General features: G+C 44.1%; 3 protein-coding genes, 1 long non-coding RNA gene and 1 pseudogene across 33 annotated transcripts in view; 2 read left to right on the top strand and 3 right to left on the bottom strand.

Annotated features, from left to right (window-relative positions):
* Window positions 1–2,519, bottom strand: part of LOC125510697 — a 7,375-nt gene extending 4,856 nt beyond the window's left edge. For 8 of the 27 annotated variants that reach the window (XR_007284705.1, XR_007284699.1, XR_007284698.1 and 5 more), the window contains exons 1-4: window positions 2,012–2,518; window positions 1,814–1,922; window positions 1,622–1,712; window positions 1–1,512 (exon numbers count right to left, since the gene is read on the bottom strand). The exon at window positions 1–1,512 is cut by the window's left edge. This is a non-coding gene — a long non-coding RNA (uncharacterized LOC125510697). Of the gene's footprint in view, window positions 1,513–1,607; window positions 1,713–1,813; window positions 1,926–2,011 lie in introns of all 27 variants that reach the window. The other 19 variants (XR_007284713.1, XR_007284714.1, XR_007284718.1 and 16 more) reach the window with 8 other exon arrangements.
* A 34,003-nt stretch (window positions 2,520–36,522) lies between these two features.
* LOC125510696 (nuclear pore complex protein NUP58-like) lies at window positions 36,523–41,295 on the top strand. Its single transcript, XM_048675948.1, has 6 exons — window positions 36,523–37,283; window positions 37,559–37,673; window positions 38,393–38,827; window positions 38,922–39,083; window positions 39,274–39,339; window positions 40,696–41,295. Exons 1-5 carry the CDS (start codon window positions 36,628–36,630, stop codon window positions 39,310–39,312), a joined length of 1,407 nt encoding a protein of 468 aa, XP_048531905.1. The 5' UTR covers window positions 36,523–36,627; the 3' UTR covers window positions 39,313–39,339; window positions 40,696–41,295.
* Window positions 41,296–42,295: 1,000 nt separating this feature from the next.
* Window positions 42,296–45,243, top strand: LOC125510694 (annotated as a pseudogene).
* Window positions 45,244–46,167: 924 nt separating this feature from the next.
* LOC125510695 lies at window positions 46,168–49,016 on the bottom strand. The gene is made up of 2 exons (XM_048675947.1): window positions 48,355–49,016; window positions 46,168–47,160 (listed from the first exon to the last, which is right to left on the bottom strand). The coding sequence occupies exons 1-2, from the start codon at window positions 48,880–48,882 to the stop codon at window positions 46,393–46,395; spliced, it is 1,296 nt and encodes a 431-aa protein (XP_048531904.1). The 5' UTR covers window positions 48,883–49,016; the 3' UTR covers window positions 46,168–46,392.
* A 664-nt stretch (window positions 49,017–49,680) lies between these two features.
* LOC125510693 (serine/threonine-protein kinase Aurora-3-like) lies at window positions 49,681–53,846 on the bottom strand. Of its 4 annotated transcripts, none has more exons than XM_048675942.1 (7): window positions 53,678–53,846; window positions 53,327–53,569; window positions 52,425–52,520; window positions 51,153–51,367; window positions 50,989–51,061; window positions 50,760–50,894; window positions 49,681–49,966 (listed from the first exon to the last, which is right to left on the bottom strand). In XM_048675942.1, the coding sequence occupies exons 1-6, from the start codon at window positions 53,771–53,773 to the stop codon at window positions 50,778–50,780; spliced, it is 840 nt and encodes a 279-aa protein (XP_048531899.1). In that variant the 5' UTR covers window positions 53,774–53,846; the 3' UTR covers window positions 49,681–49,966; window positions 50,760–50,777. The 4 variants fall into 4 exon arrangements, with proteins under 4 accessions (XP_048531899.1, XP_048531902.1, XP_048531900.1 ...); XM_048675945.1 differs by having other exon boundaries at window positions 49,681–49,981; window positions 50,770–50,894; XM_048675943.1 differs by having other exon boundaries at window positions 50,770–50,894.
* Between the last annotated feature and the right edge of the window lie 18,243 nt (window positions 53,847–72,089).

Genomic DNA, 72,089 nt, shown 5'->3' with positions numbered 1-72,089 from the left:
AGGAGAAGTGATACTACCATATTAGGTAATTGACCACATACGACACTATACATCAATGAATCGGGATCATCACAGCATGTAATAACAAAAAACTAATGGCATGGCCTCCCTTATAAATCACACCAAGATGAAAAATAGTTACAAGCAGGGTCTAATAGTTTATTGGAGAGAGGAAAGGTAGCAGTTCCATTTATCCTTAGAAGACGATCAATTAGAAATTATGCACAAACAAATCACTTATTATACTATTTGACTCTGACTTCTATAACATGTATGAATCTGCTTTAAAATCTTTTCTAAATTGGCCCGACTTACACCAGAATGAGCTACACAAATGATGTGATGAATGTGCTATTAGTGATACCTGGCAGGAGGCAATCATTAGTCGAAAGATGGGAAAGTGTCACATGTATACTAACAGATATTGTGTATATTTCCTTGTTTGAATATTCCCGCTCCACTCTAAATATGTTTGAATGAATTATGCGGCAAGCTACTAAAGGAAAACAATACTTATCTCTTTGGGCTTACTCTCCTTGAGCCATTGATTTCTCATTTTGTCAAAAAAAATCTTGATCTAATCCCACTTCCCTAAGCACATATAACAATTCTGGTCTATTTTTACTCTAGCCCATTTATGCAATCCACCAAAGATGTTGAATAGAACCTTTAGTCTGCCAATCCATGAATGATGTGTGTAGAAAGGGTGGTGCACTGGTTTTGTGAAAAAAAACTTCCGGTCACAATTTACTAAAATCTGAATGAGTAAATCAAATCATGTACCACAGATTCTTTAGTTTTTCAAACTTCCTATACAAAATTAGATCGATGGATATCATAATTCAGTATACTTCTTAAGTAATCAATCACCTGAGGATAGAGCCTCTCCAACCGGTAGTAGTAAGACTCTTTGTTGATGGACACTATTCTACAACATTCTTCATCTTCTTAGTAAAAGCCTTCAGGCCATCGATCCAGTTGTAGCCGACGCCGTCACTGAGCTGCATTCCTTCTGCCTACACAAGATACAATGTGAAGGGGAACATTGCAGTTGCAGAAAGCATTAGTTCAGAACGCAGCCGATGTGCAGGCGACCGAGGGCCCCTACTCCATGGCATCGACCACCGCTCCTTGGCCACGACCACCGCGTCAGACCGCTCCGGCTGGGTTCTGCTTCATGTTCAACGTCGTCCTCCAACAGTGGGCGCACACACGCAGGCCATGAAGGATGGGAGGCGACGGCGACGACTTGAGCAGGAGGATGGAGACAATACGAGCAGGAGGACGGAAACAGCCATATGGAGGCGATCAGAACATTTGCACACAAAAAAGTGAAGGGCCAGAAAGTGTGCAAAACTGGGTGAAAAGCAATGAAAACAAATAGAGTAGTACTGTAAAGGGAAGGGGGCAATTGGCGACAGCCAGGAAGCAGGGACCGTGCGGTGCATAGTCGTGGTCGGGCTGGAGCGCGGGTCCTCGTCCTCCTCTGCGTCACCGTCGTCTTCTCGCCTACTATTTGAAATCAGAAAAAACGCAAATCAATCACACACAAATCGACAAACCAGGATAGAAAAAGAATATTTGAACAGAGTCGTCTTTCAGCATACATAATGGTGCTTACTTGTGCTTGGACTCAACCTGCATACATGAGTGAGTGCAGCGCTCAACAACCAAGGAGAAGGACAGGAACAACATCTGGAGAGAGCTATCTTCTACATAAACAGCCATATGGAGGTGGTCAAAACGTTTGCACACACAAAAGCAATGAAACTAAATATTAGTTCTTTGAAGGAGAGGGAGAGGGAGGAGCTACCCAAGCAAAGGGAAGGGCAGGCAGGAAGCAGGGGCCTTTGTGTAGTGCGTCGTAGTGGTCGTGCTCGAGCTCGGGGCCTCGTCATCTTTGGCGTCATCGTCATCCTTGCCTGCTATTTGGAATCGTAAAAAACGCAAATCGATCGCACACAAATCAACGGGGTGAATCGAAAGAGGAAAGGCGAGAGGTGGATCGAACCTTGGGAGTCAACGCCGGCGGTGGCTGTAGGGAGCTGGATACCGAGGTTGGTCAGGCGAGAACAAATCCGGCGCCCGCGTCCTTGGAGGTCGAGGAAACGGAGGCGCACCGACGTTCGTCGCCGCCGCGCTCGTCCCGACCGGTGGCTGCAGCAGGGTGCGCCATCCCGTTCCCCGATTCGACGACCTGTTGGACTCGTCGCTGGCGAATCCTGCAGTGCGAATCCCGTGCCGCACCTCCAGCGCAGTCCCCACAGGCACGAGCTAGGGTTACGGCCGCGAGGAGGGAAATTTCGTGGGTTTGACGCGTCCGCGAGGGAGAGAAGGAGAGGGGAGGAGGAGATCCGACGGTGGGGTAGACGGTGGAGGATGGGAGGTCGCCGGTGGGCTGAGGGAGGGGCGCGCATAGGCAGCATGGGCGGCCGGGATGGATCCGGACGCGGTCTGGGCGTACTGGTGGATCTGGCGTGCGATCCGGCGGCAGCGGAGTCAGATCTGTGTGAACGAGGGATCGATCCCAGTTGTTTTCGATAGGATGACGAAAATAAACCGGAATGCGATGACGAAAAAAAACCGGCGGTGGGAGTATGACGAAAAAAAACCAGCGAAAATTGACCAGACGACTATTCACCAAGTCGTTCATTAGGAGTAGAGATGTCTGAGTTGGTAGAATTGAGTCCACGGTTTATTTTCATCCGGTTTATTTTTGTCTCACATCCCATCAACGTATCTCCTTACGTTGATTTTTTTTACCGTCACAATAAAAACTTACCTAATATTTTCAAAGTTTCCTAACTAGACAAATTATAAACGGGCAGGAACTAACAGCACGTTACCAATCAATAAAATTTAAATTCATGACAATCAATTTCAAATCCTAATTTTCAAACTTACCTAACTAGGCACGTCACAAACAGGCAGGTATTGATATCACGTTACCAAACAATAAAGCCTTATTTTCATGAAAATCAATTTAAAATCCTAACTTTCCTAACGCATCGATTGTTACCTTTCCTAATCTCTACTCTTAGTACATCGTTCGTTCGTACCCAACGTACCATCGATCGAAGGCATCCCCGCTACCAATTTTTTTACCGCTTCTTTGACGCTCGTCGGTTCGTCCCTGCCCGCACACCCATACATGGGCCAAGCCCTGCAAAAGAATGAGATCCAACCCACGTCTTTGTGTCAACAAAAGCACGACATGCTAGGGTTAGCAGCCACCAGCCACACCCGCCACTCGATCGGCTCCTCCGGGGGCACCATCATGCTCTCGCGCACGGCACTGGCCGTTGTCCTCAATGCCCTCTAACACCCGCCAATGCACCACTGGCCCACATCGCTTTTGCTGCCTCTCCTTAGGCTGGTCATAATGGGAAGTATCATATACTAGTATCATGCATATGATACTAGTGTATGATACTACATCCATAGTACATAGTATCATAGGTGGTCTTATTTATTGTCATGCACGACACATAGTAGTATCACATTTATTATGTTATGGTATCTACCTATGTTACTATAACCATCTCTCTTCTTTAATTGCTTGCCACATAAGCATGTTTGCGAGTCCTAAGTGCATGATACTAATATGTTACCCCCACTATGACCAGCCTTATCGACACCTCCTCGCCGGTCTTCCTCATCCTCCGTCCTCCGTCGTCGCGCAGCACATCATTGCCATGGACTCAAACTTCTGATGCTACGGGGAAGCTGGATCGAATCCCACCCCGAGGGTTCGACCTTCTCGACATGAGGCTGCGGTGAGTTGTAGAACTCCCCGGCGACAAGCCCAACAGCGTTGTACTTTGCCCGCACAAGCACCATTGGGTCAACATCGATGCCAGTGGCTGCGGCCATGCTATAGGAAATTCCATGTCATGATGCATATAAATTGGATCCGTAGGTGGATTAGGATAATAGGGTTCAGACGATGATTTATTTTCTATGCTTCCCCTATGTTGGGTTCGGTTTTGCATTATTCAGTTTTGCTAATCTGTGTTTCTGCAATGTACCTTGCATTTTTTAGTATACTGATTTCAAAAATTAAATCATTTTCTATTGATCAGATTCATTAAGCTCCAACCGAGCAAGAAGTTTCAGTCCACCTATACTCATGGCCTCCCCTTCTGGTTTGGTAACTCACGTGCCCATTTTGTCTTGAAGATAGCATAAACTAATCTTTTATCAGGCCACAAATGCCATGCCCTAGCACTGCCAAAATCCTTTTTTCATGTGTGAACCATATACACAAAAGTGCATGATACATGCCGAAATCTGGAGCTCACTTTTAGAATAGCTGACTTTTTTCACCCAACAAGTGAACTTAGGAAAGCTGTTTTTTTCTTTTGTTATGAATTTTTTCAGTCTTTTGGGTTAACAACTGGATTTTCTTTCCCCTTTAGGTTGCATAAGTGCAACTGCAACTGTATGCGTTCACTAACGACAACACTCATAGATAAAAATACACGTCTATTACATGTTGATGCTGCCCGCTCTTGTTATATATTTATTTTGTAGTGGGCGCCTCTGTTCAATCATGGTCCATGCTATGTTTAATGCATATGTTGGATCCAAATCAATATGAGATTATTGCAGCTTGTCTAACCACATTCGGACTCCAAATTTCAAGTTTTTTTCTTGCTGTCAGGTGGAGCCGGGCCTTGGCAATCTAAACAAGCTTTATGCAACTGACACTCTTGTTGATCCCTTATCACTCTTTTAAGCCGTTTTGAGCGCAAGGTTGAGATAGTTGGGGCCTATAACTGTGTTTTGGTGAGCTTCTGTCAAGTGCTTTGATAGAGGAAATGATGATATAAAGAATAAGGAGAAAGACATGCTGACAGCACATCTGGTTCCAATTATCATCACATTGTGTACTAATATATGCTCTCAATGATAACGTGCCAACTTGCGTTGACGACACACATAGCATGTTCTTCTGTAGTATAATTATACACTATAAAATTATTTTATGCTTACCTTTTCTGGAATTTCAGAGTTGAAAGGACATGAAGTTTCGATGTGAGGGGAGTTAATTTTTGGTGCCTTTGTTTCATAAAAAAATGTTGGTAGCATTTAGAACTATGTTTAGTTGCTGCAACAGGAAGTAATCACTGGTTAAAATATACAAGGAGTCTCTCTATTGGAATGGAAAAAAATGTTACACACCATTTATTTTTCTGCTCGCTTATGCATGAAATGTATCATTTGGCCTTAATTTAATGTATTGCACTTTTCTTCATTGCTCTCTGTTCTTCAATAAGTTAGAATCATATAGAACCTGATATTTCTTGGTGATGTCTTCAGAACCATGAATGTCATTTTGCAATGAAGGCTTGTAACCACTCGAAAATGTTTGCCCTGATGTATCAAGTTGTCATGGGGGTGATCTAGAGGTGAAAGCTAGCAAGCCATCTCCGGATATTTTCCTTACTGCTATAAGGAGGTTTGAGGTATTAGAATTATTGTTTTAGAGGTCCTTTTCTTACTAGCAAGCTTAATGTGGAACACTTAGATTTCGGTACTTGTTTTTTTAACCGTGTGTGACGCCCAGATATTTAAGCTACAGTAATACCCTGCTAATGATGCCACGTCACCACGATCACTGTTGCTAATCTCGCGTTAGTTCAGAACCGATCCAAATTCAAATTTAAATAACGCCAAATTATTAATTTTTCAAACAGTAAAACAAAATGTTCCCTGGGTTGCAAACATTCGCTAATAATTTGTCATGAAAGAATCAACATTTGTCACGATAATAAAATGCCCCTAAGCTATTTTTAACTGACCCATAAAGCTTTTAATTGAACCATCTCAATTTGAGTAAATATCTAAACTATTAAAAAAATATTTGAAACTTATTGTACAAACTCTAAATATTGCCTAATATTTATGTGCTAAATTGCACTTTTAACTATACTCATTTTTGCTCAAATTAACATAAAATGGTAACTAAATATGAAAACAGAAAAAGAAAAGGATAAAAGAGAAATAAAACTAAACTAATTTACTGGGCTTTGTGGCCCTAGCCGAAAGAGCCTAGCCCACCTCCTGTCATCCCATTCCCCTCGCTACAAGAACAGGAGGTGGGCCGTGGCAGCCATCGGCCGACTCCCCCTCACCTACATAGCCTCGGCGCCCTCCCGGAACCCTAGTCCCCTTCTTCCTCGCGCCCCCATCTTCCCCCACGCACCACTTCTTCCTCCCTGCGACATCCAAGAACAGCCACCGGCACGCCATCATCGTTCCCGTGGCCACCGGCATCCCCTCGCTGCATCGCCATGTCCAGGAGGCCGCGCCATCCTCTTCTTCGTCAACTACGGGCATGGGTTCGAGCTTCCTCGTGCCACAACGTCGCCATCTAGCCATCTTCTTCAACCTCGGGACGCCGGCTTCCATCACCGATTCGCCATCCCCGGCGCTTCCCCGAGCCCGGTGATAACCCACAAGTATAGGGGATCGCAACAGTTTTCGAGGGTAGAGTATTCAGCCCAAATTTATTGATTCGACACAAGGGGAGCCAAAGAATATTCTCAAGTATTAGCAGTTGAGTTGTCAATTCAACCACACCTAGATAACTTAGTATCTGCAGCAAAGTATTTAGTAGCAAAGTAATATGGAAGTAACGGTAACGATAGCAAAAGTAATATTTTTAGGTTTTGTAGTGATTGTAACAGTAGCAACGGAAAAGTGAATAAGCGAAGAACAATATGTGAAAAGCTCGTAGGCATTGGATCGGTGATGGAGAATTATGTCGGATATGGTTCATCATGTAACAGTCATAACATAGGGTGACACAGAACTAGCTCCAATTCATCAATGTAATGTAGGCATGTATTCCGAATATAGTCATACGTGCTTATGGAAAAGAACTTGCATGACATCTTTTGTCCTACCCTCCCGTGGCAGCGGGGTCCTAATGGAAACTAAGGGATATTAAGGCCTCCTTTTAATAGAGTACCGGAACAAAGCATTAAAACATAGTGAATACATGAACTCCTCAAACTACGGTCATCACCGGGAGTGGTCCTGATATTGTCACTTTGGGGTTGCCGGATCATAACACATAGTAGGTGACTATAGACTTGCAAGATAGGATCAAGAACTCACATATATTCATGAAAACATAATAGGTTCAGATCTGAAATCATGGCACTCGGGCCCTAGTGACAAGCATTAAGCATAGCAAAGTCATAGCAACATCAATCTCAGAACATAGTGGATACTAGGGATCAAACCCTAACAAAACTAACTCGATTACATGATAGATCTCATCCAACCCATCACTGTCCAGCAAGCCTACGATGAAATTACTCACGCACGGCGGTGAGCATCATGAAATTGGTAATGGAGGATGGTTGATGATGATGACGGCGACGAATTCCCCTCTCCGGAGCCCCGAACGGACTCCAGATCAGCCCTCCCGAGAGGTTTTAGGGCTTGGCGGCGGATCCGTATCGTAAAACGCGATGAATCCTTCTCCTTGATTTTTTTTCTCCCCGAAAGTGAATATATGGAGTTGGAGTTGAGGTCGGTGGAGTGTCAGGGGGCCCACGAGGTAGGGGGGCGCGCCCCCCACCCTCATGGACAGGGTGTGGGCCCCCTAATGTGGATTCTTCTTCCAGTATTTTTAATATTTTCCAAAAATATGTTCCGTGGAGTTTCAGGTCATTCCGAGAACTTTTGTTTCTGCACATAAATAACACCATGGAAAGTCTGCTGAAAACAGCGTCAGTCTGGGTTAGTTCCATTCAAATCATGCAAGTTAGAGTCCAAAACAAGGGCAAAAGTGTTTGAAAAAGTAGATACTACGGAGACATATCAACTCCACCAAGCTTAAACCTTTGCTTGTCCTCAAGCAATTCAGTTGATAAACTGAAAGTGATAAAGAAAAACTTTTACAAACTCTGTTTGCTCTTGTTGTTGTAAATATGTAAAGCCAGCATTCAAGTTTTCTGCAAAGATTATGACTAACCACATTCGCAATAACTCTTAGGTTTCATGTTTACTCATGTCAATGGCATAATCAACTAGCGAGCAATAATAATAAATCTCGGATGACAACACTTTCTCAAAACAATCATGATATGATATAACAGGATGGTATCTTGCTAGCCCTTTCTGAGACCGCAAAATATAAATGCAGAGCACCTTTAAAGATCAAGGACTGACTAGACATTGTAATTCATAGTAAAAGATATCCAGTCATACCCAATATAAATTAATAGTAATGAATGCAAATGACTGCAGCGCTCTCCAGCTAGTGCTCTTTAATAAGAGGGTGATGACTCAACAAAAAAGTAAATAGATAGGCCCTTCGCAGAGGGAAGCAGGGATTTGTAGAGGTGCCAGAGCTCGATTTTGAAATAGAGATAAATAATATTTTGAGCGGCATACTTTCATTGACAACATAACAACCAAGAGATGGCGATATCTTCCATGCTACACACATTATAGGCGGTTCCCAAACAGAATGGTAAAGTTTATACTCCCCCTCCACCAACAAGCATCAATCCATGGCTTGCTCGAAACAACAAGTGCCTCCAACCAGCAACAGTCCCAGGGGGAGTTTTGTTTGCAATTATTTTGATTTAGTTTGCATAAAGCATGGGACTGGGCATCCCGGTGATCAGCCATTTTCTCGTGAGTGAGGAGCGGAGTCCACTCCTCTTGAGAATAACCCGCCTAACATGGAAGATAAGGACAACCCTAGTTGATACATGAGCTATTCGAGCATACAAAACTGAATTTCATTTGAAGGTTTAGAGTTTGGCACATACAAATTTACTTGGAATGGCAGGTAGATACCGCATATAGGAAGGTATGGTGGACTCATATGGAATAACTTTGGGGTTTAAGAGATTGGATGCACAAGCAGTATTCCCAATGCATCCAGTGCATCTCCAATTGTTCTTAGAACAACATCACAAACAAAATGGTACCCAAACTCATTGGGACCAAAGATTTAGAGAACCAACAATACATAGGACAAACTCCACATAAATATGTGCACATAGATATGAAAAATAATTTCATGCACATCTCATCCAATTTGAGACTTGGTGGAGTTTCCCTATATATTGGGTCAAAGAAAGAAAGCATGCCAAAGGAACTACATGAAGTTAATATGCATGCTCAAGACTTTCAAGAACTGATACCAAAATACAAGGAAATACAGAGTGAAAAGGATACCAAATGGAGAAATGATCACTTGGAAGATATCATTAAAAGATACATCAAGGAATGAGATATCCATAGGAACACACAAAATGATATCAAACTCCCAAAAGAGAGGATGGTTCCAAACAAACCAACCTCTCTACAAAGTTTCATGATGGCACAAGTACCAAAAAGAAACGGCTTGTCGTTCACCAACACACACTTAAAATGGATCACAAGATTAGTGTTTTATAGAAAATAGGATAGCTCCCCCACGATTTGTGCATTATAGAGAATTTGCATTTGAATACAAAAGGCACAAGATGGGATCACCACTTTCACTATATCTATACAAACACTAGACAATCTCAAGGAAATAACAAGATCCACAAGTGGTATGGAATACAATGGGAGTTGGCACAATCCTAGGCAAGAGATAAGGCAAATAAAAACAAAGGCCAATGTAAATATGATCAATAATTTCTACCACACATAAGTGAGTACAAATTGTCAAAAGACAAGAAGTATTTGGAAATAATTCCGTTGGTAGATAGCAAGGATATCCAACATCATCTTCACACCAAACACAAGCAAATTGCAACTTGTAGAGCTAACATGCCACCTAGGAACAAGACAATTTTTAATATCAATTCTAGGTGACAATATCTCAATTGTACACATTTTCTAGGTTTGTAATATGCACATAGCATATTACTCCCCCATAATGTGATACCAATAAAAACTTAACAAGAGGCAATAAGAGGATCCAACAAGAGATAATTAATGGACTATTTAGAATTTGAATTTCTCATGAGAAGACATACCACATAGTGACTAGATAAGCTTGCAATATCAATAGTAGGTGGTATTCCTCATGTCCACACATTTGTGGGACCATGAGGTGCACAAAGCACATCACTCACCCAAAATGGGATGTTCCATTAATCTCTCACACGAGCCAATTAAGATATAAACAAGATGCAAAAGGCTCAACGCATGACACACACGTACATGATGTGCAAACCAACACACACATACTTGATTGCTCAAGATAATCAAGTTGGAAGCACAACATATACAAACACATGCAAGGAACGAAACCAAACATGCAAAGGGGCAAGTAACTATCAATGTAAACACTTTAAGCACGAGTTACCGCAAGGAGGAACATTGGATATAAGATAGAAATTTGATAATATGAATGACTTGGCTTGAGACAATATGAATGATGAAAATCCCCTTAATTCTTCATAATGTAACCAAGTCCCCAATGCCCTCCCTAGACACCTATTGATCAAGTTCGAGCTAGTTGGTCCCCAACCAAGTTGGGTCCTAAGAGGTTAGTCACAATAGGCTTGGCAACCCAAATGGTTCTTTTCTTGACACCACTTTGAGTACCAATAAACTTGGCAAACACATTGCCAACCTTATCCTTCCCAAGAGAATAGATATCATCAATAATAATTGGGTTGGAGTTACCACTAGTGCATGAAGAAGCGAGGTGACCTTTCTCACGACATAGGTAGCAACGTCTACTCTTCACTTTCTTCTCACTTGATTTCTCAACTTGAGAAGCATTAGCTCGAGTTTTCTTGGGAAGAGACCTTTCTTCAACTTGAGGTTGAGCATGAGATTGAACTTGTGGCCGCTTCCCTTGTTGCTTGTCACTAATGGCCTTCTTCTTCAATGGGCAAGATCTAACATGATGCCCTTCAAATTTGCACTTGAAGCAAACAATCTTGGCCGAATTCTTGACTTGTTCTTGGCCCTTCTTCTTGTTCATCTTGGACTTATTCTTCTTCTTATTGGAGTTGAATCCAAGTCCACCTTTGTCATTGGGGGATTTTTGCACACTCAAGATATTGTTGAGTGTGGATTTGTAAGTGCATCTAGTGCCCCTTAGTGATTTTGATGTATTGAAGACTTATAGGTTAAGGATCTAATGCGTTTATGAGTGTACACAGGTCTATAAGTCTATGAGGAGTTTGATATTTACAGAGAAAGTCGACCCCTAAAAATGAAGTTCTTCGACTGAAGACTTTGATATTCTGAAGACTTTCTGAAGACTTTGAAAGTGAAGAAATTGGTGTAACCCTAAAGACTTGGTATTCATTCGAGGAACATGAACCGTGAAGACTTTTGTTTTGTAGTTTCATTTTCTCTTTCTTGAGTCATAGGAAACACCGTACTGTTAAAGGGGGTCGAGGAAATACTAAGGAGGAAATTTCCATGTGATGCTCAACTCAAAATCCGACACCTACCAATCCCTTCGAGTGAAGCCATTGGAAATCTCATATAGTTCAGTTAATTTCTTCAGTGACAGAGACACAGTTCTTCTGGTCACTGAGGACTTTGTTCTAACTAAGGAGTTAGGAATTCGCCAGTGTGAATTGCCTACACTGTGAGGAACATGATAGCCCTGAGGAATTTGAATCTCAAATTTCCGACCATTGTTGTGCTACGCGCCAGCTGTCCCAAAATATCTTATCCATCCAACGGTCATATCATTGAAGGGCATTTATATCTTATCATGTCGGGCTGCTCCCTAGGATATAAATAGCCACCCCCTACAACCACTAGCTGGCTGGCTGCTCCGCGAGAAACTGACATTTGTCATTTGAGAGCATCCCATCCTCCAAGGACTTTGAGCGAAAATCATCAAGTGAGGAAAATCCAAAACCCAAACACCTACAAACCCAAAGTGATTGAGCATCACTGAAGAGATTGATCCTGTGTGGATCCGACGCTTGTTACCTTTGAAGACTGTGCTTCTTCTAGACGGTTAGGCGTCATGGTCTAGAGCATCCAAGAGGAATTGTGGATCGCCGAGTGACCGAGTTTGTGAAGGTTCGGAAGTCACCTGAAGACTTACCACGAGTGATTGGGCGAGGTCTGTGTGACCTTAGCTCAAGGAGAATACGGTGAGGACTTGGTGTTCCAAGCTGCGTGCTCAGAACTGGGTGTCCGGGACTGTGTGTCCTCGAGTTTAAATACTCAGCCGCTCCAACCAGATGTACAACTGAGACAGCAGTTGGAACTGGTCTACCAAATCATTGTCTTCACCAAGCCACCTGGTTCTATTTCCTCAACACTTTCATTTCCTCATTACTTTATTGTGTGTTTGTTCATATCTGTGTTTGAAGACTTTGACTGAAGACTTTCTCAATTTCCTTAGTTCAATTTCTTCAGTCTGTGTGTCTTCATCTTGTGCTATCCTGTGTTTACGCTTTCTGTACTCTGTGTTTGTCTTCATTTCATCATGATGACCATGCTTGTATTCTGCTATGTTTACTTCTGAGTATTTATTCTGCTGCTAGTAGTTCTTCGCTAAGGAATTTCCTCACTAGCAAATTCCTCAGTGAAGAATTTCATAAAAATCGCCTATTCACCCCCCCCTCTAGTCGATATAATGCACTTTCAGGATTTCCCTTCATGACACCTTTCCAAGTCTTTCTTCAAAGAAGTGACTTGGGCCTTGAGCTCTTTGATTTCCTCTACATGGTTAGTCTCAACACAAGTACTAGAGGAAGTATAAGCTTCATCGTTAGAGCAACAAGGCAAGGAAAGCAATTCATCACAAGATGTACCAACATTGTGAGTAGATGAATTACAAGGACTAGCACATGGCAATATAGTATTTTGACTAGAAGTGGTGCTAGTATCCACATGAGGCTCACTAGATGTTACCTTAGCAATCATGGCCTCATGAGCTATCTTTAGCACATTGTGGGATACTAGAAGATAATCATGAGTGCTTGAGAGCTTTTCATGGCTTTCTTCCAATTTCCCATAATTACTAGATAACAACTCAAGTTGAGCCCTCAGCTCAACATTCTCCTCCAATATGGATGCTTCACAAGAGATAGAGTTAGTAGCACAAGCATCATCATTAACAACAAGAGGAGAAGACAACTTGGCAAGCTCTTTTGAATATGAAGCTTTAAGTTGAGCATGAGACTCGGTGAGTTTGATGAGATCACTCTTAATGACCCTTGATCCATTTTCGAGGTGCTCAAAGTCCTCAAGGAGTTTAGCATGTGCAACTTCAAGCTCCTCATTTTTAGTTTCAAAATCATTTGCCACCTCAAGAGCTCTATCACGAGATTCCCTCACTCTAGATAATTCTAGAGCAAAAGTCTCCTCAAGAGATTCCTTGGTGGTTTGTTCAAGTTCAAGAGCTTGGGAGAGGTCCGCAATCTCATTAGCGTAATCACGCTCATGACCTTCCATTTTGTCAATGGTGACCTCATGCTCCTCGAGATGAGATTCCAACTCCTCAATATATTTCTTGCCCTCAATGGCAATGGACATGATTTCCATGAAGTTGGAATGAGCAATGTTATTTTTATGAAGAGCTTTAAAAATCATTTCCCCCTTAATTTTTAAGGAGGCAACATTATCATTCTCTTCATCATTATCCTCATCATCATTAGCATTAACATGATCATCAAGAGACATATTGGGGTTCAAAGTAGGAGATACCCTTGAAGCCTTAGCCATAAGGCATAAAGCAATAGATGATGATGTAGGATCCCTTGAAGCACCATTTGAGACCACATCTTGTTCCATGGAGTGTTGGGTTTCCTCTACATTGTTAGCACAACAACTTGAGGAAATACATGCATTTTTATCATGGCAACAATATATAGAAAGCATATCATTATGATATTTATTCAAGCAATTTCTACATGATATGCACGGACTATGAACACAAGCATGTGAAACATGTAAGGTGCACGAAGTGTTAAAGTCCAAAGATGGAGCATTGCACCAAGATAGTGATGAAGAGTCATCAACGATAAGCACACTATCATCATTGCAATGACCAACACTACTCGCCATAACATTACCTTGTGGCAATCCACATGTAGGTGAAGTAGAAGAAGTTGAGACAGCAACACGGCCGGAGGTGGAGGGAGAACAATCATCCCCACAAATCTTGGACACACCATATTCATCTTAAAGCTTTGTCCACAACTCATGAGCATCCCGGAACGACATGAGTTGAAATATAACTACATTGCTCAAAGCATCGAAAAGCACATTAGAAGCTTGAGCATTGAGATAAGAGTTTTTCTCATCCTCTAAAGATAATCTTTGGGGATCCTTTGGAGGAGAAAGACCCATATCTACAATTCGCTCTAAATTTGGGTCCATGACCCTAAAGAGATTAAGCATGCGAATTACCCAAACATCAAAATTTGTGCCATCTAAACTAAGAGTGTCAGAGAATCCTAATCCCCTAGTCGACATCTTTACTCTCTAGGCGGTTAAGCCTAACAAAGAGAGACGAGGCTCTGATACCAATTGAAAGATCGTGGATGTCGCCTAGAGGGGGGGTGAATAGGCGCTTTAAAATAATTACGGTTTAGGCTTGAACAAATGCGGAATAAACCTAGCGGTTAATTTGTCAAGCACAAAACCTACAACAACTAGGCTCACCTATGTGCACCAACAACTTATGCTAAGCAAGATAAACAACTAAGTGATAGCGAGATATATGACAAGAAACAATATGGCTATCACAAAGTAAAGTGCATAAGTAAAGGGCTCGGGTAAGAGATAACCGAGGCACGTGGAGACGATGATGTATCCCGAAGTTCACACACTTGCGAATGCTAATCTCCGTTTGGAGCGGTGTGGAGGCACAATGCTCCCCAAGAAGCCACTAGGGCCACCGTAATCTCCTCACGCCCTCGCACAATGCAAGATGCCGTGATTCCACTAAGGGACCCTTGAGGGCGGTCACCGAACCCGTACAAATGGCAACCCTTGGGGGCGGTCACCGAACCCGTACACTTTGGCAACCCTTGGGGCGGTCACCGAAACCTGTCAAATTGCTCGGGGCGATCTCCACAACCTAAGTGGAGACCCCGATGCTTGCCCGGAGCTTTACACCACAATGATTGAGCTCCGAACACCACCAACCATCTAGGGCGCCCAAGCACCCAAGAGGAACAAGCTCAAGGGTACCAAGCACCCAAGAGTAATAAGCTTCTCAACTTGTAACTTCCACGTATCACCGTGGAGAACTCAAACCTATGCACCAAATGCAATGGCAAGGGCACACGGAGTGCCCAAGTCCTTCTCTCCCAAATCCCACCAAAGCAACTAATGCTAGGGAGGAAAATGAGAGGAAGAACAAGAAGGAGAACACCAAGAACTCCAAGATCTAGATCCAAGGGGTTCCCCTCACATAGAGGAGAAAGTGATTGGTGGAAGTGTGGATCTAGATCTCCTTTCTCTTTTCCCTCAAAAACTAGCAAGAATCCATGGAGGGATTGAGAGTTAGCAAGCTCAAAGAAGGTCAACAATGGGGGAAAAACGAGCTCAGGAGTTGGGGAACCATTGGGGAAGAAGACCCCCTTAAATAGGTCCCCACGAATCTGCCCGTTATGTGCAGAAAAACATAGGAGCGGTACAACCGCTATGAGCACCGGTACAACCGGCAACAGGCAATAAGCGGTACAACCGGCCCACAACCGCCCAACAACCGCACCACAACAGAAACTAGTCCGGTGGTAGAGCGGTACATGGCCGGTAAAACCTCCGGACCAATTCTGGAGCGGTACAACTGCTCTAAACACCGGTTGTACAGGTCAACCGGTAGAACCTCTCTATGTAAAACAAGCAATATCAAAATAGCCACAACTTTCGCATACGCGCTCCGAATTCGACGAAATCAAGTTTGTTGGAAAGCTAAGGGCAAGAGCAAACAAAATCTTGATAGAAATATCAAGAAATAGAAATTGAGAAAATATCCAAAATAAAATGGTGAGAACCCTTTCTCAATTAAGACCGGTAAAACCTCCAACACCGAAAACACAAAAGAAGATGCATATGAAATCGGTTTTCGATGAACTCGAGCTTGTCAAGAAGATGACCATGAGATCCAAATCTCACAAGGAAAAGAACCAAACAAGAACCAGGAGAGATGATGCAAGGATGCAATGGTTTGAGCTCTTGACGAACGATACGATCAGGCTACTCACTAGAGAGCCCCCCTTGATAGTACGACAATCGATCCTACAACCCGGTCTCCCAACTACCACTATGAGACCGGTAAAATAGAAAACCTATCAAGGGAAAACCTTTGCCTTGCACATAGTCCACTTGAGTTAGATGATGACGATCTTGACTTTCTCAATTTGGACCACCTTTCTTGATTGTGTTGGCTCGATGAAGACTAGTTGATTGCTCCCCCATACTCCACTATGGATGAGCCATTCTTCGGCACATCTTCACAATTCCATTGACACCACAATGGACGGCAAGCTTAAAGCTTGATTGCTCCCCCATACTCCATTATGGGTGAGCCACTCTTCGTGTTGCTCCACTTGAACTTGCACACTGCAAACTTGATGATGATCACCACTTGATGTCATCCTTCATGGGTTGTATGAGATCTTCCTCTTGACGCAGGACCATGGAAACATACCTTATTCCACAAAGAACTCTCACGTAGACCATGGGTTAGTACACAAAGCGTAATGGACAATGCTTACCATACCATGGGATCACTTGGTCCCTCTCGGTACAAGTTGTGCGCTTTGTGTGTTGATCAACTTGATTCACTCTTGACTTAGTCTTGATCAACCTTGAATCTTTCCAACTCTCTTCATTTGGATGATGTCTTAAAGGTAAACATGCATGATCACACAATCTTCTTCTTCAAGACATGCTTGCAATAAGCTCAACACTCACATGACCAATCTTAGAATAATTCCTTAATAGCACCTTGGTCAACTCATAAACTCCTTAAAACCAACACATGGACTTAAAGAAATGCCTATGGACAAATCCTTCAAATATAACTCAAGGCAACCATTAGTCCGTAGAGATTGTCATTAATTACCAAAACCAAACATGGGGGCACCGCATGTTCTTTCAGACACACCTAGTCTGCACAACTCCAAATGACCTGAAAATTGACGGAGAATTATTTTGGAATATATAAAAAATATTGGTGAAAGAACCAACAGAAGTGGGACCACCAGGCAGCCACAAGCCTGGGGACACCCCCTCCTAGGGCGCGCCCCTGGACTTGTGGGGCCCCTGGTAGGCCTCTGAAGCCCATCTTCTGCTATAAGGTTCCATTTGACCTAGAAAAAATCAGAAGGAAGGTTTCAGGACGAAGTGCTGCCATCTCTAGGCAGAACCTGGGCAGGAGCACTTTTTACTCTCCGGCGGATCGATTCCACCGAGGAAACTTTCCTCTGGAAGGGGAAATCGAAGCCATATCATCACCAACGATCCTCTCATTGTGGGAGGACCAATCTCTATCAACATCTTCACCAGCACCATCTCATCTCAAACCCTAATTCATCTTTTGTATTCAATCATCGTCTCAAAACCTCAGATTGGTACATGTGGGTTGATAGTAGTGTTGATTACATCTTATAGTTGATGCTAGTTGGTTTATTTGGTGGAAGATTATATGTTCAGATCCTTAATGATATTCAATACCCCTCTGATCCTGAACATGAATATGATTTGTGAGTAGTTACTTTTTTCTTGAAGACATGGGAGAAGTCCAGTTATAAGTAATCATGTGAATTTGGTATTCATTCGATATTTTGATAATATGTATGTTATTGCTTCCTTTAGTGATGTCATGTGAATGTCGACTACATGACCCTTCACCATATTTTGGCCTAAGGGAAGGCATTGTGGTGAAGGAAATATGCCCTAGAGGCAATAATAAAGTTATTATTTATTTCCTTATTTCATGATAAATGTTTATTATTCATGCTAGAATTGTATTAACCGGAAACATGATACATGTGTGAATACATAGACAAACAGAGTGTCACTAGTATGCCTCTACTTGACTAGCTCGTTAATCAGAGATGCTTATGTTTCCTAACCATGAACAAAGAGTTGTTATTTGATTAACGAGATCACATCATTAGTTGAATGATCTGATCGACATGACCCATTCCATTAGCTTAACACCCGATCGTTTAGTATGTTGCTATTGCTTTTCTTCATGACTTATACATGTTCCTATGACTATGAGATTATGCAACTCCCGTTTGCCGGAGGAACACTTTGTGTGCTACCAAACGTCACAACGTAAATGGGTGATTATAAAGGAGCTCTACAGGTGTCTCCAAAGGTAGATGTTGGGTTGGCGTATTTTGAGATTAGGATTTGTCACTCCGATTGTCGGAGAGGTATCTCTGGGCCCTCTCGGTAATGCACATCACATAAGCCTTGCAAGCATTACAACTAATATGTTAGTTGTGAGATGATGTATTACGGAACAAGTAAAGAGACTTGCCGGTGACGAGATTAAACTAGGTATTGGATACCGACGATCGAATCTCGGGCAAGTAACATACCGATGACAAAGGGAACAACGTATGTTGTTATGCGGTCTGACCGATAAAGATCTTCATAGAATATGTAGGAGCCAATATGGGCATCCAGGTCCCGCTATTGGTTATTGACCGGAGATATGTCTCAGTCATGTCTACATTGTTCTCGAACCGTACGGTCCGCACGCTTAACGTTACGATGACAGTTATTATGAGTTTATGCATTTTGATGTACCGAAGTTAGTTCGGAGTCCCGGATGTGATCACGGACATGACGAGGAGTCTCGAAATGGTCGAGACATAAAGATTGATATATTGGACAGCTATATTCGGACACCGGAAGTGTTCTGGGTGATTTCGGAGAAAACCGGAGAGCCGGAGGGTTACCGGAACCCTACCGGGAGAAGTAATGGGCCATATGGGCCTTAGTGGAGAGAGAGGGGGCCTGCCAGAGGTGGGATGCGCGCCACCTCCTCCTTGGTCCGAATTGGACTAGGGGAGGGGGGCGGCGCCCCCCCCTTTTTCCTTCTCCCTCTCCACCTCTTTCCCCCTCCTAGTAGGAGTCCTACTCCTACTAGGAGGAGGACTCCTCCTTGGCGCGCCACACCTGGCCGGCCGGCCTCCTCCCCTTGCTCCTTTATATACGGGGGCAGGGGGGCACCCCTAGACAGAAGTTGATCCACGTGATCGTTCCTTAGCCGTGTGCGGTGCCCCCTGCCACCATATTCCACCTCGGTCATATCGTTGTAGTGCTTAGGCAAAGCCCTGCGTCGGTAGAACATCATCATCGTCACCACGCCGTTGTGCTGACGGAACTCATCCCCGAAGCTTTGCTGGATTGGAGCCCGGGGAGCGTCATCGAGCTGTACGTGTGCTAAGAACTCGGAGGTGCCGGAGTAACGGTGCTTGGATCGGTCGGATCGGGAAGACGTATGACTACTTCCTCTACGTTGCGTCAACGCTTCCGCTCTTGATCTACAAGGGTACGTAGATCACACTCTCTCCTCTCGTTGCTATGCATCACCATGATCTTGCGTGTGCATAGGAAAATTTTGAAATTACTACGAAACCCAACATGTGGAGTAGTAATTAGATGATGGGTTGCTAGAGGGACAGAAGCTTAAACCCTCATTTATGAGCTATTCCGTAAGGGGCCGATTTGGATCCCTATGTTTCATGCTATGGTTAGATTTATCATAATTCTTTCGTAGTTGCGGATGCTTGCGAGAGTAGTTAATCATAAGTGGGAGGCTTCATTCAAGTAAGAACAGCACCCAAACACCGGTTCACCCACATATCAAATTATAAAAGTAACGAACGCGAATCAAACAAACATGATTAAAGTGACTAGATGAAATTCTCATGTGTCCTCAAGAACGTTTTGCTTGCTATAAGAGAAAGTTCTGAACTGTCCTTTGCTATAAAAAGGATTGGGCTACCTTGCTGCACCTTTGTTACAATTGCTACTTGTTGCTGTAGGATCTAGAAGTAGATGTGTCTAGAGGGGGGGTGATTAGACACTTAATGCTAAAGTTGCAATTTTTAAGCTTTTTCGGTTTAAGTGGAGTTTAGGCACAATTTCAACACACACAATACATATCAAGCAAGCATGCAAAGAGTATATGAGCAGCGGAATGTAAAGCATGCAACTTGCAAGAATGTAAAGGGAAGGGTTTAGAGAGATCAAACGCAATTTGAGACACGGATGTTTTTCCCGTGGTTCGGATAGGTGGTGCTATCATACATCCACGTTGATGGAGACTTCAACCCACAAAGGGTAACGGTTGCGAGAGTCCACACAGGGCTCCACCCACAAAGGGTAATGGTTGCGCGAGTCCACACAGGGCTCCACCCACGAAGGGTCCACGAAGAAGCAACCACCCACAAAGGGTCCACGAAGAAGCAACCTTGTCTATCCCACCATGGCCATCGCCCACACAGGACTTGCCTTACTAGCGGTAGATCTTCACGAAGTAGGCGATCTCCTTGCCCTTACAAACTCCTTGGTTCAACTCCACAATCTCGTCGGAGGCTCCCAAGTGACACCTAGCCAATCTAGGAGACACCACTCTCCAAGAAGTAACAAATGGTGTGTAGGTAATGAACTCCTTGCTCTTGTGCTTCAAATGATAGTCTCCCCAACACTTAACTCTCTCTCATAGGATTTGGATTTGGTGGAAAGAAGATTTGAGTGGAAAGCAACTTGGGAAGGCTAAAGATCAAGATTCATATGGTAGGAATGGAATTTCTTGGTCTCAACACATGAGTAGGTGGCTCTCTCTCAGAACATGTGAGTTGGAATGGTGTATGTGTTCTGATGGCTCTCACCCGAATGAAGAGGAGGTGGAGGGGTATATATAGCCTCCACACAAAATCCAACTGTTACACATAGTTTTCCAATCTCGGTGGGACCGAATCAACAAACTCGGTCGGACCGAAAATGTAAACCTAGTGACTATTAGAGATTTTGGTGGGACTGACTGGATCAACTCGGTGGGACCGATGTGCTAGGGTTAGGGTAAATCCAAAACTCGGTTTGACCGATTACTCAAACTCGGTGGGACCGATTTGGGTAATAAGTGAAACTGAGATTTGGCCAAGCAAACTCGGTGGAACCGATTGCATATCTCGGTGGAACCGAGAATATTGCAATGGGTAACAGAGAGTTTGCAAGCCCATCTCGGTGAGACCGAGATCCCATCGGTGAGACCGAACTGATTAGGGTTTGGCAGTGGCTTATGACCAGTGAAACTCGGTGGCGCCGGATAGGAAGAATCGGTAGGACCGAGTTTGGCTTAGGGTTTAGGTCATATGTGGAAGTGGGAAAGTAGCTGAGGGTTTTGGAGCATATCACTAAGCACATGAAGCAAGAGGCTCATTAAGCAACACCTCATCCCTCCTTGATAGTATTGGCTTTTCCTAAAGACTCAATGCGATCTTGGATCACTAAAATGTAAAATGATAAGTCTTGAGCTTTTGAGCTTGAGCCAATCCTTTGTCCTTAGCATCTTGAAGGAGTTCCCACAACCTTTAGTCCATGCCACTCCATTGTTGAACTTATCTGAAACATGCTAGATCGAAATGTTAGTCCAACAAGAGATATGTTGTCATCAATTATCAAAACCACCTAGGGAGCACTTGTGCTTTCAGTTGCTCATTACAAATTACCTTGCTATTAAACTATTTGTTACCGATAATTTCAGTGCTTGCAGAAAATACCTTCCTGAAAACCGCTTGTCATTTCCTTCTGCTCCTCGTTGGGTTCGACACTCTTACTTATCAAAAGGACTACGATTGATCCCCTATACTTGTGGGTCATCAAGGGGCTACTAACGGCGTCCTGGACTAGGGGGTACTAACCTATATGACCCACAGTCCATGGGTCGAGCTTGCGGCCCACCGATCATCACAAGGAAGGACTCCGGAAGTCATGAACCTCGGCATGACCAAGATGGAAACCTCTGAAGACTTGTCGTATACTTTAAGGATGGGTCAATAACCGGCATGTTGGCAACTGACCATATGTGTAACCTAGGTACCCCCGGTGCATATATAAGCTATGGGGTTCGGTCTTTAGGGGCACGACTACCAACCTCGGGGTTTAGAACACAATCAAAACGATCTCGAGGTAGATCATCTTGTACTTTGTACTCCATCACATCAATACAATCCAAGAGGGACATAGGGTTTAACCTCTTCCAGAGGGCCGAACCTGGGTAAACACCGTCTCCCTTCATACCCTGTTACCATTGTTCCTAGACTAAGAGCTCGGGACCCCCTACCCAAGATCTGTTGGTTTTAGCACCGACACCTGTATTGCCGCCCCCTCCTGCCAAGGCCGCCGCTGCAAGTCCTCAACACCTGACACACAGAAAAAAAAACTATGCCGCCATTCTTCAACGCAACCAAAACTCCTCTTCGCCATTACAAGTCTCTGATCGTAGCCACCATGACTTTTCTTCACCACCACTAATGCCGTGAAAATCTATACTTAGACATGTCCCATGGCACCGGCAAGTCAGCGAAGCTTCGCGCCATGCCCTCATGAAGCTTCTCTGGCCGAAGATGAAGGCGCGCCTGACCGAATCAATTCCGATGTAGGTATCCAGTGACGCCATGCGCCAAAATCTGAGATCTCGGGGAAGAAGACAAGAACCCGTCGGTGTTTAAATCGAGAAGGGCGACATGAAGCAGATCAAAGTTTTGGAGCTCAAAGAATGGGAGGGCCAACCACCGCGGGGCTCCCCTCGAACCCAACGGGCCGGATCTGACTACAGCTCCCAAGGCCCTAGTCCCAACCATCTGCCGCTGTCGTCGGAAGTGTTGTCGCCGTCAACGGAAGGGGATGCTGCTGCCACTTGTCGCGGCTCCGCAGCAGGGCCATCTAGCCGGGAGTGGAAGCCGCCACATCCCAAGCTGGGCAGTGCCGCCTCGTCGAGGAAGCACCTCACGGCCTGTCAGGCCATGGATCTGGTCCTAGGAGGCCACCCACCCCGTTGCTGGAAGAGGGTGTCGTGGCCTGGAGGAAACCGGCGCGCATGGAGCATGGCGGCAAATGGGATGACGCCACCACACGGAACCGCCAGTGCTCGCCGCGCGCAGCCACGAGCCAAGTCCGGTAGGAGGTACGCGAGCGCACCAGCATGAGCAGAAATGCCCCGCCGCCACCATCCCTGGGTCTGGCATCGCTTCGCCGGCGAGCCCTCCGGTGGCGGCGCAGCACAGAGGACGGGGAAGGGACTGCCCGGCGAGGGCGTCGGCTAGGATTTCCCCGTGTCGCCAAGCGCTGGCGACGCGGGGGGCGGGAGCGGGCGACTAAATTGCTTTGAAATTTTTGGTTTTTGCATATATCTGGATCAAGTGGTTTGTTGGAAGGCGAGCAAAGCAAAGTCAAGGGACCAGAGGAACGCATGAACGGAAGTCCAGAATACAAAGAAAGATGTGCTTTCGCAATGCACCGGGTTGAATTATGTGTCCTTTTATTATTCATAAGTACAATTACCATCATACTCCCTCCGTTCCCAAATATTTGTCTTTCTAGACATTTCAAATAAACACAACATACGAATGTATGTAGACATATTTTAGAGTATAGATTCACTCATTTTACTTCGTATGTAGTCACTTGTTGAAATCTCTAGAAAGACAAGTATTTAGAAACGGAGGGAGTATATGACATGAACTGCGATGAGAATTCTCATAGTTGGAGAAAACACACACATGACTATTGCGGGCCAAGTGGAATGGACTGAGGGGGAGCGAATCAAAATCGTAGTGGAGCTAGATGAAGAGCCAACGGTAAGAGCAATTTGTGCTTCTCTCTTGCCCACGGTAGGGGTAGAGAGAAAAAAAGTCCAGATGGGTGCACAATTAGTGTCTAAATAGGAGTCAGAAGAAATGTGTTGATGTTTGTCACTAGGGTCCAGTCAGTGACGTCGTATTCCGTAGCAACACATGAGTATTTTGCGGTGGCAACACACAGGCATCTAGCTAGTAAACAATGAAGATAAAACTGTGTCTAACCTAAAGCAAAAGTAAAACAGTAGAGAGGATACAGTGGAAGATCGGGGTGGCCAGATTATTCTGAAGCACAACATCAAACAAGGACATCCGCTGTACGTCCATTCTATCATGAACACCACAGTAGTTTCCAAACATTTGTAGTAATTTCGCAAAAAAAAGAGGCAGTGCTGCATTCTATTTCCATTATCAGCTATTGGACGTCTGCAAATTGGGCAGATGTCACATCTCTACACTCAACACACAAGGCGTGCCCGAAAGAGTTAAGCACATGCTGCACATAGCAGCCGTAGCTACTCAAGTCCCTAGTTGCACGGCAGTGCTCAATTCTAGCCTCCTTGTATAGCTCAATAAGATCACTGGATGCCAACTCCTCCAAAGCATTCTGTCAACATAAATAAACATCATTTTTCAGCAACTAGGCACATCATTTTACCACATAGAAATGCACTTCTATTTCCTAAAACATTATATGGGGGCTCATTCAAAGATAAATATAAAAAAGGTAAAACTTGATATTTCTAGTCACTTTAAATGCCACCATATAAATTACTACATTAGTATTATGAGAAATATAAGAGACAAATATGAAATGTTGAAGTCCCTCACATATGCACACCCAAACAGTTAATGAGCTTAGCAGGTGAATGTAATCCTGTGGGTTGTGTATTGGCAACGAATCAGAAACTATGCCTGGAAACAAAAGAAACACTGAAACATACTCCTTGTGAGTTGTGACTCGAACAAACCATTCAGATTGTAACAACTAGTCCTAGGTAAAATGAGCTTAGCAGGTGGTGTATCTATGGCGTTATAAAATGACTATGTCCAGAACTTGAAAAATAGCTCGTGAGTTTCACACCTAATACTGGCATCAAAACCATACAGTCCAACAGTAGAGGCAGAAGCAATGCATAAATGCTGGAATAAAATGTATCCAACACATGAAACACATAGAAGAAGCTGTGAAGGAATGTGTCGCATAACTAGTTTCTTATTGCAAATTCAAGATCAAAATGATGGTCAGAAGCTTGCTTACCCTGCATGCTCCAAGATTGAATGTAGAATCTGCGACTTTGGCGTCCTAAATATCATCTTAATGAACTGAAATAACATGGCAGATCACGTATTAGTCAAGACAAGATCGTAGCACTACAATACGGAGCACAAAACCTTGATTGGTTCACAGATAAAATATGAAGGTTGAGTCATGGAAATGTACAAAGCTGACAACAATTTGGTTAAGCTGATGAACTTTCCAGTCTAATTTTTGCATGAAATTCCTTCCAAATTCCAATATTTCACTTCACAGAATATTGGCTTTGAGATTATGACATAGAGAAACCAGAAGGGTGAGCAGGCTGTCCCATAGAACTACCTGAAGGGGCTGGACCACCAGGAGGAGGGGGTGGGCCACGAGGAGAAGGAAATGGACTGCAAGCAGGAGGCGGTGTTCCGCCGGAGGAGCTGGCACCGAGCTCATCAATGGTCAGAGTATAAAATCCCACCCCATGGTCTTGGGTCACTTGATCAAAATATACTCAACCAATGCCACCTGTTCCAAATTCGACGCCGTAGGAATTCAGAAAGAGCAAATATGGCCTCCCTTCTCGCCTGCCGTGTCCAATGAACATAACCATGTGTTGTGAGAGTGGTGGATTCTCAGCAGTGGCAGGCGGCAGGAGCTCATAAATTGTGTTGGCGATTAGATTAAAATCTTGTCGAACAGGAAAAGTGCCAAGAATAGGCCTTTGCTCCCATCTAATCATGTCAAAGACCTGTCCAGCCTCAAGACGTGGATGAAGCTGGTATCCAGTCAGTGGGAAGCGCACACGCCGAGGCCAGTCTTTGGAGGTCGCGAAAATACCTTGGTTCTGAAAAAACTCCCATGCTATGTTTATCCGATTGTAAAAAAGCTCGGGCACACTTGCCAATGGGGCACGCACATGCCACTCATAATCCTTTGCAAAGTTGTATCCATCAAAAACCACATCACTCGGTAACCCTCTGCACCATCTATTCAGTCGCAGTTGCATTTCTGCTGCGTACGCTATGGAGTAGAAGACGCATGTGTGATCTTCTTGTGTCCGAACCTGCGGTATCAGAGACTGGCCCAGATATTGTACACCGACCAAACTGCACTCATAATTATTCTCATCAAATCCATCAGGTAGTCCATCAGGTAACCGCTCCCGTGACATGGTCTTGTGCTGTTCCTCAGGTTCCTTTTGTCACAAAAAATAAGTTGGTTTCATTAGACTTGTATCATTCAAACAATAGTTAAAAAGCTACAGATTATAGACAAGTATCATGAAAATGCGTGAAAGAAATCTTTAGACCGAATGTAATATATATGACGTTTGTGACACCTAGGTGCCTGGGCACCTTACCTCGTAGCCGTTAGATGGTGAGTTGATGTATGACGTTTGTGTTGATATGGTAAATAATTAATGTGATTATATATGGCAGTAATTAATAAGTATGGTAAGCGTGCATGCATGCATGACAACCATTTATGTTTAAATTAATAGATAGTCATAAATGGATTAAATCTTCCAAATTTTACGTTCAGGTATATACACATATATTTCTCATCAAAGTATGTACACATAAGTATATGCCGGTGCATGTATACATTAATTTAACGTTGGGGTATGTACATTTTTATGGGTATGTAGAGAAAAAAATAATGTCAAGGTATGTACGTATAAATTTTATGTTTTTTTGCAATTGCATAAATTTTATTTTAGGTTATGTACATTTGTGTGTATGTGCATATAAATTTCACACAGGGATAAGTATATTTATGAGTATCTACACATAAATTTCACGTTGGGTATATATATTTACGAATATGTACACGTAAATTTTAAGACAAGGTATGTACAGTTATGGGTATGTACACATAAATTTCAAGTCAGGGTATTTTTTTTTGCGGGGCAAGTCAGGGTACGTACATATAAATTTCACATCAGGGTATGTACATGATATGTAAAAAAGATTTCATGTCGGAGTATGCATATTTTTGTATATACATTTTTTTGTGAGGGCTTGAGTACACACTAAAAAATATATTGGTTATCATCATACATTAATTATCATCTTGGGGTATGTTATGTTTGGGACGTATATTTCTTAGGTATATCAATTCGCTTATCGTGCATGGGTATATCATTTCTAGGTTTCTGTCATAGATGTATTATTATATGTGTATAAATTCTTTGTGTTAGGTATATGGGTACATAGGACAAATTCTTACTACATACATGAAAGTATTTTTTATTTTTAATAGCAAAAAAGATGGGTGCATCATATGTTTATGAGTATTGTATTCCGATAAAGAATACAAGGCAAAAGCAAGAAATTGTACGCAAGGTATTATAGTGCATATATTATAAATAAAGATTTAAAAAAAACTAGGATGTCATATCATATATGGAAATAAATGGTATGCTATTATAATGACGTGCATTTTATGACAGGTATGTCATGCACCAATATTTGGAAAGAGATCAATCGCATGGTGCATTAATTGCATGGTGCTTAGGTGCCTGGGCACCTATGAGCCCCAAACAATTTATATATATATATATATATATATATATATATATATATATATATACAGTCCATTATAGTCGAGACTTGATTAAATACTGAATCCAATCGCTACATATCTAGCTAGACAAACTTCACGTCAAGTAGCATCAATATAACATTGAAGGTGCATACTGACTGTACCTTGAAACATAGATTGACAATGAGTCTTGTGTAAATTGACAATGGTTCTTGATTTATTGTGTCACTCTTGAGGTGGTTTTGTTTACTGACAATGCTAGCATTGTTTTCACCCTCGTTCATGAGAGGGGGAATGTGGGGTGTGAGGCTTTTTCCTATGTGTTTCTAAAGGTGTGAGTGCTTAGGAGGTTCTTCATGTTGCAGTGAGATATAAATATCCATCAAATAAAACAAATATCATATACTAGAATTGTTAACGATCAGAGACTTTACTACTTTCAGCAATGCAAACATGAGTACATACATAGAGTTTTAGAACATCCACTAATACTTATCCTAATAAGGTACTAAGAGCAAGTAGTGTTTCTAATGATCTTCATACCTCTCACAATTTCAATTGAAGTGAACTTCACCAGTGGAATGGAATCCAATCTCTTACATCAGCTGTTACGAAGTGATCTTCAAGCTCCTTCTGACATGAAAATTAAGATGTTTTGTATCAATCAAAACAGTGGTAGAAAAGCTGTTACAAAAAAATCAAGTTCTGAGAGTCATAATCTAAAAAAGTTGCACTGGTGTATTGATCACCAATAATGGTCATAGGTTTCAAACACACACAATGTATAGTGGATTGGCTTCACTTCAGAATCTTCCACACATATCTTCATAACTGTTCAATCTAAAAGGATCTTGATAGTTTATGCTTGCAGCAAGACCAAGGCACATGAGATATATTGTCTCTTTTATTTTATCTAACAAGTAATTTCACATCGGTGATAGTATAGGTAACTGACCACAACCCACGACGTGCATTTCTAACAAAACATATATGTTACTCCAGTACAGCACAAAATGGCTCTAGATTAAAATTACCACAGCAATGCACAGGTCCAATCATTGTTTAATCCATATGCGGGCAGGCATAATTTACAGCAATGATGATGTTTTTTTTCCCGCTGGGAGCATTGATGTTGTCAGATTCAATGTTAACAAAAAAGGAAGGCAAAAGTTGGTAGAGTAACATAACAATAACAGAGGTGTAGGAGCTGCATGCAGGACTACCCTGGAAATAAGTAGGCAAACTTTCCAGCTTGATGTTTGTGTGAATTACCTGCTTCTTGTGACAGTATGCCAGAGCACCAGCAAAAGTTGCAACCCACTGGAACAAAGGAGAATGAATCAAATCAATAAAAAATCATCACACAAAAATGGTCTTCAGCACTCCAACAAAGAAGAGCCAGTGGTCTTCTTATTGATCTTCCTACCTCTCGCAACTTCAATTGTTGTAATGATTCACCAGTGGAAATGAATGCAGTCCAATCTCTTATATCAGATCTTCAGCACTCCTGTTCACAATTTAACACAAAAAAGGGGCAGACGCATCATCAGTATAACATTAGGCAAAGCTAATTGGATCAAGATCAAGCACTTCTTGTGGCGGATACATCCTGCTGTAAAATGTAATTGGTACAGGAAGTACTAGGACAACTCAAAACAACGAGGCGGCATCAACCATCTAGCCCAGCACAGTGACACGTTCATCTTGTACATACAAGTATAGGTGACTTGTGGTTTACCGGGGGGAAATGCCACGATCAAGCAACAGTAAGCAGAGCGCACCCTCACCCCACCCCACCCCACCCCCGTCCTTCCTTCGTGCTCGCGTGGGTGATGCTACCGCGTGGAGGTACTAGCACCAAGACGAATGCGGGTAGATCGGACCGAAACCACGGTGCAGGGGCGCCGCCGCGGCGCGTCGTGGTGTCCTTTGGACCTCCCCGCCTCGGACCCGGCCACGAGCGACCCACACCCACCGCGTCCCCGTGTTCACGCCCAAGCCAGTAGCAAGCGAAATCCGCGGTTTCTACCCCGAAGAAGAAGAGCGTGCTTGCGCCATCAGCGCTCCCTCGGTGCTCGTTTTGGGCGGAGAGAACGGGGGTCGTCGGGTTTCCTTACCGAGCATGGCGGACGGCGCGGACGGGATGCGGAGGAAGATGAGCGCCTCCTCGGAGCGCTGCTGACGGCCGCCGCCTACGCCGGGGTTCGCACCTAGGGTTCGAGGCCGGAATGCGCTCTCGTCGGAGGGGGAGGGGAGGGGAGGAGAAGCACGGAGCGCAAGCAGGGGTTTGGGTTTTGGGAGGAAAAGGGGGAGGGGGACGCGAGGCCGAGTGTTTTGGAATCCGTGACCAATAGAATGGGGGCCGCTTGGCAGTGTCTCAACTAACCACCAGCTTTGGGGAGAGTTTGGGAGCCAGAGCGCGAGACCAGTCCATCCAATCCCCGAATCACCCCCCACGCTTCACCGGATTTTGGGCGGAATTGACGTCGCACCCACGGGCGCCTGCCTCGCAATGCACCTGCTGCCAGGGGTAAACCGGTAAATTCACCCCAGCACGGCCGGGGATCCCTGCGGCTTCCTTTTTCTTCTTCTTTTTTCTTTTTGACAAACTCTGACTTTTTTTTTTCTGTTAGCCTTTTGGGGAGGAATCGACCCATCCCACCGATGTTGAGGCTAGGCCTGGCGTCCAAAATGCATTCATCGAGCGTCCCACGGCAACTCATTTTGAATTTGGTTATCGTGATTTTTTTTTCCTTTGAATTTTGGTTCTCATGGTTTGTCGTCAGCAAATGAGATACTCCCTCCGAGGACGTAATTCGCAAAAAAGGGCATTTAATTAACTTCAAGAGGTTATGCGTTCCTGCGCATTGACGTTGTCCTGTCATAGTACAGGGATAGTAGGCATCATAAGAACAAGAATGGTTCATGGAAGGTTGGATTGCTACAAGAATTCTTCATGCCGGCTGATTTTGTGGAAATTTTAAAAATTAGGGCGTCGCCAAGACAGAAGGAAGATACGTTGGCTTGGGGCCCTGGCAAGTTTGGCGCCTTTTCAGTGAGTAGTGTGTACCAGTTCGGTTTTGAGGAAGCTCACAAAAGCACTTCGACGGGCTTCAGCTCACATCCAGATGGGCTTCGGGACTGCTGAAAGTTTATATGGTCAACTGATGTTTCCTCCCTCTATACGTAATTTTGCATGGCAGGTTGTTACAAACTCCCTGCCTACATGGAGCAACAAGCATACAAGAGGGCTGGAAACTAGTGATTTGTGCCCTCTATGTTTGGTAGAGTCTGAGGACTGCTTTCATGCACTATGTCGTTGTGCCCTCTCGAGAGTTCTATGGGAGGCTATGGCAGAAGTATGGTCCCTTCCGAATATTACTACCGTGTTGAATACAGGTGTCGAGTGGCTGCTTCAAGTTCTTGCTCCTCTCCCAGACACTGAGCGCTCGATGCTTCTCATGACATTAGGGCGCGGCATATACGCAATGAGATTGTCCATAATAAATCCCCGCCACCCATGGAGGCGTCTCGAAGGTTCTTGACGAGCTACTTGGATCCTCTAATTGGCATTAAAACCGACCTAAATGCTGATCCTAGCAAAGGGAGGTCAAATCATTACATATACTCCAGTTTGGCCACATGCGGTAACGGTTGTAGCAGACCCCAAGTGGTCTGCTCGTAAGACCGGTTGGGTTAAGTTGTGCACTAATGGTTCATTTGCTGCTGATGGATCGGCCGGTGCCGGAATGGTGTTAAGAGACGACAAGGGAGCCATCATCTTTTCTTCTTGCAGGCAGTTATTTTCCTGTCGGGATGCACTTGAAGCTGAGTTATGTGCATGCATGGAAGGATTATCTTTCTCCATCCAGAGAAGTAAGTTACCAACGCAGATAGTGATGGATTCTATAATGGCAGTGAAATTGATCCAAGCTTCAGAGGTTGACAGAGATTAGATATCTAATGTCCCTTTGTGAAGATTGTATTACTCATGTTAGTCGTAGCCAAAATAAAGTTAGTAATAGTAGATTGTATTACTCATGTTAGTCGTAGCCAAAATAAAGTTAGTGATAGTTTAGCTAAGTTTGCTCGTATTAAAGGTAGAATCATGACTTGGTTAGGTTTTGGTCCTACTGAGGCTTTGGAACTGGCTGCGATTGATTATAAGGACTTTGGTGATGAGTAATACATATTTACACCTGCAAAAAGAAGAAGAAAAAGAGCATACATACTAAATTCAGTACTCTATACGTATGCAGATGCATCTAGCCGCGTCCACGGACAGTGACCAGTCAATTCTCAATTCGTCGGGTTCACAACCGTATATCTCATTTCTGGTACCCTAAATCCATGCTACGCATGCAACAGGAAACAAACTACATAGATCATAACGAAACAAAGGGACATTGAACAAAACGGACATAGAAATCAACATAATCTGGTCATAGATATTCACATAATCCAAACATAGACCAAAAGAGCACCAAAGGAAGGAATGAGAAGAAAGTAGAGGTAATATCACCCGAAGTCATAGAACTTGCGCTTGATGTTCAGTTTGGTGCTAGAACTTTAAAAATACGGATTTGTGGTCATCTAACTTGACATCACGTGCAAATACGGTCGCAAAATACGCATGCGGACATATCTGGGTGTATGGCCTACCTGTCAGTGAGTGATGGCGTTCGGCCGATTTTTGCATAAAACAACCTTACTATTTTTTATTTGCGGGAAAGGCCAACCAGTGTGCAGCAGCATATTGGTACAAAAATTAACAGAAAAGGCAGACCGTTGTACAGCATATAGGTACGATAATTAACTAAAATATCAGCGAGGCGGGACTCGAACACACGACCCAAATTAAGGACGCAAACCACTCTAGCCAACCAACGAACCCTTCACGTTCATATTTCAAGTATGGATAACAAACTGAGATAGATTGAACGTGGAGCTTAAATGGCATTTATTTTCGTACCTATGAGCAGTGGGTTCTGCCTGTCGTTACACATTGAAAATTAACAGGAAAAAGTGTGACCGCCAGCTCTCAAACACAGGACGTTCTAACCGCTACAACCTACACGTATACACGTCTACGGTGAATAACTAGTCTTAATGTACTGCAAATATGTAAATATTACGTAAATTATAATTACAATAATAAAAATAATGTCTAAATATGTGTTATAAATATTGTACATACAAATGATATAACCTACTTTTAAATTTGTTCATGTATTATTTTGAAAATATTCATATATTTAAATAAAATTTATGAATTATAATTTTTTGTATCATTTCAAATAAATATTTCAAACATAAAATTACAAATATTATTTTAACTTTATAAACATTTCAATAACTGTTCTTGCATTTATAGAGTTCAACTTTTGCATAATTTAAAATGTAAACATTGATATGAATATTCAATCGTGTCTAATATTTGAATTATATAATTTTTCGAATATAAGTCATGAGTAAAAATTATACACAAGTGAATAATTTTGAATATTTAGTAAATGTTTGAACCCATCATTTTGAATAATTTAAATATAAGCCTCGAGTGTGTTATTTTTCTTGGATTCATTAAACATATTTAATTAATAAACATTTTCAATGTCGTTTTAACTAAATATTTTTTATATAAATACGCATGTGTATATTTAAATGTTTTTATTTACTAATAATGATCGTTTGTATGTATAATATTCTTGGAACATAAATTTGTTAATGGCGTTTACAAATAGCTTTAAAAAATAGCAAGTGCAAAATGGGCCGCAGTATCCGCATAAATAAGCCAGCAATGGCAACCCCCATCCGGAAGACACGCATGTACTGTCAAACGGCCACCAGAGTGACAGAGGGAGCAAAAACACAACTTGATTGTTGAAATGTCACTCTGTTTTACAGCTCTGTTAAACCATCTTGATGTGCAATTAGCCAATTAGTATCACTCCCATTTTACTGCTCCACTTGTAAGTACTATGTTGATGACATTATATTTTATCTTAATGTGTCAACCTACCTAATATGACTTCTGGTCCGGCTTAACGGAATCAACTGTAGCAGTACGTGCCTCTACATATTTCAGGTAAAAAAAGGACCGATGAAATAGCTTAAATGGGCTGCGGATGTACACCAATTCCTCATACATGCAAAATAAAATGTTATTTAAGGTCCACGTTCAATAAATGTAAGTTTGCTATCCATACATGAGATACGAATGGGAAGAGTGAATTGGCTGGAGTGGCTTGTGTGGTAAACATTAACCACGGGTTAAGTCTCTGCTCACCCATTTTTTGTGTTAATTTTTGTACCTATATGCAGCACAATAGTCGGCTTTTTCCGCAAATAAAAAATGTGAGGGTGTTTTGTGCAAAAGTTAGTCAGCCGAGCAACATCACTCATTAACAGGTGGGGTCATACACCCTGATACGTCTGCATGCGTATTTTGTGACCATATTTGCACACGTTGTCAAGTTAGGTGACCAGAAATCCGTATTTTAAAAGTTCTAACACCAAACTGAACATCGAATGCAAGTTCTGTGACTTCGGGTGATATTACCTCAAGAAAGTAATACAGTGTCATTATGACTACATGCATTCAAATATTAAACAAATTGCTAGTACGAGAAAACATCATTAATTTTTGTTTCGATTGCTGTTGGTGGTTTTGTATAGATGTAAAATGTACTTTTTATTGTATAAGGGAATGGAGGCAGTACTAGGAGACACACGGGCATGGATCAGCAACGAACTGACTAAAACTAGCTTGCTTATCATTCACGACTTGACGACGACTGCACGGTACCGAGCCAGCGCATTAGCCGCCGTAGCGCATGGTCGCCGCTGTCTCGTCCTCAGCCGTCTCTGGGAGTTGCTCACGTCTGGCATGCAGCGCACGGCCGACGCGCCGCACGAGCGGCCGGACACGCCAGACGTACTGCCAACGTTGTTCGACATTGTCGCAGGCTCTCGGGAGGCCGGGATTGGACAACGCGACCCTGATGCCGCACAGCTACCCGGACCCCGACGAGACGCCGAGCACTGAAGCGGCCGTCAGAAGCGTGCAAGCGAGACCTCGGGCACCTTACTCATTTCCGATGCGCTGCTGCAAGACTACAGAAGGACATCCCGTAGCACCACCATTCCGTCAAAACAGTTGGTGTGCGTGCAGTCGTGCTCTCCCCTGCAGCTCGCCTTGCCTCCAAGCTCGCTCCGACCAACTGTGTAGCTCCGCGCGACTCGCCTTCCCGCGTCCGTGAGCTACATTCACCCTCTCCCCATCGATTTCTTCCTTCACTGCTCGCGCTAGGTGGCTGCTCTGCCGCGAGAGCACGCCAGGCACAGCGTGGACGACGCGCACGGCGACCAGACCAACGGTCATGCCTCCCGCTCTTCTTTCCCATGAGCTCCTGGGCTTTCTTTCCTGCCATCCTACCCTCCTCCGGCGTCCCACCATAAGGTGCGTCAGCCACCGAGCCTGCCGAACGGCGTGCCGCAGTTTTTGGGAGTGAGGCAGAGAGATTGTAGGAGAGAAGATAAATATGACACGTGGACCATGTAGTCAGTGAGAGTACAGTCGGATCCCGGTCGGGATTGTTATTTTCCTAGCGTGCCAAAACGGTCTATATGGGTTCAAGGTCGAGATTGGTCAGGATCAATGAGTACAGGGTACTGATTTCAGGGTTTCAGAGTCTAGGGTTCAATTTCGACTAGCGGTATGAATTCAAGGTTTAAAAATAGACTTTACTCTGTATCTACCACGACATCGGTGCCATTGCCAGAGACATAGCAGCCAATAGGCGGTTGCGGTGGCGTTGGAGGACATTAGTGTAAAACCGTTAAGCCGGGCTACAGTATGCGTGTGTGACAGCATAATAGCAACATGTGCTTGTTGTTGCACATGGGAGTGGGAGCATAGTTTACGATTTCGAAGTGGTAAAAATTTCGTTCACCCTTGAAATGGTCGAAATTTCGGAAATTTCGAAAACTGTTTCGTACACACCAACGAAATTTTTGTTTGAATTCAAATAATTTTAAATTTACAAACATACATAAAAGGGCACGTAGCGCAGAATTAACACAATTAGATAACTAGTGCGATGGTCTGTCCATAGACTAACATGCTGCTAGTTGTGGTTCGAATCTCAGTTAGGACATTTTTTTCCACAAATGTATATTTGCTGCAAAAATAATCAAAATGTTGGCAAACATGATTCGAACCATCAACTTTCTGATCAGTAGACAATGTTCCTACCGCTGAACTACTATAACCTGTGTTAGTTTGTACTGACCCATCATCATTTTCACATAGAAATTCAAACCAATCGAAATTTCTTCAACGAAAGGCAAAAATTTCGCCCATCCTCGAAACTGTCGAAATTTCGAGAAATTTCGACGAAATTTGAAACTATGAGTGGGAGCAAATATATCAACTCGAGTTGCAACAACAACCGCGGGTGGCGCAAACACATCAAGAATTAGCGATGGTGATGACAACTTTGACACATCAAGTGAAGGAAGCTCCGTATGGTATCGTGGCAACTTTCCTACAAATTGTGTAGGTTTTTTTGACATGTCCATCTTTCCGTTTGAATTTGGTTCTCATGGTTAATAGGTTTCCGCCATTGCAATGTATTGGCCATTGGGTTGTATTGCAAGTGCGAAAAAGGATCCAAATCTCAAAAGATGGCCATGAATCATGGCTCATCGGTGTCCCTTTAAAGGCAACAATACTCACTTCCGCTTTTCTTTTCCATAGGAGATTCTTCGTTTCAACATAGGAGAAGTACCCTTTTTTTAATTAATGAAAAAGAATCACTTCCTCTTTTCTTTTCCACTGGAAAGTGGCGTGGTTCGGAAGCCAAACCAGCCCCAAAGCTGAAACCCATAAATACCCTCGCGTCAACCATCGGGACCCCGTGACATCCACCGCTGGCCGCCTGGCCCTCTCGTAGTTGACGGCCACCCAAAGGGGCAAACCCGTCCATCCACCCACCCGCCCGCCGCGGGCCGGAGCCCCTCCCTCCGGTTCGAACCGCCATGTCGCGGCTGGACGGCAACACCGACCTGGACGGCGTCGCCAGGCGCCTCAGCTTCTCCTCCGCCTCCCCGGGCCAGCTGCCGCCCCTCCCGCCCCGCACGTCCCGGAGGCAGCCGGCTCTCCCGCCGATCGCGGAGGACCCACGGGAGCAGCAGTCGGCGTCGACGGCGACGACGCAGACGCCCCCGTCGTCGCAGGCGCCTCGCGCGACGACGCGCGGGAGGTTCACGGTCTACACGGAGGCACCGCCGTCCGTGCCCCACACGCAGGCGGCCCCCGTACCCCCCGCGCCGTCGACGTCGCCGCTCGAGACGCACCAGGCGACCCCCGTAGCCCCCGCGGCGTCGACGTCGTCGCTTCAGACGCTGCAGGCGGTCGCGGCCGCGTTGGGGCGGTTGGAGCAGCAACGCCAGGCCGGGCTGCAGCAGGCGTCGGTGGCGGCGCAGCAGCAGCAGGCGTTTGTGGCCGCGTACGAGGGATGGGAGCGGGGGCGTCAAGCCGGGCTGCAGCAGCAGCCGTGGGCGCATCAGGCGTGGGCGCAGCCGCAGGCGGAGCAGCAGGTGAGGCTGTACACGGCGGAAGGGGAACCGGCGGGGTACGCGACCAAGTGGGAGGAGCTCCATCCGGTGTCCCAGCACCTTCTCCTGCAAATCGAGTAGGTTCCTGGTCACATCCCATCTCGTGCCCGTCTTTCGTGTCGAATTTGGTACCCGTGGTTTATTGGCTTCCGCCGCTGTGACGTTCTGGGGTTTCGAAAACATCTCGTGGTGGTGGATTCTGCAGGTATTGGGGATCACAGGAGTTATCTCTTTGTTCAATTTGTGTAGTATTAATCAACTTCTCCTAGGATTCATTGTGTACTTTGCCTTGTTTAAAATGTTTTGCCCCATTGCTCTCTGACCATCACCTGGTTCGTCTGTGATTTGGCAGGGACAAGATAAGGGATGAGAGGCCTGCGTGTGAGCAGGTGGAACAATGCAGGCGCCTCAGTGACCCGTCAGTCTCCAACAAGGGTTTCGAATTGGATGCTCGTCAGATTACCCAGGTTTGGTTTTATTCTGTGGGTGGTTTGTCCTTTAATTTGCAGAACATGTTTGAGCAGCGTTTCAGCCTTCACGGATTAGTGTAGTACCCTAATTAACCGTTGCAGAAAAGAGGAAGAAAGTAAATGCAGTACCATATATTATATATTAAGCACTGTCAAGTTATCTGCATTGCTCGTTTGGTTATTGCTTTGAGAGAGCAATTCTTCACAGATTGCCCGGTACCAGCCAATATTAAGCGCCCTTGTGTATCTGAATCGCCGCACGATTGTGCTAGATAGTACTGCATTAGATGTTTATGTTTGATATAATTGAGTTGTACTTTGTATACAAATCTATTGGTAGAGCCGTTCTTACTTCATTCAAAGGCTTGAAGTGCCACCGTTGCAATGTTCTCCACAAGATATAGATATTTTTTCTGAGGTCATGTAGGCACAGGGAAGTATTAGCAATTTAGCATCAAATAGCTGGTGTGGCATGTTGTATGCATGGAGGGTACACCATCAAGATGTCTATATGATGCAAAAGCAAAGATACATATCTTACTTGAAGAGCTATCTCTTCAGCTATGCTTTAAATTGGCAGGTTTCTGGGACTTCAACCTCAAATTGAAAAGACTCTCGGGAACCTTTTGATATAATGCATGAACCCAACTTGCCGAAAAGCACCTTTAACTTGAACAATTGTTTTTGACAGGAGCAATTTTTTCTTCCTGTAACAGGAGATTGGATTAATCTCCACCATCATCGACAGAGAGAAGGCTTCCATTCAGAGCTTAATGGCTGATGTCAGAGAAATAGTGTCACATGTGGATTTTGCTATATGTGCATATGGAAAAGTGAGACAAAGGTTCGTCAGCGAAGGTGCTGCACTTGCATATTGTGCTGGATCTTCAAGCGCTCCTACTGATTTCAGTCATCACTCGACAATGGCCCGAACCTTTCGTAACTGTTATGCTTCTGTATATCGGCCTTCTCTCTTTATGCAACACATTGTTGAAAGATTTGAGAAGCAGCTTGAAGAATGTTGCAAATTGATTGGAGAGCTAGAGCAGCTTGTAAAAACGAAGAATGATAAAACCCATCCAGGTTCTTTGAAATCTCTGCCAAAAGTTATGTCGAATGTGCATGATTATCTTATCTTTGTTGCTTCTAAGGTAATATACCTTACACACATTATCCTTGTTTGGCAGCTATAGTTTGATGCTTTCACAGATAATGGAGCTTATCTGACATTTTTGTTTTGTCCAGGTGGAAAATCTTCATCAACATGCCGAAACAATAAGAACTCAATATCTTAATGATCTGCGAAACAGTGGTAACTGGAATGATCCATTTGTTGAAGCGGATAGAAAAGAGGCAGCGAAACAAGAAGCTGCTGCCAGAATAGTCCATCCAACATTGCCTGTAACTGTAAGTAAACCTTTTGTTTAGCAGTTCTCACAAATAACATCTCATATAGTCAGGTTAGTAAACATTGATTTTGTGTAGCAGTTCTCAAAATTAACATATCATGCGCGTCATGTTGAACTTTGGTTCTCATCCTATCCTTGACTGGTTTCCAATTTACATTTATTGTCATTCTCATGTGTAATTCACACAGAGTGGCAACACCCGAAGCAGGCGCCAGATGTGTAGTTGAATCAGCTTCAGATCAGTCCTTTGTCATGTATGTCCTTTTGTCTCCATCCCTCTTCCCTTCTTTTTGTTTTACAGCAGCTTGTGATTAACATGTTTAATGAGCAACTGTAGCGGAGTTGTCTGACTCTAGCTGCTAAGGGTAGACTTCACTTCCAGATGTAAGAATACCTGGTAATGATGTCGAAATCTGTAGGACTCTTGTCTTCTAAAAGTCTGTAGGGCTCAACTTATAAGTAGAGATGGCTATGGCCACCTCAGTTTTACTTCTTTCTGTGGCAAAGCTAAAACACCGACATCGATTTCTGTAGATCAATCACCAACGAAACCTTTTTGAGTCTTCCAACGAAACCTTTTAGAGCCTTGCACTTGAAGCGTTGATTAGCCGTTACGCGTTTAGGTTGTGAGCTGGGAATGGGATACAAGATTTGTCTCACAAAATAAAATGAAAGTCCATGTGATTGTGAATTCTTCCATGCTATCAGATTATAAATTCCACCAGACGTGGAACGTTGAAGGTGTTTTTGGTCAAACAAAATTTAGGACTTGAAGGTGATTGCTGTCGAGGCTTCTCACTGAATGGTTTCGATTAGTACTCGGTGAACTTTAACACACAGCAAGGACTTGGGTAAACTGTATTTGAAAAAATGTCTAGGGCCACATGACTTTTGGCATGCATGATGCAATTGATGCTTCCGTTCTTTCTTCCCTTTTTTTTCCACTTTTGCGGAATAAACTATTCTACCTTTCCAAGGTGGCATTTGCTTTTTTATTTACTACTACTACTAGGAGCTCCAGCTTGTTAGGGCTTCCAAAGTGCCGAATTACATGCTTCTGTTTTTTTTGAACGGTACAGTATGTGTTGCTTTGTTGAAAACAGCCATTATAGTCCGTTGGGACGGATAGGGTCCTTAATTGGTTATTATGGCACGTTGTCATATTCCATTATCAAATTCTGGTGGTCTGCCCGCGCTTGCCTTGCCATTTCCCCATTCGTTGTATATGCAATAATATTGCCTTGTTGGCAGCGGGAACGTAAGCGCTGACGGCAGTTCATATGTCATATATGATACTGTATATCCCAAGGATAATCGGGACTTTTAGCTGTTTGACTTTTTGCCACTTGACGAGTTCAGCATCTGGTCGTATGTAAACCAGAGCCATACATGTCATTGACCCACCCTTGCCCAACGACCATCTCTGAATTTTTCTACAGTATTAACAATAACTAACCAGCCTACAACGCCATCACGATGCGTTGATTTCAGTCTGAATTTTTCTACTACTATATCTGTCTTCAGTTTGTCTATCGCAAACCCTGGTGGCGTGTTGTGGCTCAAGATGGGTGGGTGGATCTAACCGTACTCCTTGAATTGGCCTTGTGTAGGTTGCTCGTGGGCGGCAATGGATGGATGGCGTGCGTAATCGGTGACCTCGACTGCGACTGGGGAGGGAAGCTGCGGAGAAGCAACCAGTTGGGAACGAACGAGCGGTCAACTTTAGCTTGCTTGGCCTGGCTTTTAGGAGGAGGAGACGGTGGCACGTAGTGTATTCTAGTGCGAATATGCGTGCTTCAGGTCCTTGTCCCAGTTCGGATGTGGCACGATTCAGTCGGGTCGTACAGGTTCCCTCCCGGCTAGTGGCTGGTGCCACAGGAGGCATCCCGATTTGCTACCTTCTTTGATTCCCAGCCTGGGATTCTCTGTTTTTCCTTTTGGCATCTATGCCTGGATTTTTCGGTTTTTGAACCGTGCATAGGTGTGCTAGTGGATCGTAGATGTGATTACTGTGTGACCAGATAGATAGATAGGGATAAAAGTTGCACAGAAACTGTACAGGAGTTGACGGGGAGCAAACTCCCTCAAAATAGCGCTTACGATGTGTGGATATAACAGTTCCGCCAGAAGAAGAAAAAGTGGATGTAACAATTCGGTTATCATCTGTTTTTGCGCCTCGTTTGAATTGATCATGGGGTGTGAAAACTGTATTCTTCCTGTGCATTCTTTTTTTTCCGGAAAAGCTTTCAACTTATTCATCTTCAATCATGGTAGTACAACGAGCTCGAGAAATAATAAATATTATATTCAGATCCGTAGACCATCTAGCGACGACTACAAACACTGAAGCGAGCCGAAGGCGCGCTGCTGTCATCGTCTCTCCCTCACCGGAGCCGGACCTCACCGGAGCCGGACAAACCTTATTGTAGTAGACAGTCGAAAAGTCGTCGTGCTAAGGTCCCATAGAACCAACGCACCGGAACAGCAACCGCCGCGGATGAAGAATATAGATCAAAAGAATCCAACCTGAAGACACATGAACGAAGACGAACGGCAAACAGATATGAGCAAATCCATCAAAGACAGATCCGTCGAAGACACACCTCCACACGCCCACCGATGATACTACACGCATCACCGGAACGGGGACTAGACGGAGAGACCTTTATTTTCCATCTTCAGAGAGTCTCCGCCGTCTCGCCTTCCTGAACAGGACACAAACCCTAACAAAGCCCGAAAAAAGATATAAAACAGAGCCCTCCCACGGGCAAGGGCCGAGATCTACTGCGCCTTCATGGCCCTAAGGCCATCGGAGAAGGGACGGACTGGCGCCGGCGCCGGTGGGAGGCAAAGAACCCTAGTTTTGCGGAGACGGTGGCTGGCTACGTTGAGAGTTTTCGATTTATTCTTCCTGTGCATTCGTGCCAGAAAATTCGATTTATTGTTTTTCGTTTGTTCAGCACAGTGACTGTAAAAAAAAACTTTCTGAGGAGAAAAAGGGAAAATCATAAGAGTCACAGTCGCACGTAGAGTAACAACCAAATACAACACGGGTAAAAACAAGATGACCCAAATAACACGAGATTCACCGCTCCGTTCAAATATTTTGGGTTGAAACTACCTATCCGGCCATCGCACTCCGGCCTAGTTGGGGAGGGGCCAACCGCAATCGAAAAAAGATCTCCAAAATCCTGGCGGCCCGCACGCTGCCACGCATCCCAACAGAGCATAAAGAAGCCGCCGCTCACCCTCCCTCCCTCCACCTCCCATCTCCCACTTCTCCGCCCCCTCGCCCCCTCCGCCGTTGACCTCGTCGGCCGCCGCCGCCGACGAGGCCTCCTGTCGCCGGATGCCCATCCTCTAGACACCCGCTCCGTCACAACCTGAACCCCGCTCCTCTCCCAGACGAGCGGTGTCAGCATCCGACTCCACCGATCCTCCGAACCCTAGATCCCCTGGGCACCCGATCGCGCGCCCCTTCCGGAGGGGCGCCGTCCCGATCGCCCCGGAGGAAATGCCCCGCCGCGTCCCGTGAGATCCGGCCGCCAAAGATTCGAGCTTTGCCCGTGACGCGGCGCCATGGCGATCCGCATGACCGTCTCCTACTCCGGCTACGTGGCGCAGAGCCTGGCCTCCACCTTCGGCCTGCGCTGCACCACCGCCGCCGCCGCGGGCTCCGGGGCCGCGCCCGGCGCCGGCTGCCGCGTCCTCCAGGACGCGCTCTCCCGCCCCTTCTGCCTCTTCGCCTCCTCGCGCCGCGTCGAGCAGCACAATGACGCCGAGGACCACAACCACCCCAAGCCCAAGCCCAGGCCCAAGCCTCTCCCGCCCGCCACCGCCGGTGCCGGCCGCTCCGCCAAGGCTCTCCCTGTCGCAGCCGCCGGAGGCAGGCAGCTGACCAAGCTCGTCCCCGCCGACGGGGGCAGCTACTCGCTGTTCGTCTCGCCGTCCGGCTCGACAAAGGCGGATGACCCGCCGTCGCTGGCGGTGGGGTTGCTGTCGGTGCTCGCGTCCGGGGTCGGCTCGGGCCCTGGCTAGCCGGCGTGTCCTCGCTGTCGGCGTCGCCGTCGATATCGTCCGGGCTGAACCCTGCCACGCTGCTCCCGTTCTTGCAGGCCACAAAGTTGGCTCCCTTGTAGTGATATCATCACCGGTGCATCATCCCGCAGGTCGGTACGCCCTGCGGATGTGTCGACGGCGCCCACACATGTGCCTTCCCGCCGCCCTTTGCCTTCGCCTGTGCCCTCCCCTGCGGTGGCTGCCCCTTCGAAGGCGGGCGTGATGGCCTTGCTTGGTAGCAGCGGTGTGGTGGCTGCCCCCACCAAGATGGGCGTCAAGGCATTGTTTGGTAGCAGTGGTGCGGTGGCTGCCCCTTCCAAGGTGGGCAGCGTAGTAGCGCCGTTAGTTGGTAGTAGTGCAGTTGCTTCTGGTGCTGCTGGGGTGGTAAGACAGAGCAGTGCTGCTCTTGGTGGTGCTGCTGGGGTGGTCAGACAGAGCAGTGCCGCTCTTGGTGCTGCTGCAGGGGCGAGCAAGAGAACTAGCTGGCTGTCTAGGTGGGTGAACTCCTGCTCGGATGATGCAAAGACCGTTCTTGCTGCTGTGACTGTACCACTGCTCCATAAATCCTCCCTGGCGGAACCAAGGTCCATCCCTTCGAAATCAATGTATCCAACATTTGATGTTGGTGACCGGATTCTCGCCGAGAGGGTACAGCTAACTCCCAGTCTTCCATGAGTAGCAGTTCTCTGTGATGTATGTCTGCTGATGGTGCATACTGGCAATTTCAGGTTTCATATATTTTCCGGGAGCCGCAAGTTTTGGACATTGTGATCTTCCGTGCACCCCTAGTCCTTCAGGTATGATGATTCAGTTTGTCTTCTTACTTATCTCTGATTTATGATGATGGAATATGTTATAGTTTGGACTTCTTTATTGCAGGCATTGGGCTACAGCTCAAGTGATGTGTTCATCAAGAGGGTTGTGGCCAAGGGCGGGGACATCGTTGAAGTAAGCTTTTATCCGAAGGGTAGTGGCTTCTATTTGTTTCCATTCCCCTCTTATTTCGTTTACTTGTTGGCATGAATTCTAACCGTCTGTATCCTCCTTATCTGAATAGGTGACTGATGGTCAATTATTAGTTAACGGAGTCGTCCAAGATGAGGACTTTGTGCTCGAGCCACCCGATTATGAAATGGACCCGGTGGTATGCCATCTTTGCTTCCTGCATCATACTAATGACCAAATGTTGTAATTTGACACAAGTTTGATGATACCAAGTTTCTATCATTAAACTGTTGAACCTGTTATATGGGATGTAAATATATTAATGTGCTGACATATTTGGTGCTTAAAATGTTAAATTGGTTGTGTTTTCAAGTTGATAATGTGACATGGAAGTCACTGGTCCACTAGTAGATTGATGGTTCATAAGAGCCTCCATGACTTGATCATCCTCCGTTTTCTGAAATTAGTTTACACTGGAGTATACATATGTTGATCAGTTGTTGGTTGCTTTTTCCAGAGTGTGCCTGAAGGCTACGTGTTTGTGCTGGGGGACAACAGAAACAACAGCTTCGATTCCCATAACTGGTATGCCAAACCTCTATGGAGGATACCTGCTTGATTTCTTGAGACTAATTTCCAGGACATGTGGCTCATGTGCTATGTTTGTCATTACAGGGGACCGCTACCCGTGAAGAACATTCTTGGGAGATCTGTGCTTCGATACTGGCCACCATCGAAAATAACAGACACAATTTATGATCACATTGACCATGATGTGGTTCATGGCATGGCAGGCATCTCCTGAGATGCACAGTTGGTTCGGCAATGCTAAACCAACCCAATTTTTTTTTGGCAGAGAATCACTGATGATCTCTGCTGCATTTTTTTTTCTCCTCTAGCTATTTATTTGATTGATGTCGCCTTGCACGTAATGCCTGGCTGACTCTCAGTTTTTCCCCTGCCCTACCAGCAGATGCTTGTTTAGAGGCAACAATTCTTGTACTGTAACCAAAGGTCTGGCTCGCCTGTCGAATGAGCATCCATGGCAGCGCATGGAAATTTTGTTATGTTTGGCACAAGGAGAGTTGGTTGATCTGTTTCAGATCTTAATGTATAAGAAGCAGAAAGCATATGCCATATTGTTCATCCTGTTACTTGCGGAGAGTTTTGGTTCCCTTGTTGAATCCTACATGTTTGTTTGGTGAAGGAAACCACGGCCAATTTTGAAACTCGTCTTGTCTCAGGTGATGTTTTGGCCTTGTGTGCTTCGGTGTTGTGGATTGTGATATGTGCTACCAGCAGATGTCCAAAACTTGAGGCTGTCAATTATTTCTTTCAAATAGTTTGGATTCTTTATTGCAGGCATCGTGCACCTTTTAGTATGTTGGCCGCATGGGCAAGATGTTTGTTTAGCAGTACACTAGCTAACTGAGCGAGTGCAAAATATGTGCTTGTGTGTTGTTGATATTGGTCTTGTATTCAAAGAATCTTCTCTATTTTTGAGCAAGTATATGAAGGATTCTTGTAGCTGTCAATTATTTGAAAGAAATATGAGCAAAATATGTGCTCCTGTGCTGTTGATTTTGATCTTGTATTCAAAGAAATTTTCCTTTTTGAGCAAGTATACGAAGGATTATTGTAGCTGTCCATTGTTCCAAAGAAATATGAACATCTGGGCTTATGATCCTTGCTAAAAGATCTATGAGGTCGTGCGCTTCTGTCAAAATATTGAACCAGCAAGACATCAAAAGAAATATTCAGCGTGCATCCATTAGCCGACGTTTCTTCTGAGACAGCCCTCCCTCTCTATTTTTCTCTTGTAAGATGTGTGCGTGATGGAGTGATGAATGTTCTTTTTTTCTTAAGAGTGATGAATGTTCTTCGTTGCCACATTAGAAACAAAATCAAGTGTCATCAATGTTTCAATACTGACAAATACTCCATATCATCACCACATTGCTTATGAAGTACTCCCTCTCTAAACTAATATAAGTGTCATCAAAGTGATCTAAACACTCTTATATTAGTTTACGGAGGGAGTAGTATACAGTAGATGTTTCCATACTGACAAATAGATATATCTACAACTTCAGGTAATAAGCTGAAATCAACCACCCCACTGTGGTCCGGAGAAAAGGGAGCAACGTAGTCAAGAACAGTACAAAATTTCAACATTGCGTTACAGACAAACCACATTTGCAGGCACACTTCTGGCCCCAACAATTATACACGAAATTGATGTATATGTGCAATTTCCTACCAGCCCCTATCACTATCAAAAGTAAATAAACAAGAAGAAACTGTTACCACTTTACATCCAGTGACAATGGATCAGGCGGCAGAACCAACGACGTGAAGTCTGCGAAGGAGACATTCGAAGTCAGGCTGCTCCACGAAGTAGCGTCCGCTATCTGTAGAGATTTCCTCACCTTCTTCACCGATATAGCCTTGAGCCTCCCCTCTTCCTCAACCCTAGCGATAACGTCAAGCGTGATTCGCTGGACCACAGGCAAGGTTTTCCACTCTGGAACATCGTCCCACATGTCGTCCTCTTCAGTAATGTCCCTCTCGAGCTCCAAACGGAATTTTACCAGGGTCATTGACGTCACTCTAGCTTCGAAGAAGTTCATTGTTCTGTTGAACCCATTCCTCTCACTGAACCAAGTCTTCAGGAGTTTTTCAAGCCTCGGCAACCTTGGACTAATTGAACAGAACGCACATGCTGAGATCAACCGATCTGACATGTCGTTCACTTCAGACTGGTCTGATAGTAACTCGATAGCGTCACCAGAAGTCAACAAGGGCTTCATGTGCCCCCCAGAGACATTGGTTTCATGTGCAACTATTGTAACTGATGATCCTACAACACGCATGTGAAGTAATGGCGCACAGGTTGAGTGGCTGAGAGGCAATATTTGTCTTAGGTCCTTGTTAGTAGCCACCAAGCTTCCATTTGCTAAGAGACCTATACTGTGAGGATGGGAAAAGAACACTCTCTGTGCACCAGTAATCTTTAATGCAACACCAGCAGCAACAAGTACCCTCTTCAACCCTGTATACGTGGCATTCAACTGCATATGAGGGGCAACATAAGATTTTGCAGCAGTTGATAAACAAATATTGCATTAAGCAAACAGTACAACAACAAAAATTCTTTGAACATTATGACTTTAATGTATGATGAAGCGTATATAAACTAATTCATGAAAGATGGTACTCCCTCTGATCCATACTAATTTAGTGTACTAAATCAGCGACAATTAATATGGATCGGAGGGAGTAACATAATTTAGTCATGACCAGCTTACAACAAATGCCAAACACAGTATGTGGCATATCCACTTTTTATTTGGTGACTATTACAGACATAGCTAACATAGAGCAAACACATATATCCAAGAGCAGTTTATCTCAATTCTCCAGCATATACAACAATCAAAGATATACAGACAACACTGCTGTACATTATAATTATAATTAACTAAACAAGCAAAACTGCATATATCTGATTATCCTATTTGTGTCCATTCCTTTTCCACCCAGAACAAACCCTTGCCCAGGCATGCTAGAACAAAATGTTTGTATCCTGTCTTTAATAATCTGGAGTTAAGCTAAATTCAAAATCAAATATCCTGGAAGCTACATTTAAGTCAACCACATAGAAGTAGAAGCCACTGAGAACAAGAGTCCAATGTTTTGGTATCTCGCACACTGTATTGGGCATCGATATGCTACCCCTAGTATAGGCATTCCATATGTGTGTAAGTGTACTTAAATGGATGAACATAGCAAATTTAAATGCACATAGCTTGTTACACTCACTACTTCTACCCTCTTCCATTAATAGCATTCAACAGTTTAAGGTCACTGTGCAATCAAGGTAGAACGACAAGTGGAACCGAACTGAAGGTTTTGATGTTCAATTTTGTTGCATATCCTTACAAACTTACCTCCAAATCTAGGAGAAAATTGGTCCAATTGACACCATGTACACACAACGAAAATTAAACCAGATATATCTGTACCAAATACTAGTGTTCAGACGCTGCAACAACCGCAACCAATTTGAAGTCGTAATCAAAACTAAAAGGAGTAGGCAGCAGCTAGATCATTCACCAATTAGAGCAATTGCTTCATCTTAAAGATGACACAACTTCAATTCCGTACCGATACCACCGCTAGCATAGCAAGCAAGCAAGCAAGCAAGCAAGCGAGAGCAAAATCTGAAGCAACAGTAAAGCAAAAGGTCAAACAGCAGCACTCACCGACGGTAAGTGGAGCTCCGCGAGGCCCCCGCCAGCGCCATCGGAGACGAACACCTCGAGCGGCCCGACGAGGTCGAGGTCCCTGACGCCGGAGCCGAACGCCAGGGCGCCGTGGCCGGCGACGAAGTCGACCCCGTCGGGCCCGAGCACCTCCTCCACCGCGGGGGCGTCGGGGCGGCTCCAGTCGACGAACCCGTCGGAGGCCCGCGCGAGCGTGGCCGCGGCGCCCCCCGCGCGGGCGCGGAACTCGTAGCGCTGCACGGCGCCGACGAGCGCGCCCCCGGCGTCGAGCGGCCAGACCCGGACCTCGGCGTCGGGGTCCCAGCCGTACTTGTCGGCGACGGCGTCGACGACGTCGTCGAAGAAGGTGGGATCCGGGGCGGGCGCCGGCTCGCGGCCCGCGAAGGCGTAGGCGTGCGCCGAGGCGTTGGAGGTGGCCGGGAGCGGGGAGAGCGAGGCGGCGCGGGCCGGGGCGGGGGAGGGGAGGAGCAGCGCGAGGAGCAGGAGGAGGGGGAGGGGCGTGGCCATGGTGGCGGGGAGGGGGAGGATCTAGAAGGTTCGAGAAGGGATGGATTGGGGTTTGGCCGGCGAGAGGTAGGTGTCGTGTCGGGTCGAGCCCCCCGGAGGAGGATCTCTTGGCGGAGGGGGGAGGAGGACGGGGACGGTTCTGGAGATATTATCATTATATGGCGCCCGTGTGGGTGGTTGGCTTAATAGGAGACTGACTTGTGGGACCCGATAACTGTGTTAGAGGTGGCTTCCTGGCGCTTCACCATTGCGTGCCTGTTTGCTTGCGACCAGACGCGGAGTAGAGAGTTTGTTTTCGGCGAATCAACCTATGGTTGAATGGTTAAAGAGACTATGGTATTTTCAGCTCATCAGGATTCATGTGAGCGTTTGTGTTTATACTGTGTTGAAAAAAAAATTGTTTTCGCGTGGGCTTTGGCACACCCTTTCCGGAGAAGTTTACATATTCCGGTACAAATTACTAGTTATCCCTTCATTAGTAAAAAATATTAGATTGTTCTTCATCTCTTGCTTGATCCATTGGGGGAATAGGAATTATAATTAGTTGATCGTGAATGTAGGAGCAAAAAACTTAGAGAGTAATGTAAACTTTTAAAAGGGGGGGGGGGGTACGGAAGCAAAAAACTTGTTTTCATGTAACACAGTACAGTACTATAAATGAGACCAAATCTGAACTCGGTCAGCAGTTCCATGCTGGGGACGGCGATGATTACTGCTGTGATTGCAATTTTGCGAGACATTTGGACCAGCGGAACAAAGATAGTATTCGGCAGTTCAGAACAGTGGTAGCGCTGCAGATGCACTGGATGGCACAATAGAGATGCACGACACTCTTATATTAGTTTACGGAGGGAGTATTTCAGAACACTGATTCACCACCAAGAAGGCATTAGTAGTAGTATCAGTAGGTTAACTTAAGAGAACCTCTCTGGAGAAAGGCCAGGTTCTATGGTACAAATCGGCCACAAAAAAAGAAAAAGCTATGGTACAGATGATGCTAACTGTTCACTTCTTCTATGTTTGGCATGTTGGCAAACAAGAACTTCGCCAAAATCCAGTCCGGCTTGCAACGGCAAGAAGTGCCCTGCGGAGAAAACAACTGCAGTTCATTAGGACAAGCAACGCCACCGGGGCAACAGATAGCACCAAACCATCAGTACCACATACTAAGCCTTCACGTTCATACATTGCATCTGGGAGTTCAATTCTCAGACATTATTTGGGAAAGATTGGCGAAATAGAAATGACGTTCGATCCTCCACAACCAAAATAGCGATTCATCATCTACGACTGGAAAAAGATTTTTCTACGTAGAGGACAGGTTACAGAAGGGCGGAACATGCCTGAACAAAGCAGCAAGGTTGGGGGTTGGTTACCTGCCCAACTAGGGATAAGACTGAATTTTCTAGCAATTTTCTGAGTAGCCTAACTGAATTTTCGAGTTCAGACAACAAACAACAGGAAGCTGCAAAATATCACAAAGTAATTCGACTAAAATACATATTCTACCCACTACCCAGGAGCAACGTAGCTCCCAGTCGTTATCAAGAAATCCGCAATATGAATTTAAGGTGGCATTGAAGCATGTTATATAAATTGATTAAACCATGTTTGAACTAATTTTCAAACAGGGTGACCTAGCATGTTACATAATCCGTTGTTTGCATTTCCAGGTGATATATTCTACGCTATCAAAATTCAAAATACTACAAAAATTGTCTAGAAATTGATCCAGAACGTTATATTTATAACTCATAGTTATCTCGATTAGCAAATGTACCACGCTAAGATTTTTAGTACAGTACAGGATTATAGGTTGACCAGTAACATCGTAAAATAACATGCATATTCAATTAGCCATTTAGTAGAACACATACATGGACTTACTAAGGAGCTTAGGCACTAGCTTTTTGCTCAATGCAACTCCCTGAAGGTTCTGCATTCTTTACAATCCATGGGTGCTTCAGAATATCGTCAAGAGAAATCCTCTTGCTCGAATCCTTCACTAGCAGCTGCATACAAAATTCATACATTCAACTTCATCACCTTAAAGGACATAATCCATTATTAAGAAAGAAGATTATAACCAATATTTTCAAATGTTACCTTGCAAATGAGATCCTTGGCATCTGCAGATATGTCACGAGTTTTAGGGAACAGCAAGTCCACTTTGACTATCCTGCTCAAAATTCATGTTGCGGAGAATGTGTATCAAAGGAAGATTGGGCAAAACACAAACACTGTAGCTACACAAACATTGTACCTCTTACCTCATCAGGGTATCTTGCTGCTCTGCAGCTTCAAAGGGTGGTGATCCATACAAAAACTCGTAGCACAGGATCCCTAAAGTCCAGTTGTCAACGGCGTAATCGTGAGCCTTTTTCTCTACCATCTCCGGTGCCAGGTAATCTATTGTGCCACAGAGTGTGTGACGTTTAGCATTTGATCGAACCGCCCATCCAAAATCTGCAATTTTAAGCCGGCCCTGTAAAATGGAAGCTGAGTGACTTCTATAAAAAAAGGCTCAGCAACTTATGCACAAACATAGAGTTAAAAGTGTCAACAGCAATCAGCTCTGACATATACCAATGTGGACAGCACAACAAATGATGTTCTTTACTGGTTTCGTACTCATATGGATGTGGACAGCACAACTAATAAGGCCTCTGACAGTATTTGATAGTCTCTACAGCGACAGAAGTATCTCTTCAGTAATCTCGAGAAAGTTATACAGGACATGCATCTATAAAGTAACCAGGTGTTCGGAGCCATATATAGTACACAAGTGCAAGTTGGTAAAATCATGTATGACCAACAGTACTTACCGGCAAAACGTGTACGTCAAAAAGAAATGGGACGCCCATGTAAATTGCTGGAATTTGCATTCGAATTATATACCTTTGGGATGTCAAATTTTATACTGCACTATTTTACTTACAAATAGTTATAGAGTAAGCTACTGCTTATCTGCTATTTCGTCTCTCTATAAAACCGATTTCAAAATAACCTAGAATTTCTCTACAGTTGGACTGATCATCAACGGTCATAAGTTCCCAACACATGAGATGCATAGTGCTTCAATTCACAATGTATAGCTCCTAAATTTTCCACATATATCTTAATAAAAGTTCAGGCTACAAGGGTATCTGGATAGTTTATGCTTGCAGCAAGGCAAATGGGATATATTGTCTGTTTTATTTTATCTCAAGTAATTTTCACATATCGGCCATATCTATAGAAAGAGATTGCGTAACTAATCACAATGCACAACATGCATTTCCTGGAAACATATATATTGCTTCATTAGTGGACAAAATGCATAGGTCCAGCTATTGTTTAATCTGTAGGCAGGCATAATTTACAACAATGATGTAGTCGGATTCCATGTTGTTGACAAACATGGATGGCAAAAAAAAGTGCATTTAACCTACTGGGTTATCAAAATATTGCCCCATATAAATTCTTAAAATACGCAGTTTCAGTTTGGTATGATTACACATAACAGTGGCAGAGAGGCAGCAACTGCATGCAGAAGAACCAACCTCGATATCAAGGAGCAAATTTTCCGGTTTGATGTCCCTGTGAATTACCTGCTTCTTGTGACAGTATGCCAGTGCACCAGCAAGGCTTGCTACATACTAAAGCAAAATAAAATGAATTGGATCAACAGAAATCCAGCGCAAAAATGATAAGTCAGTAGGAAAGCAATGTAGGTCCACCATGATTAACAGCCTGATGTGCTGTATATCAAAAGATCAGTACATGTCATGCTAAGCAGAGTGCAGTTTGACTGATTACTGTTCAGACAAAGGAAATATGGTTCTATTGTGTTTGGATCTTTGGGTTGGATGGTTTAGATCTCAGACTGAGCTGGAAGTGTCACTCCTGAGGTGGGTTTTCTGTACTGAAAATGCTACATTTGTTTTCACACCCATTCATGGAAGAGGGGTGAGGCTTTTCCTTGTGTTTTTATAGATGTTCTGGAGTTCTTGGGTTCTTCATCTTGCGGTGAAATACATAGATCCATTAAACCCAATGGAAATGAATAGCTCATACCAAAATTCTTAACGATCAGACAGATTACTACTTTCAATGGTTAATGAGAAACCAACATAACTAAGCACAGATTGTTTCAGAACACCTACTAATGAATATACTAAGCTTAGTCAGTACTCTTTTAACTGATCTTTCTACCTCTCACGACCTCAATCGAAGTAATACTTCACTAGTGAAATGCTAGAAAATGCCCCCTATCGAATTTTGTGGGCTCTTCTATGTGACAGTCAGAGCTCAGAATATTCCAGCTTCATTGCAGATTTTGAGATTTCAGACAGTTAATTCCACAAACGATAGCGAATAACAACTGGGCTTATCCAATCAATAAACGCCACACGGCTGGGGAAAAGTAACGCGGCAGGAAAGGGACAGGGTGGGGATAGCTCACGGTGGCGGCGGTCCGCTCGGAGAAGTGGCCGACGCTGCGGAGGAGCTTGTAGAGCTCCCCGCGGGCGGCGTACTCGAGGACGAGGACGACCCGCTCGGCGTCGTGGAACCAGGCGAAGAGGCGGAGCACGTTGGGGTGGTCGAGGCCGTGCTGGATCTCGATCTCCCGCCGCAGGTGCCCGTGGAACCGGTACTTCTCCAGCTTCGTCTTGTATATCACCTTGAGCGCCACCACGTAGCCGCTCTGGATCGCCAAGATTCTCCGGCGAGTCAGCCTCATCGGAGTTGAAAATTTTTGGGGGTGGGGGGACCGAAGCTCGAAGGTTTGGGGGATAGGGTTTGGAGGGCCTACCTGCCTCTCGCGGCCGAGATAGACCTTGCCGAACTTGCCCTCGCCGATGAACTTGCCGATGTCGAAGTCGGAGAGGCTCCACTGCCGCCGCTCCATCGGAGGTGAGAGGGGGACGGAGGCGCCGCGGAGAGACGTTGGGATTTCGTAATGGAGCGTGCGGAAGCCAACTTCTGTGTTCGGAGTAAGAAATCGATGGGGCGAATGTGGAATGGGCCTCTGTTGAATTTGGCCCGATCCCCATCCCTTGTTTTAGATGGGCCATTTGGAGCTACTTAGACCAGCCACGGTGAATAACAAATACTAGTGCCGCAGCCCGCAACTCAAAACAAATATAAATACTAGAGCTCCTATTCCGTGCGTCACGTGGCGGCGGTGAATTCAAAATAAGATCATGAATTTGAGAAAAAATGTTCAAGATTTTGAAAAAATGCTCTTGAAATTTAAAAAGGTGTTCATGAATATTTTTTTAAAAAAATCATGAATTTGAGAAAAAATGTTCGAGATTTTGAAAAAAATGCTCTTGAAATTTTAAAAGGTGTTCATGAATAAAAAAAATAAAAAAAATCATGAATTTGAAAATGCTCACTACTTTGAGAAAAAGCTCCATATTTCATAAAATGTTCATGAATTTGAAAAAATGTTCGTGGGTTTAAAAAGGTTCACAAATTTGAGAATTTTTCTCGGATTTCAAACAATATTCATGAATTTGAAAAACACAGGATGTCAAAAAATGTTCTCAAAATTTAAAAGCATTCACGAATAAAAAATGTTCTCATTTTTCAGAACAGTGGACTAATTTGAAAATTGTTTCCATATTTCTAAAATTTTCATAAAAGTAGAATTTTTTTTAAAAAGGACAGAAGAAAAAGGAAACCAAACGAAATAAAAAAATCAATTAAGGAAACACACGGGGGAAAGTAGAGAAAAAACACAAAACAAACGAAATGGCTGGCCCACTACTGTGGGCCAGGGTGCGTGTTTGGTCGCTATACCTCGACCCGCGTGGGGAATGGGGGTGATGTGACACTCCATGTAGGAAAGTGGGTGGCACCTCAAGTAGGGTTAAGATCTGCTACTACAACAAACTCTATGTTGTATTGAGTTGGACCAAAAAGACTAAATAAAACGGGCTTATTTTGTATTATTTAGGGCAATCCTATTCTGTGTTGGGTAGTTTCTCCCCACTACCTTGATATTTGGTTTGCTGACAACCAAAATGGCATACATCAAACCTAAACAATATACTAACAAGTACATTATGCGGAAATCCGTTGGTGCTTCCGGGAGCGCGCGCTCCTGCACGCGGAAAATATATTTTAAAGTGTAAAAAATTCCAAACAAAAATTTGGCGCATAGATCTCGACATTGTATATGTGCACGTCAAGTTTCGAGAAAACCAACATCTTATGTGGCTTGTGTAAAAACGACAAAAGGATGTCATGTGAAAAACATTTTTTAACACCGGATTTGTCTTTTTCACACGCGACGCATAAGTTGTCGGTTTTTCCCGAAACGACTTTGTGAGCATGTACAATATCAAGATGTACGCGTCAAGTTTTTGTTTGAAATTTTTTGACATTTCAAAATATGTGTAAAACACATTTTAAAAACCAGGAGCACATGCTCCCATGTGCCAAAACACCATCTCCGTACATTACGACAATATTAAAAGGTCACATCATTGCATGAGCGGGTTGAAACCCCTGATCAAAATATATAGTTCAGAGTTATAGACAACATGGGCTTGCCATGCCCGACACTAACATCTGACATCAAAACATACATGTTTTCAGACAATGAGGGGTGTTAGAACCACTAATCGAAATATACATTGCTACCAAACACTTTCAACATCAAAATGTAGCACACAACTTAACATAATAGTCAAGATCACCTTAACTTCCACTAGATGATCAAGCAAAATACACACTCTAAGATAGCTTGACCACACTGCATAGAAATAAATCACTTCACTCATCACATTCCAAACATTTCATAGCAGCCTCAGCCATCAACTTGTCAAAAATGGTTACTTCCCACACAAACTCAAGGGCCAACTCGAAGTGCATACTGGCTTCAGCTCATGACCATTGACGAAATTAAGCCAACCTTCGTCTGGGTACACAATTTAGCCTGACTTCCTCACCTTCACATGCCACATGTAGCTTCCACCAACCCTCAGGTTCATAGTGAGGTGCGTACCATTTTTACCTTTGAACATCCTTGCTCCAACCTTGTTTGGTAGAACTAAATCAGTGGATTCGAACTTATCGACTTCAATCTAGCACATAAATTTTCCGGATTTCCTGGGATGGTGCAAATGCCATACCAGATGTGGGCGACCTTATTGTTGCTCATGACAATGCTCACGGCAGTAGCTGCCTTGTGCACCATCTGTTTCTAAAGTCCTTTCAACTACTTACGTACTTCCTTCTTGCGCTTCCACATAACAGACTTGGAGCATTGATCACTTTTTGATTTGCCTTTCACATTGTGGCTCTGGCGTGAATTAAAAAGGACGCTTGGCGTGATGAGTAGGCCATGCAAAATCAGAGCCAGAAGAATCCTGCTCCGAATCTAACTCGGTGACCCTAACCATGGTATGTTCCGGAGAATAATTGTCCATAGGCCTATACAACAAAAGACATCAAACAAATAATTATTAGGTCACCTTTTTATCCGAATGCCAACAGATTAAGAGTACAGACTTACTTCAGACATATTCTAAAACATCCACACTACAACAGGGGCTCACACTGAGACAGTTCAAAATTGATCTCTACAGGCAAAGGAGATGTGATTCACAACAACAGTTCACAGTATGTTGCACGGATTTGTAGGGGAGTTGACCCATAACACAGGGAGCATGTACCTATAGGTAGATTTCAAGGGCGGGCAACGACAATGCTACTTCAAAGATCATGAGTCGACGATGACGTGGAAGAGCAAAACTTGATGGAAGGAAATGGCCGCCCAACGGATACCTTACAAGACATATGACAACATGGAATGGCCGCCTTCATCCTAACTAGTCGATGCAGAGGGGAAGAAGATCGATGGCCAGACATGGGGTTTTAGGGGAAAATGAAATTGTTGTAGGGAAAGATATTAAAGAACAAAATGAAATTGGTGTAGGAAAAGATATTAAAGAACATATGGTTCAAATTACTGTACACACTATGAGTTTGACTTTGACCATTGAAGATCATAAACGTTTAGCCCCAATTACAAAATGTTATGTGCGAGCCTTTGACAAGTTTCGTGTGACACGCCAAACAACTAGAGTAGTTTAGAGAATGATATTGGATACCCTGACAAGAACAACTAGAGGCTATGACAAGCCAAATAGGCGAGCGTCTCTGGTAAGCAAGACGCGACAAATGCTTTGACGGATCCATATCACTATAGAGGCATCCAAAAAAATTGTTAGAGGTTCCAATAAATGTAAATGGAAAACGCCTAATACAAAGGCACAACAAGTTGCGCAAGGCACCTAATGTTTTGTCGCTTCAACAAATACTGGTATCAAGCCTGACCGTCAGGTTGGACAAGGACGTGTGACGCTGACGACACGACCGATGACTATGGACCAACGAGGGTCAAAGACGTCTTGGGGTCACACGCCCTCATAGGTAAGTTATAAGCGTTTGATGGTTAGACATGAATGAAAGTGGACGGATATCAAAATAGGTTTTTGAGGGGTTAACAAGTGGATTAAGTTTTGCTATGGGTCATTTGGAACATCTATAACCAGGCACCTCAAAACCGCACTTATACACCCGGTCGGACGGCCCGGTAAAAAAATGAATCAGCCAGGCTCCTCACACCGGTCCCAAACGCCAGGCTGTCCGACACACCCTATACCTAGCCCAAATTTAAGGCAGATATAGAGAGGCTCGGGTGCGCCCGCCACGTCAACATGTCCCACCGTGGCTCTCACCTACCCCACATAAATCCCAAATCCAGATGAATCCTAGACTCGGTTGATGTCTACTATGCAACTTTGTTCTCGTATACTCTGCTCGGCCTCCAAGCGTAGAGTTTTGTAGGACAGCAATAAATTTTCCTCAAGTGGATGACCCAAGATTTATCAATCCGTGGGAGGTGTATGATGAAGATGGTCTCTCTCAAAGAATCCTGCAATCAAATACAAGCAATCTCTCGTGTCCCCAACACACACAATACAATGGTAAATTGTATAGGTGCACTAGTTCGGCGAATAAATGGTGATACAAGTGTAGTATGGATAGTAGATATAGGTTTTTTAATCTAAAATAACAAAACCAGCAAGGCAACAAGTAACAAAAGTGAGCACAAACAGTATTGCAATGCTTAGGAACAAGGCCTAGGGTTCATACTTTCGCTAGTGCAATCTCTCAACAGTGATAACATAATTGAATCATATAACAATCCCTCAACGTGCGACAAAGAATCACCCCAAAGTTTCTATCGGAGAGAGTAGGATGAAAACCTGTATCAACCTATGTGCCTAGATTACCCCTATGTCACCATGGGAATCCGCAGGTTAATTACCAAAACATATATCAAGTGACTCAATAGAATACCCCATTGTCACCACGACTATCCACATGCAAGACATACATCAAGTGATCTCAAATCCAATATTCAATCCAACATAACGAAATATCGAAGAGGAAGACTCAATTCATCACAACAAAGATTGAGAGGGGAGAACACCATATGATCCAACTATGTTAAACAAAGCTCATGGTACATCAAGATCATGCCAAATTAAGAACACGAGAGAGAGAGAGAGGGAGAGATCAAACACATAGCTACTGGTACATACCCCCAGCCCTGAGGGTGAACTACTCCCTCCTCGTCATGGATATCGCCGGGATGTTGAAGATGGCCTCCGGTGATGATTTCCCCTTCCGACAAGGTGCCGAAAAGGCCTCCAGATGGAATCTCTTTGAAACAGAGGCTTACTACTAGGGAAAAACCTAGTAGTAGCGCTGGTTTTGGAGCTATTAGTAGCCAGTAAGGCGCTACAGCTAACTGGTAGCAGTAGCGTTGGTTTCCTAGCGCTACTGATAGACGTAAGTAGCAGTAGCGTTTCTTCTAAAAAGCGCCACTGCTTATTTTTCCTAGTTTTTTAATTGCAGCTTAGTTTCGCTGTATTTGTATATGTTTTATATACAGTACTTTCATCATATGATTTTATGACCATGATTAGTTCATGTTGTCTCCACTTGAACCTAATCCACCTCGGGGATACACTAGCAGAATAGTAAAAAAAATTAAAATTAAAAGTTGAAGCAAAAGAAGCAGAAGTCATGCTTAATTACGAAAAAAGACTTGTCATTGTGACTTACTATATCCACTTCGAAGGTCTCATCCAGCTTGATGCTGAAGCACCTACCACCAACTAGGTGAGGCCTGTCGCACATGCCGCGTTCATCTTTGCAGTATTCGCACATATCGAATTCTTTTTCGTCGTCAAACATTTCCTATGTTCATATTTGAAATATTAATTAAAAATCGATCGAAGGCAACTACCAGGAAACTCAACACACAGATCACTATTACTCAATGTGCAACGGGTTGACTTTAGGTCTGCCGAGTCTTCCTTCCTAAACTCTCTTCTCACGTATATGGTGGGCACTCCCTCTCTGATATTGCGACCGTCGGTGATGGTCGCTACTCCTTCTTCGCCTAGTGCATAACAAAGGTCTAGCACAAAGAGAAGAAGGAGAAGTGACCCCCATGACAACAGTCGACATTCTTCTTCTCTCATATATGGTGGAGACTCTCCCTCACCGATTTTTTGACTGTCATGTATATGGAGCCCCGACAGACTTAAAGTTAACTCGAAATGTTGTTTGATTCTCTTTCTAGCAAATCCGAGGCACTCAATATTTCCTACATATTCTAGCACAAGTCATGCTTAAATTCATGGAAAAATCCAGCATGACCTTTGCTAAAGTAGGACTATCGAGCGTCTGAAATTTGCTGGAACGGAAATGAATCAACACTCCGGCAAAACATAGATACAAAGATGTCCATACACATACAACGATGCTTAAACTTGCAATTCCATCCGGATCAATTATCATAAGCATTTTCACATGAGCTCACCGACTAAATACCCTAGTTCTACTCTATTCAACATATCGAGGAGTAGAGAAGGAGGAGGTGGACTTTTAGCTCACTGACTCAGGTGTAGAGGAAGTAGCTAGAGGTAGCTTGGATGACGATCATGAAGGAAATATGCCCTAGAGGCAATAATAAAGTTGTTATTTATATTTCCTTATATCATGATAAATGTTTATTATTCATGCTAGAATTGTATTAACCGAAAACTTAGTACATGTGTGAATACATAGACAAAACAAAGTGTCACTAGTATGCCTCTACTTGACTAGCTCGTTGAATCAATGATGGTTATGTTTCCTAACCATAGACATGAGTTGCCATTTGATTAACGGGATCACATCATTAGAGAATGATGTGATTGACTTGACCCATTCCGTTAGCTTAGCATTTAATCGTTTAGTATGTTGCTATTGCTTTCTTCATGACTTATACATGTTCCTATGACCATGAGATTATGCAACTCCCGTTTACCGGAGGAAAACTTTGTGTGCTACCAAACGTCACAACATAACTGGGTGATTATAAAGGTGCTCTACAGGTGTCTCTGAAGGTACCTGTTGAGTTGGCGTATTTCGAGATTAGGATTTGTCACTCTGATTGTCGGAGAGGTATCTCTGGGCCCACTCGGTAATGCACATCACTATAAGCCTTGCAAGCATTGTAACTAATGAGTTAGTTGCGGGATGATGTATTACGGGATGAGTAAAGAGACTTGCCGGTAACGAGATTGAACTAGGTATTGAGATACCGACGATCGAATCTCGGGCAAGTAACATACCGATGACAAAGGGAACAACGTATGTTGTTATACGGTTCGACCGATAAAGATCTTCGTAGAATATGTAGGAGCCAATATGGGCATCCAAGTTCTGATATTGGTTATTAACCAGAGAAGTGTCTCGGTCATGTCTACATAGTTCTCAAACCCGTAGGGTCCGCACGCTTAAACGTTCGTTGACGATATAGTATTTATGAGTTATGTATGTTGGTAACCGAATGTTGTTCGGAGTTCCAGATAAGATCACGGACACGACGAGGAACTCCGTAATGGTCCGGAGATAAAGTTTGATATAGGGGATAATAGTGTGGTCTCCGGAAGGGTTCCGGAATTAACCAGAAGGGGTTCCGGATGTTTCCCGAAATGTTTGGGTACGAGAACACTTTATTTGTGCCAAAGGGTAAAGCCCACAAGGTTTTTGGAAAGCTCAAAAGGAAGTTTTGCGGAGTCTAGGGGCCAGACGCCAGGGTCCCTGGCGTCTGGGTCGAGACGCCCGGAACCCTAGCGTCGGGCCCTGGAGTTCGAGAAGGACTCTTGCCTTTCGGGTGAAACCGACTTTGTGGAGGCTTTTACTCCAAATTTCAACCCCAAGGCTCAACATATAAATAGAGGGGTAGGGCTAGCACCCAAGAGAGATCAAGAAACACCAAGCCGTGTGCCGGCAACCCCGTCCCCTCTAGTTTATTCTCCGTCATAGTTTTCGTAGTGCTTAGGCGAAGCCCTGTGAAGATTGTTCTTCACCAACACCGTCACCACGCCGTCGTGCTGCCGGAACTCATCTACTACTTCGCCCCTCTTGCTGGATTAAGAAGGCGAGGACGTCATCGAGCTGAACGTGTGCTGAACGCGGAGGTGCCGTACGTTCGGTACTTGATCGGGACGGATCGTGAAGGTGTACGACTACATCAACCGCGTTGATAAACGCTTCCGCTTTCGGTCTACGAGGGTACGTAGACATACTCTCCCCTCTCGTTGCTATGCATCACCATGATCTTGTGTGTGCATAGGATTTTTTTTTGAAATTACTACGTTCCCCTACAGATCACTCCAAGGAGACACGGCTCTATAAAGCCTGCATATTCCACCGAGTAAAATTTTAATTAGATCATCAAATCTCATATAGCATTCCTTGATGACAAAGTGATAATGACATAAATTCAACTACTTCTATTAATTTAACTAGTTCAACTAAGCACTTACTAAAAATAAACTAGTTCTATTAATTTTCTTACTAAAAATAAACTAGTTCTATAGTAAAATTTTAATTAGATCATCAAATATCATATACCTAAATTTTCTTACTAAAAATAAACTAGTTCTATTAATTCAACTAGTTCAACTAAGCACTTACTATATATAGATAGATCAACTAGTTCCATCCATCTATCTATATATCCTCATAAACCCTAGTACTAAAAAATTTATTCTTAAATTCCGTTACTAAAAAACTTTTTATTACAGAAAGCAGGAGGAGGAGGTGGGACGAGGAGGGGGAGGAGGGAGGAGGAGGGAGGAGGCCGTTGGAGGGAGGAGGAGGGGGCTACTAGAGGGAGGAGTAGGGATGAGGAGGGCGGAGAGGGAGGGAGTTACCTGAAGGAAATATGCCCTATAGGCAATAATAAAGTTATTATTTATTTCCTTATATCATGATAAATGTTTATTATTCATGCTAGAATTGTATTAACCGGAAACATAATACATGTGTGGATACATAGACAAACAGAGTGTCACTAGTATGCCTCTACTTGACTAGCTCGTTAATCAAAGATGGTTATGTTTCCTAACCATGGACAAAGAGTTGTTATTTGATTAACGGGATCACATCATTAGGAGAATGATGTGATTGACTTGACCCATTCCGTTAGCTTAGCACCCGATCGTTTAGTATGTTGCTATTGCTTTCTTCATGACTTATACATGTTCCTATGACTATGAGATTATGCAACTCCCATTTACCGGAGGAACACTTTGTGTGCTACCAAACGTCACAATGTAACTGGGTGATTATAAAGGTTCTCCACAGGTGTCTCCAAAGGTACTTGTTGGGTTGGCGTATTTCGACATTAGGATTTGTCACTCCGATTGTCGGGGAGGTATCTCTGGGCCCTCTCGGTAATGCACATCACTTAAGCCTTGCAAGCATTGCAACTAATGAGTTAGTTGCGGTATGATGTATTACGGAACGAGTAAAGAGACTTGCCGGTAACGAGATTGAACTAGGTATTGAGATACCGACGATCGAATCTCGGGCAAGTAACATACCGATGACAAAGGGAACAACGTATGTTGTTATGCGGTCTGACCGATAAAGATCTTCGTAGAGTATGTGGGAGCCAATATGAACATCCAGGTTCCGCTATTGGTTATTGACCGGAGACGTGTCTCGGTCATGTCTACATAGTTCTCGAACCCGTAGGGTCCGCACGCTTAACGTTTCGATGACAGTTATATTATGAGTTTATATGTTTTGATGTACCGAAGGTTGTTCGGAGTCCCGGATGTGATCACGGACATGACGAGGAGTCTCGAAATGGTCGAGACATGAAGATTGATATATTGGAAGCCTATCTTTGGATATTGGAAGTGTTCCGGGTGAAATCAGGATTTTACCGGAGTACGGGGAGGTTACCGGAACCCCCCGGGGACTTAATGGGCCTTAGTGGGCCTTGGTGGAAAGAGAGGAGAGGCGGCCAGGGCATGGGCCGCGCCCCTCCCCCCTAGTCCGAATAGGACAAGGAGAGGGGGGCGGCGCCCCCCCCTTCCTTCTTCTCCTCCACCTCTTTCCCCTCTCTCTCCTAGTCCAACAAGGAAAAAGGGGGGGAGTAGGAATCCTCCTGGCGCGCCCCTCTCTAGGCCAGCCGCACCCCCCTTGCTCCTTTATATACAGTGGCAGGGGCACCCCATAGACACAACAATTGATCGTTTGATCTTTTAGCCGTGTGCGGTGCCCCCCTCCACCATAAGTCCACCTCGATAATACTGTAGCGGTGCTTAGGCGAAGCCCTGTGTCGGTAGAACATCATCATCGTCACCACGCCGTCGTGCTGACAAAACTCTCCCTCAACACTCGGCTGGATCGGAGTTCGAGGGATGTCATCGGGCTGAACGTGTGCTGAACTCGGAGGTGCCGTACTTCGGTACTTGATCGGTCGGATCATGAAGACGTACGACTACATCAACCGCGTTGTGCTAACGCTTCCGCTTTCGGTCTACGAGGGTACGTGGACAACACTCTCCCCTCTCATTGCTATGCATCACCATGATCTTGCGTGTGCGTAGGAATTTTTTTGAAATTACTACGTTCCCCAACAGTGGCATCCGAGCCAGGTTTTATGCGTAGATGTCATATGCACGAGTAGAACACAAGTGAGTTGTGGGCGATATAAGTCATACTGCTTACCAGCATGTCATACTTTGGTTCGACGGTATTGTTGTATGAAGCGGCCCGAACCGACATTACGCGTACGCTTACGCGAGACTGGTTCTACCGACGTGCTTTGCACACAGGTGGCTGGCGGGTGTCAGTTTCTCCAACTTTAGTTGAACCGAGTGTGGCTACGCCCGATCCTTGCGAAGGTTAAAATAGCACCAACTTGACAAAGTATCGTTGTGGTTTTGATGCGTAGGTAAGAACGGTTCTTGCTAAGCCCGTTGCAGCCACGTAAAATTTGCAACAACGAAGTAGAGGACGTCTAACTTGTTTTTGCAGGGCATGTTGTGATGTGATACGGTCAAGACATGATGCTAAATTTTATTGTATGAGATGATCATGTTTTGTAACCGAGTTATCGGCAACTGACAGGAGCCATATGGTTGTCGCTTTATTGTATGCTATGCAATCGCCCTGTAATGCTTTACTTTATCACTAAGCGGTAGCGATAGTCATGGAAGCATAAGATTGGCGAGACGACAACGATGCTACGATGGAGATCAAGGTGTCGCGCCGGTGACGATGGTGATCATGACGGTGCTTCGGAGATGGATATCATAAGCACAAGATGATGATGGCCATATCATATCACTTATATAGATTGCATGTGATGTTTATCTTTTATGCATCTTATCTTGCTTTGATTTACGGTAGCATTATAAGATGATCCCTCACTAAATTATCAAAGTATAAGTGTTCTCCCTGAGTATGCACCGTTGCGAAAGTTCTTCGTGCTGAGACACCACATGATGATCGGGTGTGATAGGCTCCACGTTCAAATACAACGGGTGCAAAACAGTTGCACACGCGGAATACTCAGGTTAAACTTGACGAGCCTAGCATATAACAGATATGGCCTCGGAACACGGAGACCGAAAGGTCGAGCGTGAATCATATAGTAGATATGATCAACATAGTGATGTTCACCATTGATACTACTCCATCTCACGTGAGGATCGGGCATGGGTTAGTTGATATGGATCACGTGATCACTTAGAGGATTAGAGGGATGTCTATCTAAGTGGGAGTTCTTAAATAATATGATTAATTGAACTTAAATTTATCATGAACTTAGTACCTGATAGTATCTTACTTGTCTATGTTGATTGTAGATAGATGGCCCGTGCTGTTGTTCCATTGAATTTTAATGCATTCCTTGAGAAAACAAAGTTGAAAGATGATGGTAGCAATTACACGGACTGGGTCCGTAACTTGAGGATTATCCTCATTGCTGCTCAGAAGAATTACGTCCTGGAAGCACCGTTGAGTGCCAGGCCTGCTGCTGATGCAACTGGCGATGTTAAGAACGTCTGGCAGAGCAAAGCCAATGACTAATCGATAGTTCAGTGTGCCATGATTTACGGCTTAGAACCGGGACTTCAACGATGTTTTGAACGTCATGGAGCATATGAGATGTTCCAGGAGTTGAAGTTAATATTTCAAAAGAATGCCCGGATTGAGAGATATGAAGTCTCCAATAAGTTCTATAGCTGCAAGATGGAGGAGAATAGTTCTGTCAGTGAGCATATACTCAAGATGTCTGGGTACTGCAATCACTTGATTCAACTGGGAGTTAATCTTCCGGATGATAGCGTCATTGACAGAATTCTCCAATCACTGCCACCAAGCTACAAGAGCTTCGTGATGAACTATAATATGCAAGGGATGGATAAGACAATTCCCGAGCTCTTCGCAATGCTAAAGGCAGCGGAGGTAGAAATCAAGAAGGAGCATCAAGTGTTGATGGTCAATAAGACCACCAGTTTCAAGAAAAAGGGCAAAGGGAAGAAGAAGGGGAACTTCAAGAAGAACATCAAGCAAGTTGCTGCTCAGGAGAAGAAACCCAAGTCTGGACCTAAGCCCGAGACTGAGTTCTTCTACTGCAAGCAGACTGGTCACTGGAAGCGGAACTGCCCCAAGTATTTGGCGTATAAGAAGGATGGCAAGGTGAACAAAGGTATATGTGATATACATGTTATTGATGTGCACCTTACTAATGCTCGCAGTAGCACCTGGGTATTTGATATTGGTTCTGTTGCTAATATTTGCAACTCGAAACAGGGGCTACGGATTAAGCGAAGATTGGCTAAGGACGAGGTGACGATGCGCGTGGGAAATGGTTCCAAAGTCGATGTGATCGCGGTCGACACGCTACCTCTACATCTACCTTCGGGATTAGTATTAGACCTAAATAATTGTTATTTGGTGCCAGCATTGAGCATGAACATTATATCTGGATCTTGTTTGATGCAAGACGGTTATTCATTTAAATCAGAGAATAATGGTTGTTCTATTTATATGAGTAATATCTTTTATGGTCATGCACCCTTGAGGAGTGATCTATTTTTGCTAAATCTCGATAGTGGTGATACACATATTCATAATATTGAAACCAAAAGATGTAGAGTTGATAATGATAGTGCAACTTATTTGTGGCACTGCCGTTTAGGTCATATCGGAGTAAAGCACATGAAGAAACTCCATATTGACAGACTTTTGGAACCACTTGATTATGAATCACTTGGTACTTGCGAACCATGCCTCATGGGCAATATGACTAAAACGTCGTTCTCCGGAACTATGGAGAGAGCAACAGATTTGTTGGAGATCATACATACAGATGTATATGGTCCGATGAATGTTGAGGCTCGTGGCAGATATCGTTTTTTCTCACCTTCACAGATGATTTAAGCAGATATGGGTATATCTACTTAATGAAACATAAGTTTGAAACATTTGAAAAGTTCAAATAATTTCAGAGTGAAGTTGAAAATCATCGTAACAAGAAAATAAAGTTTCTACGATCTGATCGTGGAGGAGAATATTTGAGTTATGAGTTTGGTCTTCATTTGAAACAATGTGGAATAGTTTCACAACTCACGCCACCCGGAACACCATAACGTAATGGTGTGTCTGAACGTCTTAATCATACTTTACTAGATATGGTGCGATCTATGATGTCTCTTACTGATTTACCGCTATTGTTTTGGGGTTATGCTTTAGAGATAGCCGCATTCACCTTAAATAGGGCACCATCGAAATCCGTTGAGACGACGCCTTATGAACTGTGGTTTGGTAAGAAACCAAAGTTGTCATTTCTGAAAGTTTGGGGCTGCGATGCTTATGTGAAAAAGCTTCAACCTGATAAGCTCGAACCCAAAACAGAGAAATGTGTCTTCATAGGATACCCAACGGAGACTGTTGGGTACACCTTCTATCATAGATCCGAAGGCAAGACTTTTGTTGCTAAATTCAGAGTTTTTCTAGAGAAGGTGTTTCTCTCGAAAGAAGTGAGTGGGAGGAAAGTAGAACTTGATGAGGTAACTGTACCTGCTCCCTTATTGGAAAGTAGTTCATCACAGAAACTGGTTTCTACGACACCTACACCAATTAGTGAGGAAGTTAATGATGATGATCATGAAACTTTAGATCAAGTTGTTACTGAACCTCGTAGGTCAACCAGAGTAAGATCCGCACCAGAGTGGTACAATAATCCTGTTCTAGAAGTTATGTTACTAGACCATGACGAACCTACGAACTATGAAGAAGCGATGGTGAGCCCAGATTCCGCAAAATGGCTTGAAGCCATGAAATCTGAGATGGGATCCATGTATGAGAACAAAGTGTGGACTTTGGTTGTCTTGCCCGTTGATCGACAAGCAATTGAGAATAAATGGATCTTCAAGAAGAAGACTGACGCTGACGGTAATGTTACTGTCTATAAAGCTCGACTTGTTGCAAAAGATTTTCCACAAGTTCAAGGGATTGATTACGATGAGACCTTCTCACCCGTAGCGATGCTTAAGTTTGTCCGAATCATGTTAGCAATTGCCACATTTTATAATTATGAAATTTGGCAAATGGATGTCAAAACTGCATTCCTGAATGGATTTTTGGAAGAAGAGTTGTATATGATGCAACCAGAAGGTTTTATCGATCCAAAGGGAGCTAACAAAGTGTGCAAGCTCCAGCGATCCATTTATGGACTGGTGCAAGCCTCTCAGAGTTGGAATAAACGCTTTGATAGTGTGATCAAATCATTTGGTTTTATACAGACTTTTGGAGAAGCCTGTATTTACAAGAAAGTGAGTGGGAGCTCTCTAACATTTCTAATATTATATGTGGATGACATATTGTTGATTGGAAATGATATAGAATTTATGGATAGCATAAAGGGATACTTGAATAAGAGTTTTTCAATGAAAGACCTCGGTGAAGCTGCTTACATATTGGGCATCAAGATCTGTAGAGATAGATCAAGACGCTTAATTGGACTTTCACAAAGCACATAACTTGACAAAGTTTTGAAGAAGTTCAAAATGGATCAAGCAAAGAAAGGGTTCTTGCCTGTGTTACAAGGTGTGAAATTGAGTAAGACTCAATGCCCGACCACTGCAGAAGATAGAGAGAAAATGAAAGATGTTCCCTATGCTTCAGCCATAGGCTCTATCATGTATGCAATGCTGTGTACCAGACCTAATGTGTGCCTTGCTATAAGTCTAGCAGGGAGGTACCAAAGTAATCCAGGAGTGGATCATTGGACAGCGGTCAAGAACATCCTGAAATACCTGAAAAGTACTAAGGATATGTTTCTCGTTTATGGAGGTGACAAAGAGCTCATCGTAAACGGTTACGTTGATGCAAGCTTTGACACTGATCCGGATGATTCTAAATCGCAAACCGGATACGTGTTTACATTGAACGGTGGAGCTGTCAGTTGGTACAGTTCTAAACAAAGCGTTGTGGCGGGATCTACGTGTGAAGCGGAGTACATAGCTGCTTCGGAAGTAGCAAATGAAGGAGTCTGGATGAAGGAGTTCATATCCGATCTAGGTGTAATACCTAGTGCATCTGGTCGAATGAAAATCTTTTGTGACAATACTGGTGCAATTGCCTTGGCGAAGGAATCCAGATTTCACAAGAGAACCAAGCACATCAAGAGACGCTTCAATTCCATCCGGGATTTTGTCCACGTGGGAGACATAGAAATTTGCAAGATACATACGGATCTGAATGTTGCAGACCCGTTGACTAAGCCTCTTCCACGAGCAAAACATGATAAGCACCAAGACTCCATGGGTGTTAGAATCATTACTGTGTAATCTAGATTATTGACTCTAGTGCAAGTGGGAGACTGAAGGAAATATGCCCTAGAGGCAATAATAAAGTTATTATTTATTTCCTTATATCATGATAAATGTTTATTATTCATGCTAGAATTGTATTAACCGGAAACATAATACATGTGTGAATACATAGACAAACAGAGTGTCACTAGTATGCCTCTACTTGACTAGCTCGTTGATCAAAGATGGTTAAGTTTCCTAACCATTGACATGTGTTGTCATTTGATTAACGGGATCACAGCATAGGAGAATGATGTGATTGACTTGACCCATTCCGTTAGCTTAGCACCCGATCGTTTAGTATGTTGCTATTGCTTTCTTCATGACTTATACATGTTCCTATGACTATGAGATTATGCAACTCCCGTTTACCGGAGGAACACTTTGTGTGCTACCAAACGTCACAACGTAACTGGGTGATTATAAAGGTAGCTCTACATGTGTCTCCAATGGTAGATGTTGGGTTGGCGTATTTTGAGAATAGGATTTGTCACTCCGATTGTCGGAGAGGTATCTCTGGTCCCTCTCGGTAATGCAGATCACATAAGCCTTGCAAGCATTGCAACTAATGAGTTAGTTGTGAGATGATTTATTACGGAACGAGTAAAGAGACTTGCCGATAACGAGATTGAACTAGGTATTGGATACCGACGATCGAATCTCGGGCAAGTAACATACCGATGACAAAGGGAACAACGTATGTTGTTATGCGGTCTGACCGATAAAGATCTTCGTAGAATATGTAGGAGCCAATATGAGAATCCAGGTCCTGCTATTGGTTATTGACCGGAGACGTGTCTCGGTCATGTCTACATTGTTCTCGAACCGTAGGGTCCGCACGCTTAACGTTACGATGACAGTTCTTATGATTTTATGCATTTTGATGTACCGAAGTTAGTTCGGAGTCCCGGATATGATCATGGACATGACGAGGAGTCTCGAAATGGTCGAGACATAAAGATTGATATATTGGAAGCCTATGTTTGGATATCGGAAGTGTTCCGGGTGAAATCAGGATTTTACCGGAGTACCGGGAGGTTACCGAAACCCCCCGGGAGCTATATGGGCCTTAGTGGGCTTTAGTGGAAAGGAGAAAGGGGCAGCCCAAGGTGGGCCACACGCCTCCCCCTCCCCTAGTCCTATTAGGACAAGGAGAGGTGGCCGGCCCCCTCTCTCTCTTCCCCCCTCAAGGAATCCTATTCCAACTAGGATTGGGGGGGGAGTCCTACTCCCGGTAGGAGTAGGACTCCTCCTGCGCGCCTCCATAGGGCTGGCCGCACCCCTCCCCCTTGGCTCCTTTATATACAGAGGCAGGGGGCCACCCTAGAACACACAAGTTGATCCTTGAGATCGTTCCTTAGCCGTGTGCGGTGCCCCCTGCCACCATATTCCACCTCGATCATATCGTTGTAGTGCTTAGGCGAAGCCCTGCGTCGGTAGAACATCAAGATCGTCACCACGCCGTCGTGCTGACGGAACTCTTCCCCGATGCTTTGCTGGATCGGAGCCCAGGGATCGTCATCGAGCTGTACGTGTGCTAAGAACTCGGAGGTGCCGGAGTAACGGTGCTTGGATCGGTCGGATCGGGAAGACGTACGACTACTTCCTCTACGTTGCATCAATGCTTCCGCAGTCGGTCTGCGTGGGTACGTAGACAACACTCTCCCCTCTCGTTGCTATGCATCACCATGATCTTGCGTGTGCGTAGGAAAATTTTGAAATTACTACGTTCCCCAACAATATTATCCAAACTTTTACACCGGAAGAGCACATAAAAGAGTCCTTCCGGAACACTCCAAAATCGTCAAAATAAGGAGGCATGTGATACGGTAAGTAAACAAACTCCGAAAAATCCGCAAAAATATTTTTATCAGTTTTGGAATATTTTAAAATTTTGGAAATAAAGAAACTTCCAGGAAGCGTCGCCTGGTGGGCACAAGACACCAGGGCACGCCAGGCTGGCCTGGCGCGCCCAGGTGGGTTGTGCCCACTTGGGACACCTTCCTAACTCCGTTTTTCTACCATGTACTTGTCCTCCAAGATAAAATTATCTATATATACTTCCCGAACCTGCTGATTACCGTATCATGGAGAAATCCTCTGTTCTCTTTTCTTGCTGTTTTCTATGAGATCCCATCTACCATGGCCTCCTCAAACTCCTCCAAGGACAAGTTCTTCAAGAACGTCATCAACCCATATCTGTGGGAGGTGGTGCAGCACCCTCAGGTCATCCAGATGCATGAGGGGGTGCTTCACCTCCGCGATGTGCCTTGTCCCAAGGGGACGGGAACCATGGAGGCCGGGCTTGAAGCTGTGGAGCAAGATGTCTTCTGGTGCAAGGGGATGGTGGAGCATGGGCTCAATGTCAATCACCTCATGATCACGGACCTTTCCCGTGATCTCAAGGTGGATGGCAAGCCCATGAAGGACATCATCTTCACCTTCAACGAGCAAATGAACTTCCTCCAAAGCCAGATCTATGATCTTCAAAACCAAGTCTTTGAATATGAGGCAAGGTTTAAAGGTATGAGTTTGGCTGCTAGTTGCAGGACTCGTGAGACCCACTCTTCCTCTCATGATGGTAGACCACTGCCATGGAAATCTGAGGACAAGGCTTCTTCTTCATCACCACCATCATCTTCTTCACCACAAAAGGAAAATTGAGTATCGGGTATGGGCACTCCCCTTGGCTTCCGCCAAGCTTGGGGGAGGTGCCCCGGTATCATATCATCCCACTATCTTTTTGCTTTTACTTATTTTAGTTTGATCATTTGCTTTTAGATGAAATAAAGTTTAGTTTTATCCTTTCTTCTTTAAGAGTTTGCTTAGTGATCTATCCTTGTAACCGCGTGCAAGTTATATCATAAAGTTAGTTTGAGTTTTTGCTTTCTTTACTTTCATGGTGCAAATAAAGAAAAGAAATAAAGAAAGAAAAAGAGAAAGGAAATAAATGAAGAATGG

This window comes from Triticum urartu, chromosome 5, assembly GCF_003073215.2.
Source record: "Triticum urartu cultivar G1812 chromosome 5, Tu2.1, whole genome shotgun sequence".
NCBI lineage: Eukaryota > Viridiplantae > Streptophyta > Magnoliopsida > Poales > Poaceae > Triticum > Triticum urartu.
Note: the sequence above shows the minus strand (reverse complement) of the source record. Positions and strands in the feature narration are given on the sequence as shown.

Excerpts from the sequence above, each read along its gene's own strand:
- LOC125510696 (XM_048675948.1), top strand. The coding sequence starts at position 36,628 with ATGTCGCGGCTGGACGGCAACACCGACCTGGACGGCGTCGCCAGGCGC. Across the intron at positions 37,284-37,558 it reads CACCTTCTCCTGCAAATCGA|GGACAAGATAAGGGATGAGA; the intron begins GTAGGTTCCTGG and ends GTGATTTGGCAG. Across the intron at positions 37,674-38,392 it reads ATGCTCGTCAGATTACCCAG|GAGATTGGATTAATCTCCAC; the intron begins GTTTGGTTTTAT and ends TTCCTGTAACAG.
- LOC125510695 (XM_048675947.1), bottom strand. The coding sequence starts at position 48,882 with ATGGCCACGCCCCTCCCCCTCCTCCTGCTCCTCGCGCTGCTCCTCCCC. Across the intron at positions 47,161-48,354 it reads CGGAGCTCCACTTACCGTCG|TTGAATGCCACGTATACAGG; the intron begins GTGAGTGCTGCT and ends CCTCATATGCAG.
- LOC125510693 (XM_048675942.1), bottom strand. The coding sequence starts at position 53,773 with ATGGAGCGGCGGCAGTGGAGCCTCTCCGACTTCGACATCGGCAAGTTC. Across the intron at positions 52,521-53,326 it reads CCGAGCGGACCGCCGCCACC|TATGTAGCAAGCCTTGCTGG; the intron begins GTGAGCTATCCC and ends ATTTTGCTTTAG. Across the intron at positions 51,062-51,152 it reads CAGCAAGATACCCTGATGAG|GATAGTCAAAGTGGACTTGC; the intron begins GTAAGAGGTACA and ends AATTTTGAGCAG.